The 53,925-nt window shown below is 67.4% G+C and overlaps 1 protein-coding gene across 1 annotated transcript; it reads right to left on the bottom strand.

Moving 5' to 3' along the window:
* Nucleotides 1–853: 853 nt before the first annotated feature.
* On the bottom strand, nucleotides 854–47,271 carry BAHCC1 (BAH domain and coiled-coil containing 1). The gene is made up of 27 exons (XM_047093924.1): nucleotides 47,085–47,271; nucleotides 39,333–39,512; nucleotides 29,164–29,286; nucleotides 24,309–26,072; nucleotides 23,888–23,996; nucleotides 23,361–23,566; nucleotides 23,021–23,179; nucleotides 22,587–22,774; nucleotides 22,121–22,457; nucleotides 20,213–21,040; nucleotides 11,267–11,466; nucleotides 10,998–11,134; nucleotides 10,538–10,666; nucleotides 8,411–8,528; nucleotides 7,637–7,928; nucleotides 6,757–6,939; nucleotides 6,363–6,664; nucleotides 6,009–6,116; nucleotides 5,740–5,917; nucleotides 5,560–5,674; nucleotides 5,359–5,434; nucleotides 5,117–5,225; nucleotides 4,759–4,878; nucleotides 4,490–4,666; nucleotides 3,153–4,360; nucleotides 1,887–2,123; nucleotides 854–1,339 (listed from the first exon to the last, which is right to left on the bottom strand). Exons 1-27 carry the CDS (start codon nucleotides 47,269–47,271, stop codon nucleotides 1,127–1,129), a joined length of 7,983 nt encoding a protein of 2,660 aa, XP_046949880.1. The 3' UTR covers nucleotides 854–1,126.
* Nucleotides 47,272–53,925: the final 6,654 nt, after the last annotated feature.

The following is a 53,925-nucleotide window of genomic DNA, read 5'->3' as shown; positions in this document are numbered from 1 at the left end:
CCGTCCAGCACTGGGTGGAGGGGTGAGCGCCCCGGAGGGGTGCTCCCTGCACTTGGCTAGGGTGTGGGCTCGGGCGGGCAGGAGGGACCCCTGCTCGCTCCGCACCCCAGGCACCAACTGGTCATGCTGTCTGCCTTCCCAGTGGCCACAGAGAAGGCCCAGAAACCTCCATGTAAGTTGGTGGGGGCCAATCCCGTCCCTGCTCTGAGTGGAGGCTAGGCAAATTGGCCATCAAAACGGAAATCAGAAAGAACTTGGAATATTCAGGAAATAAAATGAAAACATCACTTTTTCGTATTGATACTTAAAAATATTTGTTCATTTTTGTTTCGTCTTTAACAGACGTAAGATACATTTATGGCTGCTGTCACGATCCCGGGCTGGGGGACCCGCTGATCCTGATTTTTATCTCAGCTTCTGGAATCCCTTCTCTCCCCAGGGACCCTCACCATCGCCCTCCTCCCCTCCCCCGCCCCCTAATACGGTCTTCCTAGGAGGTGGATTAAAAGGAAATAAAGTCGAGTGTGACTTCCATCTCAGCCCCCGAGATGGGTGGTGTACCCGAGGGTCCCCCTCCTGTGGCCGCCCCCACCCTCAGCTGCCTCTGTCGCCACAGACGCCCCTGTCGGAACTCAGCCAGGCTGAGCAAAACAGTGCATTTTCAACGAAAACCCCCCAGAACAAAGCCTAGACACACACCCACACACACACGCACACGCACACACACACATGCACATACACCCTTGTCACGCGTGTGGGGAAAAAAATCCTTTTCCACTATTTTTTTCCATAAAACTTCCCGCAGAAATACAATATTTACATAGAGAAATAAATAGACAACACACCTGATTTCTGCTTTCCCTGGTGGGAGACAGTCGGAGGTACTAGGGAAAATATGGCTTGGATTCTAATCTCTCGGGAACGGCCGATGGGGATCCGGGGCGCCGGCTGGGCCGGCCCAGGCTGGACGACTCTCCGGACGGGACGGGCCGCACGCGGGAGCGCCCGCTCGCCAGGGACAGTGATGCGAAGCCGGCGCCCGCCGCGGGGTCGGGGGGTTGCATATTTGCTCCTGGCTGCGGCGTTGGGGGGGGGGGGCTCCCCGGCTCTGCCCACGCAGCCGGGCTCAACACAGGATGGGCGCCCCGTCGGCTGCCACCAGCCGGCCCGTGGTGGGGTCATAGGTGCCCGCCAGGTAGTAGAGGTCCCGCCGGTCCTGGTCCTGGCACTTCCGGCTCCGCGTCATTTGCTCGTACTGCTCCCGCCCCACGACCTGGCACTTGTGGGAGATGGTCTGCACGTCGTTCTCGTCCTCGTGGCAGGACTGGTACAGCGCGTTCTGGGGGGGGAGGGGGGGCGGGCAGGAGCGCTGGGACCGAGGCCTCGCGCCCCCAGGGGAGGGCTGCTCGGTCAGCCCGTGGACCGTGCCCACCGCCTGCAAACCTGGGGTCCTGCACACCGGAGGGCGGTGGGGGTGTGTTCCGCCTGGAAGTACGGGCCGTGGGGGGCTGCGTGCCCCCCACGGTGAGACTACCACCCCTTTCACAGGGAGCCACGGAGGCCAGGGAGGGACCCTGTGTCGTTTCCTGTGAGGCCCGGTGGTGGCCCTGGGCTGGGAGGCCCCGCGGTGTCGGGGACGGGGAGGGGGTGTTCACGAATGAGACTACTCCTCCCGTTTTGGCTGCCACCCTCCCCCCCCACAGGTCTCCATTCCCCCAGGCCCCCTGCATGCCCCCCACCTGTCCCGGGCCCCCTTCAGGCTGCCCTGTTGCCCAGTCCTCCCCAGCTCCCCACTTGCCCCAGGGCCCCCCACAGGCTCCCCACCTGCCCTGAGCTCTCCTGCCCCAGGGCCCTACAGGGCACCGCCCCCTCCCCCATTCTCTCACCTTCCCGTCACTCTGCCGCTTCCCCAGCTTCGTCTCCTCCGGGTGGTAGAACCACTTGACCTTCACCACCATGTTACTGCCCCAGGACTCCCACATGCTCTCAATGCGGCCGATGTAGGGCAGGTTGGGCCGCCCGGCCGACAGGAAGACGGCACAGTCCCCGATGCGCAGCGTCTCCTTGCCCCGGACGATGGCCTTGTAGAACAGCTTCCTGGCTTTCCCCTTCATGCCCCGCCTCTGCAGGGACACAACCAGAGGCCGAGGGCAATGAGGGGGCCCAGGCGGCAGCCAGGACAGAATGACGGGGACACGCACACAAGGGGAGGGAATACGCAGGAGGGACAGACGGCATGTCGTGTGTGCAAGCGTGTGTGCACGGGCACCCCAGGTCCACGCAGGGCACTGTGGCGGCTGGAGGAAGGCCAGCACAGCCAGAGGTCCGGGACGAGGTGGCCACACCCAGACCTACCCTGCCCACCGGTCAGGATGTCAAGATCCAAACTGACTATAAAGGAACAGTGGACCTGAGGCAGGGTGGGGTGGGGAGAGAGCACGAGGCGTCCAGCGCACACACGTTTGCAAGGACAAAACGCCCCGGACAACCGTATGTCCACACGTGGAGTGTCGGCAAAGAACAACGTTCGCGTCCATGCAACGAGGTGCTCGAGGTGCTCAACACGCGCAGAGCCGCCTGTGTTGTTTACGGACACGGAAAGACGCGCAACCAAGTGGACCTGCCGCTCGAGAAACAAAACACAGGCTGGGGCGCCTGGGGGGACTCAGTCGGCTGGGCGTCCGACTTCTGCTCAGGTCATGATCTCACGGTTCGTGGGTTCGAGCCCCACGTCAGGCTCGGTGCCGACAGCTCGGGGCCTGGAGCCTGCTTCTGATTCTGTGTCTCCCTCTCTCTAACCCTCTCCAGCTCACCCCTCTGTCTCTCTCTCTCAAAGATAAACATTAAAAACAACAATAACAAAAACAGGCTGTCTGCCCCAGTGCAAACATCCTCTACACGATCTTACAGGCAGAGACAAGGACTTGGAGGGGACATAGTGGCTGTGGTCATCTGCCTTGTCCCATCAGGTGGCAAGGTTTTCTCTTTCCTCGTTTTCCTTTGATTTTCTTTCTTTCTTTTTGTTTGGTCGACATTAAATAGGCCAACCCAAAGAAAGAAGCGAGAGAGGGAGCAGGCCGGCCTCCTGGGCACCAGGGGCTCCTCGCGGCCCTCCCCCTCCCCCTCCCCGGCTGGGAGACGGGCCCGCCTACCTGCGTGGGGTTCCCCGACCACTTCCAGAGCTGCCGGGCAGGCAGGAAGGCTGAGATCTTTGGCCGGTTTTCCACGGAGGGCAGCCGCTGCCTCCGGGAAAGCTCTTTGGCTTTGGAGAAGCTCAGGGCCTCCTTGCGCTTGAGCTTGGACTTGCCGCCGCCGGGGCCGGTGCCCGCGCCCCCGCCGGCCACCGCGGCCCTGGACAGGAAGCAGCGCTGCGCATGCGCGTGCGCGTGGGGCCCGCCCCCCTTGGAGCGCAAGGCCTCGGGCTGGGCCAGGAGGGCGGGCACCGGGTGGGTGAGGCAGGTCTGCAGGAGCAGCGCCGGGTCCTCGTCGTCCGAGCTGTAGGACGAGCCCTCGTCGTCCGAGGAGCAGAGGCTGGAGGTGGACAGGGAGCCCGAGGAGGAGGAGGTGGTGGAGCCTGAGGAGGAGGACGACACGGACAGGCGGGCGAGGAAGCGGGAGGGCACGCCGGGGGCCAGCCCGGGCCCGTCCTCCTCGTCGTCCGAGTAGGAGCTGTGACAGTCGCTGTCGCAGGGCAGCGGGAACTCGGCCTGGCCCGCGAACTTGCGCAGCGCCAGCCCCATGGGCAGCGGGTGCACGGGCGCCCGCCCCTTCCTGTCCTTGCCCACGAGGGCCGGGTGCGCGTAGCTGGGGCTGGGCAGGGGCCGCCCCAGCTTGGGCCCGAGGTCCTTGTCACCCATGAGCAGCGCCTTGCAGTTCTTGTTCTTGGGGGAGGTCACGCCCTCGTGGTCCAGCTTGACCAGGAACTCGCCGCCCGCCCGCCGCCGCGCGCCCTTCTCGGCCTCGGCCCGCTCGGCCTTCTTGGCCCGCAGCAGCTTGTGGGCGCCCCCGGGCAGGCCCGGCCCGGCCCCGCCGACGAAGGGCGCGTACGAGCTGGCCAGGCTGCTGAAGGAGTCGGCCCGGAAACCGTTGCCGAACACGGGCGCGGCCACGCTGTGCACGGGGAACAGCGCCTCCCGGGCCCGCAGCTTCTTCGCGCTGCCGTTGAGCTGGAAGAGATTCTGCAGCACGCCGGGCCCCTTGCCGCCCGCCGCGGCCGCCGCCGCCGCCTTCCGCTTTGTCTGCGCCACCGCCGACCAGCTCAGCAGCGGGCTGCCCCGGCGGCCCAGGAAGTGGTCCGAGGCCCCGGCGGCGGGGGCGGCGGGCGGGGGCTTGGCGCCTGAGGTCAGGAGCTCCGCTTTGCCTGGGGGGAGGCCGGGTAGAGTCAGGGGGCCCCCCGGCTCCACCCTGCCCCTACCCGGCCCCGTGCCTCCCGGTCCCCCACACCCGGAGGGGGACCCCACGCCAGGGTTCTGGGTGGTCCCACGCGTACCAGCTTTGTCTTTGCCGACGGATTTCTTCCCCGGGGGCTTGGAGGCTTCGGGGCCTTCGTGCGCCTCGGGAGACAGGCTGGGGGCGGGGGTCTCGCCGGGGGGAGGGGCCTCGAAGGAGGCCTTCTTGGTCCTCCGGCAGCTGCCGGACACCAGCAGGGCCGGCGAGGGCTCGGTGCCTGCGGAGCGGACGCGCGGCCTCAGCGCTGTGCCCCCAGACCCGGGCGCTGGCTCCGCAGGGAGGCCCCACCCCCGCGGCCCCGGCACTCACACTGGATTTTGAAGTCCGGAGGCAGCAGCCTGATGTTGGAGACGGCGATGTGGCCGGTGTCCCCGTCATCAAACTCCACGACCACGGAGTCCAGGTCCCCTTCCTCGTCACTGCAGGCACCTGGGGACGAGGGCCCCGTCACGGTCGACCTTGGCGCCGCCCCAGCAGCCAGGAAACAGACGGCCCCCCCCCACCCTCGCCGCCTCCCGCGGCCCGGCCTGAGCGGCCACAGCACCACCGTCCATCACCCCCGCCCGGGGCACTGCCCGCTCACCCACCTGCCCGCCCCCAGGGGCTCCACATCCCCTGCCTGGATGGGGGGCTGCTGGCGGCCTCGTGGGGAATTCGGGGGGCTTACCTCGGACCACGTTGCCTGGATACAGGCAACGCGACTTCTGGCTCCAGTAGGCACAGACCCTCGTGCCGGGTGGCAGGTAGCGGCTGGACTGTGGCCGGACATCCAGCACCTGGAGGACCGGTGGGGGGAGGGGGGGCGTGAGTGGGCGGGGGAGGGGCTGCGGGGAGGGGGGCCCAGGAGGGGCGGGTGCAGCCAGGCCCACCTCCCCGGGGCGGCGGGTCCAATGGGGGCCGTCCCCTCACCGCCTCCTGCAGCAGCTGCTCCAGCGAGTAGATCCTTTGCCTGTTGCCTCTCTCGCCCTCGATGACGATGCTGTAGCTGAGGGGCGGGGGGGGGGGGGGGGGGCGTGGAGCGTGAGAGGGGCCTGCCGGCCGCGTCGCCCACCCTGGCCCAGGCCCTCCGCCCGCCGCCCGCCGCCCTCCCTCCCCGCACCCGGGCCTCACATGTCCGGGGGCTGCAGGGTCCTGACGCTGCCCGCGTACAGCAGACTGTCCTCCTTGGGAATGAGCACGGGCAGCCCGTCCTGCAGATCCTCCTTGTGGATGGTGCACGAGCCAGCTGAGGGGACAGGCTGTCAGCGCCGGCCCCGCCCCCACCCCCGGGGCTGCCTCCCGGCCACTCACCCAGGGCGGCGCTCTGCTCCGCGCTCAGAGGACCGCTGGCCCCAGCCGGCTCTTCCTCCGCTTCGTCCTCCTCCTCTTCCTCCTCCTCCTCCTCTTCAAAGCTGCCGTTGTCGTCAAATGCAAAGTCGTCTTCCACAGCAAAGCTCTCCAGCAGCCGACTCACTGCCCGGCCCTTGCCCTGGGGGGCCAGAGGGGTCAACTCCCTCTGGAGGTGGGGGCGGGAGAGGTCTGCAACCCCGACTGGGCGCCCGGGGGGGTGGGGACGCTACCTGCTTGCCGACAGCCTTGCTTTTCACCTTGCCCACCTTCCTGCCCTTCCCCAGGATGGCCTTGGCGTTGCGTGGCGACAGGGCGATGGACAGGGCCCCGTTCTTCCGCTGTTCGGGGCGGGAGGGAAGGAACCGCGGTGAGGGGGGCCCCAGCCTCCCTGCTCACAGCCACCGCCGGGCGTGGTGCAGGCTGACCCGGAGTGTGAGTTCAGGGGTGCGGGGCAGGCTCACCCCCGGGCGGGCCACATGAGCGGGCAAGGGGGACAGGGTGGGAGCTCCTTCTGTATCTGACGCCCGCCCGCGGAGCCCAGGCCGGCCGGGGTGCCCCATAGCAGGGGTGCCCGCAGAGCCTACCCGCAGTCCCGGCTGGAGGACCGTGCTCTTGCGTGTGGCCCTCTTGAGGCGCTCGCTGGCCAGCTTGCTGCCCTCCTCACGGCAGGTGAAGGCGCGGGCGGGGCTGAAGAGGGTGTCCCTGCTGGGGGTGGTCCCCGGCTCCGCCCGCAGGCCACCTTTGGCCTTGCCCTTGGCTTTCTTTTTGCCTGGTGCGCCTGGGGGCCTGCGTCCTGGGGCCCGCTCCAGCTTGGTGCCCACCTTGGCCTTCACCGTGCGCCTCTTGACCTTGACCTCGCTCTCTGGGCTGGACAGGCGGCAGGCCCCTGTGCGGGGAGAGGGCGGCCGTCACAGGCGTCCCGGGTGCTGGGCCCCCAGCCGCCAGGCTGGCCCCAGCCCGCCCTGGCCTCCTCGTTACCTAGTAAGCCCTGCCTCTCCTTCTTCTTCTTGGCCTTCTGGTTGGCCTCCATCTTGACCACGGAAGAGGGTGAGGGCCCCAGCACGGCCACACTGGCCCCCCCGTGCAGCGCCAGCCCGGGCTCCTTGGGGGGTGCCTCTGTCCCCAAGAAATCTATGCCGTTCTCGCTGTCATAGCCGGCGCCTGGGGAAGGCAGAGCGTCCAGATGACTTGGTGTCACAGCCACGCCACTTTGGGGGCGGGGGATCTGTTCATCTGCGTGCACGTGGATGGGCTGGGGGGCGGGGTGGGGAGGGGCAGGCACCTAGGCTGGCCTCCTGGTGAGGGTGTGTGGACTAGCACGGGTTAGGGGAGGAGCCCCTCTCTGACCTTCCTTTCCCTGTCTCTATTTTCCTTTCTTACGCCCCGGGCAGTGGGGCGCCAGCCCGCGGGCCTGGGGATCCCCCTCCTCAGGGCAGCTCCGGCCCCTTACTGCCCTCCTGCTTCCTGCTTCCTCTCGCCCTCCCTTTGTTCTCAGGCGCGAGCTGGGTGCAGGCGGGGCGAGGCCTGGTGGGGAGGAAGCACCTAGTTCTCCAGGCTCCTGTCTCTGGACACGTGTGCCTGCTGGAGGCCAGATAACCCCTCCAGATCAGCCTGCAGGAAAGCCGCCTCCAGCCGGCAGAGGGGCTATTTTTAGCCCCCTTTCCGGGATGTATCCAGAGGCCTCTTTCTTAACCGTGGCTCTCGTGGCCCCACAGGGAGCCGCAGGGCAGGGTCTCCTTCCCCCGGCTGCCCCAGCGGGGAGGCTGTCCCCGGGTCCCCCACACTCCACAAGCCGCCACCTGGCTCTGATGGCCGTCTGGGCCCGGCGGTCCCGGCTGCGGCCCTCGGACCCACTCGCCTGCCTCGTGTGCCGGGGCCACCGCCGACTGGGCTGGGAACTTGGGCGTCTCCCTGCTGCCGCCACCGCCATCCGGCTGCGTGTGCCGGGCGGCCCCCGGCACCTTGGTGCTCTTGGCTCTGGACAGCTTCTTCCGGATGCGTCCCCCTGGGGCGGCCTCCTTCCGCCTGAAGGGGCTGAGGCCGGCAGGCAGCCCCTTGCTCTTCACTTTCGGCTTCAGCTGGGCCACCTTGTGGGCCATGGCAGACGCCAGCTCGCCCTGACCGCTGCTTCTCTTGCACCGGACCTTTTCCTGTGAACGGGAAGGCGGTGGCTGCGCTCAGCCCTGCGGCCTTCAGCCTGCCCTCTGCCAGCGCCGGCTCACAAGTGGCACTTCCTCGGCCCCCGTCCTCTGAAGGGGCCCAGGGGGCACGGGGCTCGGCCACTGGAGCCCAGCACCCCTATCCCCCGCTCCACGGCACCTCCCAGACCACCCACCCTACTTGAGCTTGGGGCACGGACGTCGAGGGCCCGGGTGTCTGTTCTGGGAGGGCCGGGCAAGGTGACAACATGCTCAGGTGGGGTGACAGCTGCCTCCAGGCCACCCACTGCACACGGGGTGCACCTGACATTGGGTTCACTGCTGAAGACTCCGTGACCTATAACACCGTGCACTTTTTCTTTCTGCTGGAGTGAGCATCGCCAGCACCAGTCACACCTGCAGGCCCAGGGCCGGCCTCTGCCGTGAGGCTCACCGAGCCCCAGAGCCCAGGGCGAGGCCGCTGCAGTGCTCACCGCAGAGGCCGGCTGCAGGCCCACGTAGACGCTGCTCTCCAGTCGGCTTTGCTTCCTCGCAGGCTCCTCGCCACCCCGCAGCTCAGCACACAGCAGGCTCAGGCTGGACCGCACCGCCCTGGGGGCATGGGGGCGCAGGTGGGCATGGGCCAGCTGCAGGCACGCCTCGGCACCCTGGCCCCGTCCTCGCTCTGCCCTTGCCCGAACGAGGCTGCGCTCCTGTGCCGGGCTCCTTGGAGCACGCGCCCTGCTGCCAGGCGGCCCGGAGGCCAAGCCAGTGCTGAGCCCCAGCCGCCTGCCTGCCGGCCGGTCCTCTCGCTGACCGGAGAGGGGCGGCCTAAAGCTCAGGGGCCAGGGCTCTGTGGCCAGCTGGACCACTGTGTGTCCCAGCTGTGGCCTCAGTCTTCACACCTGGGAAACAGGGACGGGAACTATTACGGCTCTCTGCAAGGGTGGGGGAGGTCGGTCCCGGTCCCGGGACTGGCCCTCGGTGAGTGCCAAGGCCAGCGGCCACCACGGTTTGGAACAAGGATGGTGTTAGAGAGGCTCCTGAGAATGGGGTCCCCTGCCTCCCTCTCCGCCACTGCCAGAAAGAGGTCGGGGCACAGTGGCCAGAGACACTCCTGTCCAGGGTCTGCCTCCCAGCCTCCTGGGACCCTGACTGCTGGGCTCAGACACCTGCTCTTAATCCCAGTTCTTGAGGGAGGGGAGCCTGAACCCCAGCACCCACATCCCGGGGGGGGGCCTGGGAGTCTACTGACACCAAGTCTCGGTTTCCCCATGTCCCACAGGTGTGGGGCTGGGCCTGTCACCTGCCCCCTCCCCCACTCACATGGTGTTAATGAAAATGAGTCACAGACAGAGCCTGAGAACCCTGGCTTTGTGGGGACAGACATCACCTTTCACCTTCCCGCCCAGAGAGGGGACCAGGCAGGAAGTCGGCTGTGCAGTGAGGCTGCCCCCACCCCCCACCCCCCCCAACCTTCCACTTCCTGCCTGGTCCCAGCTGTTGGCAACCACCGCAGGGCACGGCCCGCAGCGGGGGAGAGCCCGGGATTCAGGAGGGAGCCGGATCCTTGAGGAGGGAGGGCCCTGGACTGTGCGTCCTTCCTTGTCCTGAGGCTACTACCCTCCAGCCAGGGCTGGGCTTCGAGGGTCGGTGGAGGAAGTGTTGTAATGCCAAGTACCAGGCCGGGGTTTCCGGGGCCGGGGGCCTGAGGGCAGCTCGGGGCAGCCTTGCCAGAACTCCCTGACGCAGCCACTGGCTAGACTCCGGCCTCGGTGGGCCCTACCTTGGCCAGAGGCCCCGACAGCGCTGGCTGGTTCTCAAAGGGAGAGCCTGGGAGTCCCCTGGCTGGGGACACCTGGGCAGCGGGGGGAGGGGCAGCTCGGGGAGACGCCCCCCCCCCCAGCCATATGGCCTATCCCCGCCACCGCCCACAGGCGATGCGAACCCCCCTCCCTGTAACCTTCTCTGCATTTGCTAATGTTTTGTGACATAAAGCCCTGAGATTAATTTTTTGCCTCTGTCTTAATTGAAGGAACCATTTAGTGCCGATTTAACTATTATTACCAAATCATCAGGATTGATGCAGCGCGCACGCAGGCTCGCCAATCGCGTTTGGAGCAGCTCGTTGGATTTATGCAAATAGGTCTGCCGGGAGAGGCAATTTGTAGCCGGGAAGGACAATTATGCCCGGCCCGGGAGCGTGCCAACGAGTGCGCCGGGCGGGTAATGGATAATAACACTGCGCCGACAGCGTGCGCAGCACCGCAGCGTGACCAACGGCGTTACACGGTGCAGACAGAGAGGCTTTTCCGCAACGCCGCCTGGCACCCGAGGGGGCCGGGCGCGGGCAGGGTGATGCCACGGCCAGGTGTGTGGACCTGGTGTGGCCACGCGCCGGGCCCAGCGTGGGGCAGAGGGAAGGGGAGAGGTCTGCAGCGGGCTCTGTCCGTGGCTACAGCTCTGGGAGAGGGGAGCTGGGTCCTCACGGGAGCTTGAAGAGGGGGGAGGGCCAGCAGCGTGCGGACAGGGGCGTCGAGGGTACCCTGGGCCCACCCCAGCCCCGCCACACGCACCCCCAGCCCGGGGCACCCCACGGCGGCCCACGCACCGGGACTTACTTGACTTTCTTGCCGTCGCCCCTGGGGAGCTGGCCCCCAGGACGCAGGGCGGGCAGCAAGCTGGGGTACTTGCGCTTCCTCGGCCGGCCGGGCCCCCGCCTCGCGGGGCTGCGCGAGCTCTCCTCTCTCCTGCAGGCCACGGGGGTGGGGGGTGCTCAGAGGCTTGCACCCACCCTGGCCCCCCTGACAGGGGTTCAGCAGAGGGCACTGGCCTTGGAGGGCTGCAGGGGCAGGGCAGGCCCCCCCGACACTCGGGGAGCTGGGCCCTCACGTGGCCCAACGCGCCAGCCTTCCTCCCACGGCCTCCGGGGGCCATCCTGGACGCCAGCCTCCAGCCCAGCTCAGCCCGGGCGTGGCGTGCGTGGGGTGGCTCCCTGACCCCGAGGTGGTGGTCCCGGGCCTGCACAGCGGGGGGGGCCCCCCCACCCGGCCCCTGCCCGGCTGCCGCCCGGGGCCCTACTCGTGGTCGTGTCTGCGCTGGAGGCGAGCCAGCTCCCGCTGCTTCTCCTTGTAGCGCCGCTGCAGCTCTGCCAGCTGGACGCGCATCTCCACCTCCTGCGTGTCCAGCCGGTCGATGGCGGCCTTCAGGGGGCAGACCTGGTGGGCAGGGGCGCAGGGGCCTGTGAGCCCAGGCGACGCCCCACGGCGGGGGCGGCCGGCGGGGGTGCTCGGGGTGCCCCTTGGGTTGTAGCACCGGGGGCGACCGGGCCCCCCCTCCCCCCCACTCACAGGCTTGGTCTTGGGGGTCCAGGTGTCCTTCCGTTGCAGAATCTGCATGCGGGGGGTGAGTGTGGGAGCCCTGCAGGGGTCGGCGGCGGGGGGCTGGGCAGAGGAGGAGGGGCTGTCCAGGCTAGCGGCCTCCGCCAGGGACCAGGCTGAGGCCAGCGTGGCCAGGCGCTGCAGGTCGAATGCCAGCACGTCCTTTTCCTCTGCGGGGGACACGAGGGTCAGTGTGTGTGCGGCAGGCGGGCACGTACCGCCCCTCACAGGGTCTCTTGTCCGCCTGCATCTTGGTATGGCCCAGACCCTCCAGGCTGCCCGGCTCCCCCAGCCACGAGGACCAAGGACCAGGGTGAGGTGGTGGGAAACAGCGAGATGGGCACAGGGTCAGGCACCGAGCGCCCTGCCTCAGCTCCGGGGAGAGGACAAGTCCCCCCTGGCTACCGTGGGCCAGGCCAGTTGGGGAAGCGCCCAATCCATCCGATAGAGGCTTGTGGCTTATTCGGCCTCAACAGAAAGTGCCCGTGCGTTTCCTGCCCCTCCCAGATTCATGAAGAGTGGGGTGAGAGGAACGGCCCAGTGCAGGGTCCGAGCTGAGCCAGTGGAGGGCAGCGTCCATCCAGGGGTGAGGCCTGGAGCGGAGACTCGGGACGGGGCAGGGTGGCGGCGGAGGCGGGGAGTCGGGTCCCCGTGGGCAGGCTGTTCCCACGAGGAGCCACAGCCAGGGGGGGCCCTGCGGGGTCAGACGGCTGCTGGGGCTAAAGCCGTCCACGGCAGTTGTGCTTTTCAGGACCTACAGGACACACAGCTCCTCCGAGGTGGCCGGGGAGCCGCGATACCCCAGTGGCAATGAGCACATCTAACGCCCTGAGCGTGGCTTCTAATTCCACCTCCCAGGAAAGGAGCCTGGCTCCTGGGAGAAATGGCTGTTTCCAGGGGCAGGGGCGGTGTGTGGTGAGCCAGGAACACAGAAGGTGAGGGGGACACGGCGGCGGGCCCATGGGCCAGCTGCAGGGGCCGAATCTGACACAGCTCCAATCCTCCGGTTAAATAGTGAGAGTGCAGATTACAACCGACCGAAGAGAGTAAGAATCCGCGAGTCACAAACAGGTAAAATGCACGGAGAGAATGTGTGAAGAGACAGGGAGAACTGCTTCCAAGCACCTCCCTGCGAAATGCTCGTTAACCGCAAAGGGGGGACGCGGCCATCAGGGTGGGACAAGGCGGCGAGGCGGGTGCCAGGAGCGGAAACTTCTGGACGCCGGTTCTGAGCTGAGGCCACAGGAGGCTGTGTTGGGTGGCCCCGGAGCGGGAGGCTAAGGGGCTCTCTCCTCCTAGGGCGTGGGCTGCTCTTCCCTCTAGAAGCCAGGGCAGGGCTGTCCGGAAGCCCTACTTCAGCGACAAGTCCCACACGGTGTCCTATCTGTTGGGGTCACTGTGGTCACCAGGAAGCTCCTTTGCTCCCCTGCCCGGCCGGCCCGGCCCCGGTCCTCAGGCTGAGCCTGTTGAGCCGGTACAATCGCGTGGGTGAGCCTGGGGGGGGGGGGGGTAGGTGGGGGGGGGTTGGAGACGAGGCGGGGAGGGCTTTTCTTGGCTTCAAACAACACCCTGCAAAGCTCTGCAGCCCTGGGGGCTGTGGAGAGAGAGACAGCCCCACCCCATGCCCTGGGGTGTCTCTAACTCCTGTCCCTGGAAGGGCCTGGGGCCAGGCTACCCAGACAAGCCGCAGCTTTGCAGACCTGGATCTCAGGCTCACTCAGGAAAAAAGGGGCATCCACACTCGGGGACGGACAGGGCCTGGGCTCCCCAAACATCCAGGGTGGAAGGGAGGCTCAGGTGGCTCTCCAAGGGCGGGATGTTCTGGTGTCTCAGAGCTGGGCTCCTGGGTACAGACCTCCCATCCAAGACCAGGCAGACACAGGGTCTGACTCCCCGCCCTTCTCCCACCCCAGGGCTCAGTCTGGGGCTCAAGTCCCTGCATCTGGTGCGGAGGTCTGAGGGCCAGGCAGTGCCCCCACTGAGCCCCCCCCCCCCAACTTGAGCCCAGGTGGGGGCAGGCCAAGGGTCCTGCAGCTGAGGTCTTCTGGGTGGGGCTGAGGGGCTCTGAGCACCCAGGTCAGTGAGGTTGCCCATGAGCAAATGGCCCGGGGTTTGAACTCCTGCCCCACCACAACTCGGCTGCAAACCTGCCAACCTCCTCGAGGGTCCCTGCTTCCCAGGGGCCTTCCACCAAATCCCGTGCCCGGCCTGGAGGGGGTTCAGGGGGCCCCTTCTGGGGAGGAAGGGACAGGAGGCTCTGCTGTCCCTCGGGACCCCTGCTTCTGGAACGTACTTCTCCCGCTTTCTCCCTCTGTGAATCTTGCTGCTCGTCTGAGATCACAGCCAATCTCCTAATTCATTTCAGGCAAGGCGGTCATTGTGCTCGTAGGGAACAGCTCTGGGTCTGAGAGTGCACAGACTGGCCAGTTAACTGGGACAGAGGACAGGATGGGGCCTGGGTGCTCCAGGAGGGGAGGGTGGGGGCCTGGGGGTTCCAGGAGGGGAGGGTGGGGGCCTGGGTGCTCCAAGAGGGGAGGGTGGGGGCCTGGGGGTTCCAGGAGGGGAGGGTGAGGGCCTGAGTGCTCCAGGAGGGGAAGGTGGGGGTCTGGGGGTTCCAGGAGGGGAGGGTGGGGGCCTGAGTGCTCCAGGAGGGGAAGGTGGGGGTCTGGGGGTTCCAGGAGGGGAGGGTGGGGGCCTGGGTGCTCCAGGAGGGGAAGGTGCGGGTCTGGGGGTTCCAGGAGGGGAGGGTGGGGGCCTGGGTGCTCCAAGAGGGGAGGGTGGGGGCCTGGGGGTTCCAGGAGGGGAGGGTGGGGGCCTGAGTGCTCCAGGAGGGGAGGGTGGGGGCCTGGGTGCTCCAGGAGGGGAGGGTGGGGGCCTGGGTGCTCCAAGAGGGGAGGGTGGGGGCCTGGGGGTTCCAGGAGGGGAGGGTGAGGGCCTGGGTGCTCCAAGAGGGGAGGGTGGGGGCCTGGGGGTTCCAGGAGAGGAGGGTGGGGGCCTGGGTGCTCCAGGAGGGGAGGGTGGGGGCCTGGGGGTTCCAGGAGGGGAGGGTGAGGGCCTGGGTGCTCCAAGAGGGGAGGGTGGGGGCCTGGGGGTTCCAGGAGGGGAGGGTGGGGGCCTGGGTGCTCCAGGAGGGGAGGGTGGGGGCCTGGGTGCTCCAAGAGGGGAGGGTGGGGGCCTGGGGGTTCCAGGAGGGGAGGGTGGGGGTCTGGGTGCTCCAAGAGGGGAGGGTGGGGGCCTGGGGGTTCCAGGAGGGGAGGGTGGGGCCTGGGGGTTCCAGGAGGGGAGGGTGGGGGCCTGGGGGTTCCAGGAGGGGAGGGTGGGGGCCTGGGGGTTCCAGGAGGGGAGGGTGGGGGCCTGGGTGCTCCAAGAGGGGAGGGTGGGGGCCTGGGGGTTCCAGGAGGGGAGGGTGGGGGTCTGGGTGCTCCAAGAGGGGAGGGTGGGGGCCTGGGTGCTCCAAGAGGGGAGGGTGGGGGCCTGGGGGTTCCAGGAGGGGAGGGTGGGGGCCTGGGTGCTCCAAGAGGGGAGGGTGGGGGCCTGGGTGCTCCAGGAGGGGAAGGTGGGGGTCTGGGGGTTCCAGGAGGGGAGGGTGGGGGCCTGGGTGCTCCAAGAGGGGAGGGTGGGGGCCTGGGGGTTCCAGGAGGGGAGGGTGGGGGTCTGGGTGCTCCAAGAGGGGAGGGTGGGGGCCTGGGTGCTCCAAGAGGGGAGGGTGGGGGGCCTGGGGGTTCCAGGAGGGGAGGGTGAGGGCCTGGGTGCTCCAAGAGGGGAGGGTGGAGGTCTGGGGGTTCCAGGAGGGGAGGGTGAGGGCCTGGGTGCTCCAAGAGGGGAGGGTGGAGGTCTGGGGGTTCCAGGAGGGGAGAGTGGGGGCCTGGGTGCTCCAAGAGGGGAGGGTGGAGGTCTGGGGGTTCCAGGAGGGGAGAGTGGGGGCCTGGGTGCTCCAAGAGGGGAGGGTGGGGGCCTGGGTGCTCCAAGAGGGGAGGGTGGGGGCCTGGGGGTTCCAGGAAGAGAGGGTGGGGGCCTGAGTGCTCCAGGAGGGGAGGGTGGGGGCCTGGGGGTTCCAGGAAGAGAGGGTGGGGGCCTGAGTGCTCCAGGAGGGGAGGGTGGGGGCCTGGGTGCTCCAAGAGGGGAGGGTGGGGGCCTGGGGGTTCCAGGAGGGGAGGGTGGGGGCCTGGGTGCTCCAGGAGGGGAGGGTGGGGGCCTGGGTGCTCCAGGAGGGGAGGTGTGGGGGCCTGGGGGTTCCAGGAGGGGAGGGTGAGGGCCTGGGTGCTCCAAGAGGGGAGGGTGGGGGCCTGGGGGTTCCAGGAGGGGAGGGTGGGGGCCTGGGTGCTCCAGGAGGGGAGGGTGGGGGCCTGGGTGCTCCAAGAGGGGAGGGTGGGGGCCTAGGGGTTCCAGGAGGGGAGGGTGGGGGCCTGGGGGTTCCAGGAGGGGAGGGTGGGGGCCTGGGGGTTCCAGGAGGGGAGGGTGGGGGCCTGGGTGCTCCAGGAGGGGAGGGTGGGGGCCTGGGTGCTCCAAGAGGGGAGGGTGGGGGCCTGGGGGTTCCAGGAGGGGAGGGTGAGGGCCTGAGTGCTCCAGGAGGGGAAGGTGGGGGTCTGGGGGTTCCAGGAGGGGAGGGTGGGGGCCTGAGTGCTCCAGGAGGGGAAGGTGGGGGTCTGGGGGTTCCAGGAGGGGAGGGTGGGGGCCTGGGTGCTCCAGGAGGGGAAGGTGCGGGTCTGGGGGTTCCAGGAGGGGAGGGTGGGGGCCTGGGTGCTCCAAGAGGGGAGGGTGGGGGCCTGGGGGTTCCAGGAGGGGAGGGTGAGGGCCTGGGTGCTCCAAGAGGGGAGGGTGGGGGCCTGGGGGTTCCAGGAGGGGAGGGTGGGGGCCTGGGTGCTCCAGGAGGGGAGGGTGGGGGCCTGGGTGCTCCAAGAGGGGAGGGTGGGGGCCTGGGGGTTCCAGGAGGGGAGGGTGGGGGTCTGGGTGCTCCAAGAGGGGAGGGTGGGGGCCTGGGGGTTCCAGGAGGGGAGGGTGGGGCCTGGGGGTTCCAGGAGGGGAGGGTGGGGGCCTGGGGGTTCCAGGAGGGGAGGGTGGGGGCCTGGGGGTTCCAGGAGGGGAGGGTGGGGGCCTGGGTGCTCCAAGAGGGGAGGGTGGGGGCCTGGGGGTTCCAGGAGGGGAGGGTGGGGGTCTGGGTGCTCCAAGAGGGGAGGGTGGGGGCCTGGGTGCTCCAAGAGGGGAGGGTGGGGGCCTGGGGGTTCCAGGAGGGGAGGGTGGGGGCCTGGGTGCTCCAAGAGGGGAGGGTGGGGGCCTGGGTGCTCCAGGAGGGGAAGGTGGGGGTCTGGGGGTTCCAGGAGGGGAGGGTGGGGGCCTGGGTGCTCCAAGAGGGGAGGGTGGGGGCCTGGGGGTTCCAGGAGGGGAGGGTGGGGGTCTGGGTGCTCCAAGAGGGGAGGGTGGGGGCCTGGGTGCTCCAAGAGGGGAGGGTGGGGGCCTGGGGGTTCCAGGAGGGGAGGGTGAGGGCCTGGGTGCTCCAAGAGGGGATGGTGGAGGTCTGGGGGTTCCAGGAGGGGAGGGTGAGGGCCTGGGTGCTCCAAGAGGGGAGGGTGGAGGTCTGGGGGTTCCAGGAGGGGAGAGTGGGGGCCTGGGTGCTCCAAGAGGGGAGGGTGGAGGTCTGGGGGTTCCAGGAGGGGGAGAGTGGGGGCCTGGGTGCTCCAAGAGGGGAGGGTGGGGGCCTGGGTGCTCCAAGAGGGGAGGGTGGGGGCCTGGGGGTTCCAGGAAGAGAGGGTGGGGCCTGAGTGCTCCAGGAGGGGAGGGTGGGGGCCTGGGGGTTCCAGGAAGAGAGGGTGGGGGCCTGAGTGCTCCAGGAGGGGAGGGTGGGGGCCTGGGTGCTCCAAGAGGGGAGGGTGGGGGCCTGGGGGTTCCAGGAGGGGAGGGTGGGGGCCTGGGTGCTCCAGGAGGGGAGGGTGGGGGCCTGGGTGCTCCAGGAGGGGAGGGTGGGGGCCTGGGGGTTCCAGGAGGGGAGGGTGAGGGCCTGGGTGCTCCAAGAGGGGAGGGTGGGGGCCTGGGGGTTCCAGGAGGGGAGGGTGGGGGCCTGGGTGCTCCAGGAGGGGAGGGTGGGGGCCTGGGTGCTCCAAGAGGGGAGGGTGGGGGCCTAGGGGTTCCAGGAGGGGAGGGTGGGGGCCTGGGTGCTCCAAGAGGGGAGGGTGGGGGCCTGGGGGTTCCAGTAGGGGAGGGTGGGGGCCTGGGTGCTCCAGGAGGGGAGGGTGGGGGCCTGGGTGCTCCAAGAGGGGAGGGTGGGGGCCTGGGGGTTCCAGGAGCGGAGGGTGGGGGCCTGGGTGCTCCAAGAGGGGAGGGTGGGGGCCTGGGTGTTCCAGGAGGGGAGGGTGGGGGTCTGGGTGCTCCAAGAGGGGAGGGTGGGGGCCTGGGTGCTCCAAGAGGGGAGGGTGGGGGCCTGGGGGTTCCAGGAGGGGAGGGTGAGGGCCTGGGTGCTCCAAGAGGGGAGGGTGGGGGCCTGGGTGCTCCAGGAGGGGAGGGTGGGGGCCTGGGTGCTCCAAGAGGGGAGGGTGGGGGCCCTGGGGGTTCCAGGAGGGGAGGGTGGGGGGCCTGGGGGTTCCAGGAGGGGAAGGTGGGGGCCTGGGGGTTCCAGGAGGGGAAGGTGGGGGCCTGGGGGTTCCAGGAGGGGAGGGTGGGGGCCTGGGTGCTCCAAGAGGGGAGGGTGGGGGCCTGGGGGTTCCAGGAGGGGAGGGTGGGGGCCTGGGGGTTCCAGGAGGGGAGGGTGGGGGCCTGGGTGCTCCAGGAGGGGAAGGTGGGGGCCTGGGGGGTTCCAGGAGGGGAAGGTGGGGGCCTGGGGGTTCCAGGAGGGGAGGGTGGGGGCCTGGGGGTTCCAGGAGGGGAGGGTGGGGGCCTGGGTGCTCCAGGAGGGGAAGGTGGGGGCCTGGGGGTTCCAGGAGGGGAGGGTGGAGGTCTGGGTGCTCCAAGAGGGGAGGGTGGGGGCCTGGGGGCTCCAGGAGGGGAAGGTGGGGGTCTGGGAGCTCCAGGAGGGGAGGGTGGGGGCCTGGGTGCTCCAAGAGGGGAGGGTGGAGGTCTGGGGGTTCCAGGAGGGGAGAGTGGGGGCCTGGGTGCTCCAAGAGGGGAGGGTGGGGGCCTGGGGGTTCCAGGAGGAGAGGGTGGGGGCCTGGGTGCTCCAAGAGGGGAGGGTGGGGGCCTGGGGGTTCCAGGAGGGGAGGGTGGGGGCCTGAGTGCTCCAGGAGGGGAAGGTGGGGGTCTGGGGGTTCCAGGAGGGGAGGGTGGGGGCCTGGGTGCTCCAAGAGGGGAGGGTGGGGGCCTGGGGGTTCCAGGAAGAGAGGGTGGGGGCCTGAGTGCTCCAGGAGGGGAGGGTGGGGGCCTGAGTGCTCCAGGAGGGGAGGGTGGGGGCCTGGGGGTTCCAGGAGGGGAGGGTGGGGGCCTGAGTGCTCCAGGAGGGGAGGGTGGGGGTCTGGGGGTTCCAGGAGGGGAGAGTGGGGGCCTGGGTGCTCCAGGAGGGGAGGGTGGGGGTCTGGGGGTTCCAGGAGGGGAGGGTGGGGGCCTGAGTGCTCCAGGAGGGGAGGGTGGGGGCCTGGGTGCTCCAAGAGGGGAGGGTGGGGGCCTGGGGGTTCCAGGAGAGGAGGGTGAGGGCCTGGGGTTCCAGGAGGGGCGGGTGGAGGTCTGGGGGTTCCAGGAGGGGAGAGTGGGGGCCTGGGTGCTCCAAGAGGCGAGGGTGGGGGCCTGGGGTTCCAGGAGAGAGGGTGAGGGCCTGGGGTTCCAGGAGGGGCGGGTGGAGTGGCGACCTGGCCACGCATCTTCCTCGGTCCACACACCCCAGCGACTGAGGCGCCTGGCCTGGGCTGCAGTTGCAACGCCCACAGGGGACTCACGTGGTCTCCACGTGAGCGTTCTTTCAATGAATGGGCCGCGGTCCAGCAGGCATTCACATGCACAGACTGGGTGGCCACACACACTGGGCCCGGCATCCGCTCGGCACTTTCGTGCCAGCCACGCTCACGTGGTGGGTCTGGGCAGCCCGGGCCCGGCCCGGGGCTCCCCCCCTCACCCTACAGCCCGGAGCCCTAACTTAGGCCCTCCTGGGGTCCAGCTGGGAGTCCACGGTGGGTGCTCCCCAGCAAACTGCCCTCGGCACAGCGGTGGGCCCGTCTAGGTGGGCAGGAGGAGTGACACAGAGGCCTCTGGGGAAATTAACTTTACGAGAACATTTGCTTTATCTCCAAAGAGCACAAAAGGCGCCTGTGGCTGGCAGCAGAGCGCTTTATGCGTCAGGAAAACAAGTGGGCAAGCTGAGAGAACTCTGTTGGGCTCTGTCTATAAATATCGGCGCGCACGATGCCTGGCTGGGGGTGCTCCCGCGCGAGGGTTTCCTCAGGGGGCCCCTCTGGGGCGACTGCCCCGGCCGGCCTGTGTGGGGTCCCCATGGGCTCCAGTCCCCGTGGGCTCACCATGGGGTGGCACCAGGCCCTGTGCCCGCACCCTGGGGCCCCTCTGGGGCCGGGAGCCCAGAAGCATCTCAACCTGCATTCAGCCCCGGGACAGGAAGGACCGGCACCCCGGCCCTGGTGATATTGCGGGGGACACGTGATCAGTCTTGGACCACTTCCCCTGGGCCTGGGAGGCAACAGCCGGTGCGTCCTAAGCGGAGACCTGGCAGGCCTCGGGCCAGGAGCCACACAGGCTTTCCTCTGCCTTCCCGGAGGCAAGGCCCCAGTTCAGCCACCTCATCCCCCGAGGGTCTTGGCTTCCTCGTAATGTGACCGGGGGACAGCGTATGGGGACGACTGTAAGGCCCCCATGGGGCGCTGTGGACACTGCAACATACACGGGGCATGCTGACCCAGACTCTGTCCTTCTGAAACCACGGTCAGCGTGCAGTCCTGCCTGGCCCCGAGGGTCCAGCTTCCAGAGCATTCGCAGGGTGGTGCTTACCTCGCAAGGTGGGCTCCCTCCTTTGCTGCTGGATCTCCAGGTCGGCCAGCTCGCTGAGCAGGGCAATTCCATGAATCCCTGAGCTACAGGGCGAGGGGGCTGTGCGTGGGGGCCCAGGGGCAGCGGCAAGCTGTGGGTCCGGCGGGCTGACACCTGGCAGGTCCCCCAGGTCGATGGTGGCGGCCACCAGGGCGTCCAGGCCCGGGAGTGCCCTGGGCAGGTGGCTGTTCTTGGAAGCTGGCCCCCGGCCCTCCTCCTCCTGCAGCTCGACCTCCTGATACTCAGCCCCCTCTTCCGGCTTTGCTTCCCTGGGGGCCTGCCAATTGCCCGGCCCGGCCTCACTGAGGGCACCTGGACTCTTCGGCTGCTGCGGGGCCGGGGCGCTGGCCCCCGACGAAGGCCCTGGCCCCACCTCCGTGCCTCTCTCCACCGCGGCCCCCTCCTCTGCAGCCCCTCCCTGAGTAGAATGAGCCTGGCCGATGGCCTCGGGGCCCCCTCCCTCGAGGAGGGCCCCACATCGCAGTTCTCGAAGCCCCTCCAGTGGGCTGAGGTCTGCCGCCTTCCCCAAGGGTCCCCGCTCGGCAGGGTGGGGGGTGGCGGCAAGGTCCTGGGTGGCCTCCCTGGCCCCCAAGGGCAACCCCGGCTCCTGTGGGCTCTGGGGGCTTCGGGGGGGCAGCTCCCCGGGTAGTAACGTCCTCGCTGGCTCAGGCTGGACCCTGGGAGCTGCAGTTTGCATAGTTTTGGGGTCCGAGAGGTCAGGAGAGTGCACGCTGGGGGACAGGGAGAAGCCCGAGCTGGCCACAGGGCACGTGTATCCGGGAGGCAGGTCTGTGAAAGAGGGAGTGTTGTCAGGAGAGGGCAGCTGGGGGCACGGGTGGCCCTGTGCCAAGAGGGTGGCCTCAAATCCCCGACTGCCACCTGGGAGGGAGGGTCTCCAGCCTGCCCTCTGCCTTCGAAACAGGTGAGCTGAGGACAGGGAACACGTTACACTGAGGGAGCACCTGAGGGCAGGAGAGGAGGTCCCTGGAGCCAGCGCCCCCAGCCCAGCCCAGGACGCTCTCCCTGGCCAGACGGCTGTGACCACGTCAGCTCCTGCCGTGGCCCCAGGGGTCCACAGGGGTGTGCAGGGGCCCTCTGGGGCACGGCGTGCTGTGGCTAACCAGAAGGGGGGTGGTTTAAAACAAGATACTTGGACCAGGCTTTCTCAGAACCAGAACGAGCCGGCAGCCTGTCGGAGGCATGCCCCATTAACTGCATTAAAAAAAAAAAAAAAAAAAAAAAAAACCTAAGAGGAAAAAAGCTAGCAACACTCCCCACCCCAAAACCCAAACCCCCAAAAAACAAAAACACAACTTCTGTTGGCTCAGTCTCCCTATTGTGGGACGGGGGCGGGTTTTATGTTCGCCACACGGGTTTGCCGCGTCAACGTGGGGCCTCGTTCCGGGACAGCGAGAGCCAAGGGGCGCGGCGGGCGGGCGGTGGGCGGCAGGGGCCCAGACGGCTCCAGGAGGAGCTCCCTCGCCCCGCTTCGCCGAGACCCGGAGCCAGGGACGGGAGCCGGTCCCGCGGCTGTGCCCAGGTCCTGCCACCGGCCCCAGCAGGCCAGGCACTTCACTGTCCGTAGCCCCCGCTGCCGGTCAGCTGAGCCCAGCCCTCATCCCGCCCCCGTCTGCCAGGAACTGGGGAGGAGGAGGTGGTGGGGTCCCTCAGTGCTCGCCGCATGGGTCATCCAGGATTGTGGACGGGGAAGGACAAGGAACAGCAAGCACCCTGGGCCCTTCCTGGAAGGCCTTTGCAGGTGCCAAACCAGGCAGCCCCCTCAGTTCAGCTCTGCCCGCCCGGAAGTGGAGAAAAGCCTCCGAGTGGAAGGGGGCGGGCCAGGGTCAGCCCAGCGCCGCCCACTCTCACCTGGTTCCAACGCGCTCAGGTCGGCTCCGGACCGCCGGCCCTCCCCACTCTTGTCCTCGGAGCTGGGCAGCTTGGAGCCGGGCCCGGGGCTGCCCGAGGGGCGGACGGATAAAGTGCACGAGGCTCCGGGACGCGGTGGCGGTGGCGGTGTGGGGCAGCTGGCAGGGGGCTTCGGGGCAGGCGAGTGGCAGCAAGGGGACAGCTTGGCAGGGCCTATGGTGGCAGGTGAGGGGGTGCCCTTGGCTGTGGGGGTTAAGGCAACTGGCTTGTGGGCGGGCCTCAGGGTCTTCTCCTGGGTGGGCTCTTCCTGCTCCAGGTGGTGGTCCTCGGGCTTCCGCTGTTGGGGGGGAGGGAGAGGCTCAGCCGGCTCGACCCCCTGCTCAGGGCGTTGGGGGGTGGGGAGGCCCGGAGCAGAGAGGGAGGAAGGAGCCCCGGGTCCCCGCTGGGTGTGGCCTGGGGCAGGTACCTGGACGGGCGCAGCCCTCTGCTGCTGCTGCTGCTGCTGCTGCTGCTGCTGCAGGGCATAGAGCTCTTGCTGGCGCAGGAGCTGGGACCGCGAGTACACGGGGAGCTGGCCGGGGTGCTGCACGTGGGAGGCGGGGCCCCGGCCCCCATACATGGGGGGCCACAGTGAGGCCTGGTCCATGACGTCAGCTGCGGGCAGGGCCAGAGGAACCATCAGACAGACGGGCCAGGACGGGGCCCTGCGCCCCGTGGCCCCAGCCCCCTGAGCCGGCCCCTTCCCCGCCCCTCACTTACCTCGCGCCTGCTTCCTGGGCCTGGGCCACGGGCGGGCGGCCCCACCTCACTGTCCCCACGGCCGTGTGGGCTGCTCCCTTCTCCAGACCCACTGCCCACACCCCCCTCCCCATACAAACAGCCGGCCCGGGAGGCTCTTACCAAGCGCGTGGGGGGCTGTGTGGGGCGTGGGCTCCGAGGGCAGAATGACGAGCTGTGCAGGGCTGTCCTGGGAGAGGGGGAAGACGGAGGGTATGGAGCCGGGCACAGAGGCGGCGAAGCCGGGGGGCAAGTTCTGGTGCAGGGCGGGGTGCCCGAGGCCTGGGGAGACAAGGCCCGGTCACCAGGGCGCGTGCAGCACCGGGTCCTGACGCTCTCGGGCCTCCCACACCAGGCTGAGGACCGTCCAGCCCGGTCAGGACGCATGCCCCGCCCCAGGCATCCTGGCTGTCCCTCCCACCCCCCCACCCCCCCCCCCGCCACCTGCCCTGGGAGCACTGACCGTAGGAATGCCCCCCCATCCACAAAGAGGGGCTGCGGGTGCGGGGCAGCCACGGGGGGTGGGCGGGGTGGGGGTGGGGGGCTGGGTCCCCGCCCAGCTGGCTGTTCTGCAGCGAGGAGCCGCTGGCGATCATGAGATGAGGGGCCAGGTCTCCGGGGCAGCCGCCGGGCGGGTGGATCCGGGAGAACTCCAGGCGGTCCTTGTCCCTGTGCATCACCGAGGGTGGAGGGGGCTCAGCCCAACCGCCTGGCCACCTACCCACCTCCTCCACCCCATCCTGTGGACATCAACCTTGGAGGAGGGAGTGAGGCTCAGAAGGTCCCAGGTACACCACAGGATAGGGCGGGCCTCAGTATTGGGGGCCTCCTTCCCCACAGGGGCCCCGACAGCAGAGGGAAAAGTTCGCAGAGCTCCCCTCGACACGGGCAGAAACCCCAGCAAACCCGGGGTGGGGGTAGGCAGACCCGCCCGAATCAGGCCACAAAGCCTGACCCCCGCCCCCGCGGCAGCTGAAGCCCTGTTCTCACTGAAGCAGGAGCTCCCGGCCGGCGAGCCCCAGGCGGTCCTCGGACAGGCGTGCCCTTTCTTCCTCAGCCTCCAGGTCCAGCACGTGGGTGGAGCGGGGCCCAGCTCCTGCTGCGGACATGGCAGAAGGGACAGGGGCTCGGGCGGCCGGAGAGCCAGAGGCTAAAGCAAGCAGGGCAAGGGGGTGACAAACCGAGGGAGGGTCTCCCGCCCCATGGGCCTCGGGGGTTCTGCCGAAGGCAGGTGTGGGGAGTGGCGGCTTCGAGGGATGGGGGCGGGCCGGTCAGCCCAGCGAGGGACGGGACCGAAGACGTGGGGCGGGGACGGCGGGTGAGTCCAGGGCCCGCCCTCTGTGAGCTCCGGATGGGCAGAGGAGAGCAGGCCGGCCACACTCCCCGTCTCCCTCCCTGCGCAGGGGCCTACCTTTGAATGCAGGGGCTGCCCGGCCCTGCCGCCCGGTGTTGGTGCCGTAGGCCGTCTCGGGCCGGCTCACCGTGTCCTTCTGCCGGGACAAGGCCACCGCGATGCCCACGGGAGGCTGCCTCACTTCCGCGTCACCGTGTGGGGTGTCGTGTTCCCGGCTTCGGGCACAGTCGGGCCTCTCTGCCTCGCCCGGGGCCTGGGCTGGGCCTTTGGAGGCGGGGAACTTCACATCCTGCTGGGCACAGCTGGCCTTGAGGCCACCCAGGCCCACGAAGGGTGCCTTCTGGCCGACGACCAGCGCTTGGTTGCTGTATTTGAGCAGGTTCTTCATGGCCGAGACCTCATCGGGTGGGGCGGGCAGATCCTGGGGCAGGAGTGCGGCCTGCTGCAGGCTGCCGCTAAAGGGGTCCAGGTAGGTGCCAGCCTTATGCTCCTCGCTGATGGCCATGGCAGTGCCCTGGCCCGACTGGATGCTCCATGGGGGCAGGTGGGGCCCACCATAGCCCAGAGACGCCAGTTCCAGGGACGCGCGCTTGGCTTCGGCCCCACTGCCCCCTGGCTCCACCTCGGGGGTCACCAAGTGCTGCTGATGCCGGACCCGGGCCACCTTCTGGGCCCCAGGGGGACCGGAGGGGGCCTCCTTGCTGGCGGTCTTATCTAAAGTGCAGCAGGCCTGGGCGACCTTCCCACCCAGCGGGTCCTGGTGACTCGGCCGGGCACAGTCCTGTGAGCGGGCAGGCAGCTCGAAGTAGCCACTTTTGTCCAGACCACCTTTGGGGAGCCCGGAGAAGGGGGTCTCGGGGCCTGTGCTGTTGAGATACTCCAGGCCCTTTAGCCGGGGGTTGAGAGCCGCCTCGAAGCCCCCAGGCCGCCGCTCGGCCTTGCCCTCGGCCTTCAGGTGAGTGTAGGAGACCCCATAGGGCACAGCGTGTTCAGGGGCCAAGGCCCCCTCGAGGTGCCGGTCTTTGCCGTCACCTGCCACCGCACAGGCCTCGGCTGCCTGAAAGGGGCGGCTCTTGTCGGCCAGGTGTCCCACGGAAGGCACGAAGGTGGGCCCGCTGGCCTTCAGGTCTCGGGGGACTTTGTCCTGCAGCGGGCAGAGCCCGTCCGGGCCCGCGTGCAGCTGCAAGCAGGGGAAGGAGCCGGTGGCCGTGCTGAGGGGCGGGGGCGGCCCGGCGGGCAGGCCAGACGGCACCGCGTAGGACGCGGCCTGGCACCGCGTCTGCCGCCTCTCCAGGCCCTCGCTGAAGGCCGGCCCGGGCTCTGCGGGGCCCGCCGCCTCCTTGGTGCAGCGTCCGGAGGCCGCGACGCCCACGCCGGGCCTCACCAGCATGCCCCCCGCGCAGCTGGCCAGCGAGGCCTTGCCCGTCTCGCCGTTGAGCACCTTGGTGTTGAGGAGGCAGGAGGCGAGGTGCTTGGGGCGGCCCTCGCAGGCGCCCCGGGGCGCCCCGCCGCCGTCCTTGCAGTGGCCGTCTGCCGGCATGGGCAGCACGAGCTTGTGCCGCTCCTTGCCGCCGTCCTCCTCCCCCGCTGCCGGCCTCTCCTTGCCCTCCGCAGCCTTGCCGGCCTTCTCTCTGCCCAGCTCTCTGCCCATGAGGAAGCGGTCGAACTCCTTGGCACCCTTCTGCAGGGGGCCAGCCTCGCCTCGGTCGCGGCTACAGGAGCTGATGGGGTGGCCGGGGGCGGCTCGGGCCACGCCGGGGAAGTTGTGGTTGGCAGGCAGGAGGGTGGGCTGGGGGGGCAGGTTGCGCAGGTAGAAGTTATCTGCGTGCCGAGAGAACCGCGCGGTCACCGGAGGGCTGGGGGACTTCCCCAAGACACAGGCTCCAGGAGCCTGTCCACCGCCTGCTGGCAGTTACCTTCTGAGAAGGTTTCAAGTTGTAAAAGAGACCTCACGTCGGGTCCACCCCTTTAACCGTGTTTAAGTGCGCCGTCGGCTGGCACTGCGAACCTTCACGGTGCCGTGCAGTCGCCACCACCGTCCGTCTCCAGAACTTTATCGTCGTTCTGTCCCCGGGTAAACACTAACTCCCTCTCCCTAGGAAGGTTCTGACTCGCGTTCGGCCCCCCGGGAGGTGGGAGCTGCAAATGGCCCGGGGCCCCTGCCCTGCCCGGCGCCCACAGGCCCAGCGCCCACAGGGATTAGAGCCGGGAGGGGTACGGGGCCACAGGCATCTCCCCCGCCCCAGGCAACGCCAGGGCCTCGCAATCGGCCATCAGAACCTTAAAAGCAGGGGAGGTCGCTGACTCATGGTTCGGGGCTGTCTAAGTGGCCGGTGGCACACAGCATGTGGCGTGATGTGGTCACCACACCGCTGGCTGTGCCCGGACACCCGGCCACTGCAAGCGGGACCGTGCACTGTGGACTGCGAAGTGCCCGTCTCTGACTAGGCCCCTGTAAGGGCTAAGACCCAGGAGAAAGTGAGGCCAAGTCTGAGGATGGGCTGGGGGCGGAGGACCCCGCTCGCCTACCTCCTGAACGCCCTGGCAGGCCCCCAGCTCCTCTCTGCATGTTAACTGTGGGCACCTCAGGCCGGGGGATCTGGGGATGCTTTGAAGGGAGAAGAGGAAGTGAGCGCAGCTGGCAGCCCCCACAGCTCTGGGCCCATGGAGGCTGGCGGTGGGTGGTGGGCAGTAGGGGGCAGTGTACCCCCAGCTCCCTGGGCCAGCCCTTCCAGCCTGGGGCCACGCTCTCTATGTGGGTCCCAGGCTGGCCCTGGGGTCGCCCGCTCCTCCCAAAGCTGGGCTCCTGTCTCTGTGGACCTGGGGTACCCCGAGGGGGCAGACAAGGGGGAACAAAGAAACATTTGGAACTTGTAAAACTGTCCTCATGCACATAAGTTCCTTGTCAATTTCCTGCTAATTAAAACTGGCAGGGAGGGGGGCAGGGGGCGGGGCGCTGGGGAAGAGTAGTCTGGGTGAAACCTAATTAGCTTGATTTCCGAAACCAAAACATCTTGGGTGGGGCTCCACCACAGCACTGAAAGCCGAGAGGCCACGAGCGCCCCATTACTGCAAGGGCAGTTCTGGGCTCGGGGTCACTGGGTCAGGCTGTCGCCCCTGACAAATGCTGTCAAAACGGCTGCACGCGTGGGAGTTTGGGGGACCCCGCCTGGGGCCGGTGGGGGCTGTCCTCTGGCTGGGTAGCAGAGCACCTGGCCCCACATGCGGGAAACCTGGTTTCCGGGGAGCATCCCTCACCTACCCATCTCCTGGGGCAGGGGGTGGCGGGCTTTCCTGGCCCTGGCACAGGCCGACCCTTGTCCGAATCAATCCCAGCCAGCCCATCCTCGGCTGGGTCAAGGCCAAAGCTTTCCGGCCCTCAGCTGCCCCGCCCGGCCCAAAGGCACAAGACACAGCAATGTCCGGGAGTGGGAAGCTTGTTGGGAGAAAGGACTGGGGCAGGGCTAAGAGGACATGAGCACTGGCCATAGGCTCCACCCCAAAACTGCCTCACTGGGGGTCACCTTGCTGGGGGCCTCCCTTCCTTCCCTGAGGCCCCCTTCAGCACACTCTGATTGAACTGCTAGGTCCTGAAGCCCAGCCCGGTGTCCCGTCCATCAGCCAGACCCTGCTGGGTGCTTTGTGGTCCCCTCCTCTGCCTCCACTGAGGGCCCCAGGCTTGGGGCTCCTTGGGATCCCCGGAGCTGTGTGTGTCCTCACCCAGCTTGGCCCCTCTCCCTGGGCTGGCTCAACCTGTCCCCCACCATGTGTGTCCAGCCACCTCCTGGATACCCCTGGGAAAGTGCCTCTGTGTGGAAGACGAACTCACCCCTCCCCTCTGAACTGCTCCCCCACAGGTGCACCCCTCCCACAGCCTGGCCATGAATGGGGGTCATCTAGGACCTCTTGACCTGCATGTCCCCTCCACATCCCCAGTGGGACCCCCATGACCCAATTCAAGTCCATATCACTTGTCATCTGAAACATGGTAAGGAACCCAACAGCCTCCCTGCCCATCTACTGGCACGACCCCAGAGAAACCTTCCTAAAATGCAAATGAGATGTGATCCCATCCAGGAAAAATCTAGGAGACAGGGCACTGAGGGCCCCAGCCACTCCCCCGGTGGCCACATCTCCTGTGGGCTCCCTGATGGGATCCATGACCTTGAGGTTGGGCTTTTGCATGAGAGTGCGTGTGCACGCCCGAGAGGGCACGCATGCACGTACACACGTGTGCACGTACACCCTCCCCACAGTCCCGTCAGCCCTGCCTTCTCATCAGCAAAGCCCTGACCTCGGTGTCCCCTCTCCAGAGACACCTCCTGGGGGCCCCCTCCTGCTGATGGAATGAGAGCCCTTCCTCTGCCTGCTGGGGCACACTGATGCCCCAACACAGCCTGCAGCCTCTGTCTGACCTGAGGCCCTGGTGTGCAGCTTGGGTGAGGCAGGAAGTGCAGGCTTCTGGGGGCTTCCTCCCCCCCACCCCCGCCCGATGGCATCCTCCCCCCCTGAGCTGCCCAGGGCGGTGGGGATCGGGAAATCGTGTGTGCAGGTCAAGGCTAGGTGCCGAGGGGCTAGGCACCACCCCTTAGGGGCTTCGGTCGTTTGGGAATCTTCCACCGGAGCCGGAGACGTCCAGACAGCATGGCTGTGTCTTCAGGGTGTGCACCTAACCCCAGCACATGACCTGCCTCTTGGCCATGGTCCTGAGACTTTAAATCCTCCGGGAGCCTGAGAAGCAGGCTCCCTGTCCTCGGTCCCTACCCCGCCGTGGCCTGAGACCCGGAGAGGAGGGTCTGCCCAGGCTGGCCGTCTTCACCTGGTACCCCAGAAGCCCCCAGCCCCGCCTGGCCCCGCCCTCCCGGATGCCCTGCGCCCCAGACCCCCAGCGAGGCCCCAAGCCAGCACTTGCCTTTTTGGGTTCCATAGAAACGATGTTGCCCATAGAGAACATTGCTGTTTCCATGGTGATCCAAGTGGCTCATGGGTAGGAAGGTGGATGCCAGACTCCCCGAAAATCTGGGGTACCCTGGAGCTGGAGGAGCAAGGACACTGGCTGCAGAGGCACCCCCGAGGCCCCGGCCCGCATGCGCCCTGACCCCAGGGAGGGGAGAAGCGGTGGGCGGCCCAGGAGCGGCGCCCCGCAGAGCCTGGTATACAGCCCGCCGGTGGGAAATCAACCCATCAATACATCATATTAACTCTGACTCGACTAACACCATCCCTCTGGTGCGGCACAAATTGAATTGCTGATGGGCTGGGAGAGAGGAAGATGGGAGAGGGCGCCTGCGGTCCCTCCCCCAGTAGCACACGGCGGGAGCTCTGAGGCAGGGCAACAAAAGCTCCTCTCGGAGAGGCATCTCGGGAGGACGGGGCCGCAGCGGACACACATGCTGGACGGAGGCCCTTGCTGCACAGGCCGAACTGCCAGCCAGGACAGCCAGGGCCAGGTGCCACCTCGGCCCACGCCGTCCAACGGGCACCTAAGTGCTAGGGCAGCCTACACCCTGGGGCTGGCGCCGTCGGGGGGCGCCGACTCGCATTTTGCGGGGGCTGCCAGCATGGCGGGTTCTCCAGCGGCCCGGCCTCCACTCTGAGATCTACACAGGGAGCTGGCCCCCAGCCCTGACACCCCTCCTGGGGTCTGAGTCATGCCAGGCAGGCCCTTCTCCGTCCCTCTGGGGCCTAAACCGTCCTTGGGGCCTGGCCCTACCCAGCACAGGAACGCCAGCCATACCCTGGAGCTGGCCCCACCTGTTGGCCTTGGACCTTGGGGGCTCCTGCCACCTGGGATGCACACCCTGTCCCCAGAAGGGACGAGGACAGACAGGCATAAGCACAGCCTGGGGGAGCTGTGTCTGCTGGATGTCCAGGGCCACCAGCCACCCTGACTGGGGCTCCTCACCGCTGGTCCTTCCCCCTCGTGGCCCAGCAGGGAGGGGCGGGGGTGGGGGCCCACAGCTGGGGCAGGCAGGAGACAGTCTCACTCTAAGACTCCTGCTTGGAGGTGACGCTCTGAACGTGCTCTGTAGGAGTTTCTCTCACCCCATGGTTGTCCCAGGAGTAATCAGCTCCCAGGAGCGCCTTCCCACCCTTCAAGGTGGCCTTGGCTGTGAGGAGGGAACAGCCATCCAGGGTCTTCCCCGGGGAGCAGCGGCCACAGGGACAAGGAGGAGCTCGAGTGGGGCCCTGCGGACAGCAGTCCTGGGCGGGGAGGGCAGGCTGGCCCCCCAGGCTGGTGTGTGAGGCCTGTCGCCCTTGATAAAAGGGAGCCGTGAGCCCCATGCCTGGGGAACGGGCACCAGCACCCCTCCTAGTGTCACAGTGGAGTCCGGATGAAGAGTCCCGGGGCAGAGAGCCCCATTTCATCCTGCCCGTTAACTGCTTCCCTGAGTCCATTTACGACAGAAGCCCTCTGCTGTTCGAGTGGAACGTTCTTTGTAACAGCTGGTGGCTGAGCACCCCACGGAGTATCTTCTGGGAAACACCTTTCCAGAAGGGGCGGTGCCAGAACCACGGGACAGGCCTCCAGTCCCCCACGTCCTCAGAGGGCCTGGGGCATTACTCCCGGCCTGAGGCGGGTCTGCCTGGATACAGAGGCCACAGAGGCCGCAGAGGCGGAGGGTGGAGTGTGGAGGCCGGCGTGGGGGCTCTATCTCAGTGCCGGGGGGCGGCGGTGGAGGCAGCGGGGGTCAGCCCTGGAGCCCACCGCGAGCACCAGGGGCCCGGGAGCCCCCTGGCGGGCCTGAGGCTGGGGGCAGGGCGGGGGGTGCGCTGTGCCACCGGGGGTCAGGCTGCGTAGCTCAGCTCAGAGGTAAGAATGCAGCCGCAGGGGCGGAGCTTGGAATGGAAAGTGGTCGGCACCAAATGGGGGCCGTCTGGGATCCCCCAGCCCGAATGGGGTGGCCTGCACCCTGATCCCAGCGGGCTCGGTCCCTCAGACCCAGATGATGCAGTTTGGTTCGGAGGTGGAGCTGTGGAACCCGGTCCCCAAGGGACGTTCCCGGCAGCCCCATCTGGAGGCCGGAGAAGTCCCTGGATGGCTCTCTGCTTAGGGCTCACGTCCCCAGGCACATGTGAGGGCTCGGGAAAGGTGCCAGCCACCGCCCCGGCCTGTCCCCTCCTAGCCCCCTCCTGCCTGGCCAACTGGCCTAGTTTGTGTGGGGAGACGCATCTGGAACAGCTGTTCCCTAGATTAAACTCAGCTCCTGGGAGACTTGACAAAAGCTGAGAGCCGGACGGGCCGGGAGCAGCCGGGGGCGGCGGGCGGGGGGCCGGGGCCTGTGTGTGCCGCGCGGGCGGGGGCCAGGGTGGTAAGCCACCGCAGCTGTCCCCTTTTAATTGGCCGCTGTTAAATGTTTTACGGGGCCTCGTTTTGGTAAACAGAAGTCTGTAAATTCCTCCTTCCCAGAACCCGTTTCCCGGGCGTGGACACCCCCGCCTCCCCGTGACCCCTCGGGAGGTCTAGGCCTGCCGCCCACCCGTGGCGTCCGCTGGCTGAGCGGGGAGCCCCTCCCTGCGGCGCCCTGGGTCGGAGGGGGGGTGTTCGGTGTTAGGGTGCCTGTCCGAGCCCCTCTCCTTTTGAGCGGAGCTGGTGGCAGTCCAGGCCAGGGAGCAGGGGACTCCCTCCCACCTCCAGCTGCCTGAGGCCCTGCCCTCGGGGATCCCACAGGGAGATTCGAGCTGTGGGGAGGAAGTTGGGGGAGAAGGAAAAAGCAGCAGAAGGGGCATGGGTGGGGGGACTAGACGGGGACGTGGAGGGGGCCTCCCAGCCAAGCATAGAAAGGTCCCTTTCTTTTCGCCGAGATCATCCTCTCCGAACTGAAGAAAATAAAGCCGATTTTACAAACCACAGCAGCTGTCATGAGAAGGCATGAGGCAGGGCCGCTGTGGGTCCTTGACGGGGCCACGGCAGAGGGCGGGGGCTGTGGTTCTCAGGACGGCTCGGGGTGCAGGGAGAGGGGCAGGGGCTGGATGCCCAGGAGCCCACATTCCTGCAGGGAATATGGTGGTCCAGGACCCCGTTCCAGACCCTCGTAATCCTTGAGGTGGGAGCTAATTGACAGGTGGCAAATCTGTTAAGCAACGGCCCACGGTGGGGAGCCGGGCCCCAGGTCTGTCCCTGGCCTCCCACTGCCTTCCAGGCCCTGGAGGCTCTTGAGGCTCTTGATGGAGCTCTGGGGAGGGGTCCCGGGCCTCAGTGGATGTCTCACCGATGACACCGTCCACCCTGCCCGCTGCTGTGAGTTGCCAGGACACTCAACCCCACGACATAAGTGAAAATGGGGGACCCTAGAGGGTCAAGGCCATCACCCGATGGGTGTGATGAAATGGGCATCCTGCCCGCTGGGGACTGCTCTTGGGTCTCTCGGGAGGCTGGAGGGCAGGCATGCTCCTGGCCAGGTCTGGGGCGGGGGGGGCCGCGGCGTGTGGCCAGCCAACCAGAGGACCAGGGCTCTCTGGCGGGGAGGCCAGGGAGCCCCAGCCCAGGCCCACAGAGCTCCACACAGAGGCAGCACGCTCAGCAGACTCTGGGAGGCTCCAACCACCTTCACCCCGCCAACGTCCTGCCCGGCTCTCAGGACAAGATCCTTCGACAACAGACGCCCATGTGCCCCGGGCCACTGTTGTCTCCCTGGAGGGTGACTCCCTCCCCTATCCTGAGGCTCCAATCGCTGGAAAGTTCTCACCGGCCATCGAGCCTCAGGTTGTAGCTGCCAGCTGATCCCAGCATCAGCTCCCAAGGGCAGCTCCCCACAACACGACCACTAGGCCCAACTGGCCACCCGGGGCGGGCTCCCAGCAGCTCAACTGCCCATCTGACCAATCAGAGCCCATCTCCTCTGGGTCAGGCCCTCTCTGGGGATCGGCAGGGGTAAGTTCCCCCAGATGGAGCCCAGCAGCCACCCCCCCTTCCAGCCCCGAAGGATCCCACACTTACTTCACCCACGATGACCTCCACAGAGACACCCAGGGACACGGCTGGGCAAATGGCCCCTGCTCCTGGGGCCCTGACGCACTGCTATCATTTAGGATTCTGCCACAGGTACCAGGCTAGGGGTCATGGCCCAATGCCCGACACTGACTGGACGCCGGCTCCCTCCCACGAGACGCCCCTTTCACTCAGGACGTCAGCGGGTTTCCATTGTGGCGTCAAGTCTACCAGATGATCGGGACAGGCCAGAAGTGGGTTAAGAAGGATTCTGAGGCGGCTCGAGTGTGGCGATCGGCTAATCACGTCTGCCCGGGGAGGAGCGCTAACCTTGCCCCAGCCCCTCCCCTGGTCCTCCCTGCTTCTGTCCACAGGCCCCCTCACGCCTGGTGGCCAGACCCCTGGGTGTCCCCCTGGACTTTGGGACGACCTGCGTGAGACCTCTTCTCTGGGAGGGGGCGGGCTTTGGAAGCTCGGCCCTCGGGGAGTGCCCCGGCCTCAGCCTTCCGCAGCTGGGCGGCCAAGCGCAGGCTCGTGTGGATTCCTCTTCCATCCCACCTGTCGAGTTTCCAGTTCAGGCGCTCCCCGCATACTCACTGCCCCCCGCAGCCCAAGGCGCAGGGCCTGGCGGCCTCGGTCTCTTCCCAGGCTCGGAGGAGCACTAGGTGTTGGGGGAAGGGGCCAGGCTCCTGCAGGCGTCTCTGGAGCACAGGCAGCGGGCAGCCTGCCCAGGATCCGGGCGGCCTGTGGACAGTCCCGGGCTCCTGACACGTGCTCCCAGGGAGGAGGGAGGCTCAGGCAGCACAGCTTAGGGAAGAGCCCTCGGAAGGAGGGGAGGCCTGGGAGGGCTGGGGCCCCAGATCGCTGCAGGCCTCCAGCCGGGAAAGACAACAGCCCCTCAGAGCTAGGAGCTGGGGGCGGAGACCGGCGTCACCCCCAAAACCTTCGCTGACATCCCACCATGCAACTGGCTGCCCGGGAAATGCAGGGGGGCTGCCGCCTGCCCTGCCCAGACCTCTTGGCCCAGGCTCTGCACCCTGCCCTCCGGAGGGCTCCAAGCCCCCTGGGTGGGGCGTCCCGGCCACACTCAGGTCATTGCACCTGGGGGATCCTGGCTGCTCGGACCCGTACAGTCATGCTGCAAACAGGCCACGTGCCCAGGCAGCGACAAGGGGCCTCCCCCTCGCCCAGCCAGTGCTGCCCCCACACACGCTCCCACTGCAAACGGCGGCCCCCGGCCCAGCAGCGGACGGCTGCCGCGGGGAACAGGCCAGACGGAGCGGTCGGTGGCAAATGCTTCGTACTTGCTGGCTTTGACTGTGTCACGCTGGGTCTGAAGGGTGAGGGCGGTTTGCAGATGGGGAAACTGAGGCTCAGAGGTGCGCTGGCTCTCCCAGCCTCTCGGGCGCTGTGGACTTAAGGCTGATACAGCTCTCGAGCAGTGACGATGACCCTTACGAGGGGCAGGGGCCTTGGGCTTGGTCCAGCGCGCTGCTGCCCCGCCCGCGGCTGCCTGGGCAGGGGCCCACGAGGCAGGCGCCCCCGGCCGGAGTCCCAGAGCAGCCTCTACGCCAAGAGCCTGGCTGACCAGCAGGCGCTGGAAACGGGGAACATCTACTCCCAACACAAGGAAGGCAGAGGGAGACAGGCCTCAGAGGGCAGCCAAGAGAAAGAGAGGGCCAGACGGCCCCCGGTCAGACTCTTTGGATTCAAAACCCACCACACAGCTTCCCGAGCCTGTTTCCTCCCCTATCAAATGGGTGAACAACCGCCCCCCATATCGCGGGGTTGCTCGTTGAAGTTAACGAGGCAGGTACCATCCCTGGGCCGGCAGCAGGACAAAGCAGCATTTTCCTGAGCACCACAGGCGTGCTACCTGGCCCGACCTAGAGCTAGGGATTGGCCCTGGCATCCCTACCTCAGGGCCACCTGTGGTAGAACCAAGCCAGGGCTAGGCAGGCTGGCCCAGTACAGCGAGCCCGCCGGGGACTAGCCTCACAGGGATCAGGAGGGACCCGTGCCCTCAGCAACCAGTTGCTATGTAAAGAGCCACATGAAGGAAACGGTGGTGAGCTGGGGCCACGGAGGAGACCTGCCAGGGCATGAGGGCGTGGGGAGGGGTGAGAGAAGGCCGGCCACAAAAGCCCCATGAAGGCTCTGGAGGGGTCAGAGGTCCACAAGAGACGGACCTCCCTCTGGCCGGATATGGCCTATCCGGCGGGGCAGCCCTGATTTCTGTGTTGGGATCTGGGGAGTTCGGGCCCCTCCCCACACTCTGTCCTCAGATCTCAGAGCAGCCGGCCGCCCCCACTTGCCTCCTCCTTCCGTCCAGCATGGGCAGGACTCAGGGAGGCAGCCTCGGGGCCACCGTACCCAGCCCAGGACGGGGTGTGCTAGGAGGGCGACCATCGGTGGTTCTGTGGGGGCAGAATCGGAGGCAATTTTAGCCATTGAGGAAACTGAGGCCAGGAGAGGAAGAAGGAGCCGACGGGGCCTGGGGGAAGGGGCTGGGGTCCAGGGCAGAGACCTACATCAGACAGCCCCTCTAGACGGCTCTGGGAAATGAAGCTTCCGCAGCCAGGACGGCCTCTGAGGTCACACGGAGGTGGTGGATGCCAGGTGACACCTGTGTCCCTCACACAGACATGACCCCAGGCTCCTGCTCCCTCCCAGAAGTCCCCATGAGGTCTCAGAGGGGACAGAGGGGGCAGAGGGGAGGCCGGGGGCCGGGAGCAGTGGGGAACATCCAACCACACTTTGGTGTGGTCCCCAGCGCTCCTGGAGGCCGGCCCAGCCCTGGATGGAGAAGTAGGGCCTCGGATAAAGAGGCCAGCGGGGCCCACAGCCGGCGATGGCACGCGTCCCGCTGCCACCCAAGGCTCCCCTCCAGGTGGCACAAGAGACCACAAGTAGCGGGGCTGTGGTGCACAGCAGCCAGGGGGCCCCACCCCTCCCCAGCGGAGCCCCCAGGAACAGAATCTCCTTTCACCGGCCCTGTGGGTGGTCCCAGCCAGGCAGCTGGGGGCGGGGTGGGGACAGGGGGGGCCGGACTCCATGACAATGGGACCAGCTGTGCTGTGCCCCCGCCCCTGCCCCAACCCCCCCAGGGCAGGCGGGCTGGACACTAGCTCACCCCTGCCCCGGGGCCAGCTCCGACGCCCACTCCCACCCTAAGCCCCGGTGGGGAATGTCCAGTCTCTGGCAGGACCCCTCACTTGGGCGAGCCTGGAGCGGGGAGCGGGAGGCCTGGGGGCTGGGCAGACAGGCTCTGCCTCCGGCCAGATGTTCCGGGGCGGCTCCTCCAGCTCCAGGGTGCCTCCCCTGCACCCCAGCTGCTCGGCCAGGGAAGCGGAAGCCCGGGCCCCTGTCCTGGCGGCTGCCCCCCCAGACGGCAAGCTAGGTCCACCGGTGGGGGGGTGGGGAGTCCTGCCTGGAGTTGGGGGGGGGCACCTGGGCCCATCTCCCCTGACCCGGCCCCCACTTACTGCCGGGGCCTGGCCTGGCTGCCCTCCTTAAGATAGAGCCATTTCAGAGGCCCCGCCCCGGCCACCCCAGGTAAGGGAGGGGGTGGGGAGCAGGTTCTGCTGGGCACCTGCCGCCCTGTGGTGGGAGGAAGCAGGACGCGGGGGAGACCAGACCTCTGAGCGGCCCGCCCAGGCAGCCCACCATGCCTGCCGGCCCCCACGCTCCGGCCGTGTCGCGTGCCCCCCGCCCGCCTCACCCCCCTTCTCTCCGAACACACACGGCAGAGAAACAGGCCCCTGCACGCGGGGAGCCAGCTGGCACCCAGTCAAACTAGCAGCCAGGCACGCTGCCAGGGCAGGCAGCCAGCAAACGCTGCCACTCGCTCCGGCCCCGCCCGCCCGCCCGCCTGCCGGCCTTTACGCTCCAAGCTCACAGCGAGGCAGCCGGCACCACGTGGCCTGTCGGGGAGCGAGGCTACAGCAGGCAGACAGGCGGAGGGCGGAGGGCAGGGAACCCCCGCAGGAAGGAGATCCCGAGGCGGGGCGGCTTCACGGAGGGCAGAGAGAAGGAGGTGGCGAGGGGGTAAACTGAGGCACGGGCCTGGAAGGTGTATGTGGTTGCACGGTCGCCGGGACGTATAGATCCCGGCTACCGCCAGGTGGGACCTGGCAGGTCGGGGGTGCCCTCCCCCTCAGGGCTCCTGCCTCTCCCGAGGCTCCTCTTCGGCCTCGGGTGGGCCCTGCTCCCTGCAAGCCCTGTGCTCAGGGGGGCTGGGGGGGGGGCTAAGAGCCACACCCTGTCTCCCTTTGTCTTTGGCCACCTGCGCTTGTCCACTAAGCCCATCGGCCCGGCAGGCACGCCCTCCCCCACTAGGCTGTGGGCATGTCCAGCCTGAGGAGGTCCAGGTGGATGGACAGACGACTTGGAATCCTGGGGCAATCCAGGGCTGGTCTGAGCGGGAGCAACGGACCCTCTTCCTGCTCAGGCTGCCCCTGCCTCAAAGAAGGTTCTACGGGATGCAGGACAGGGTGGAGGCAGGCAGGAGGCCCGCACGGGCCCCCCCACCCGGCCAGCGGACTCCCCTGGGGCTGCAGCTAAGAGCGGTGGGGAGCCCCGAAGGCCAAAAGCCACGCCACCAATGTAGCCGTTGGCTCAGGGGAAGCGAGTGGCGGGAGGCCGTTGAGGACGCCGTCTGCAGGCTGCCTCCCACCCCGCCCTCCCCGCAGCACCCAGAGGGGCAGGACAGGGACACCTTCTCCCTGGGCCCCAGGGCAGGTGGCACTGCCCACAAACCGCCCTCCGTGCTGCTGAGGTCCCCAAGGGCGGGCCGGAGGGGAAACTAAGTCAGCCAGCCCGGGTGTGCCCATGCACCTGTGGCGGGGCCAGGGTGGGGCCGTGGCCGTTCCTCCGTTACTTCGTTATTTTGAGGTGGTCCCACGTGGCTGCTGCAGCCCCCCACCCCTCCCTCCTACAGACATCCTTCCCAGATGCTCCTGCCAGGGCTGGGAGTTTGCCTGGCGGACAGAGAGGCGGAAGAGCTGCAGGGGCGGGGAGGGGGAGAGGCACTGAGCGCGCGGGGCCACCCACCGCTGCCAGGGAAGCCTCGCCCCAGCGCCCAGCCCCGCCCGCACCAGCGGGTCCCCCCTGGGGAGGCTACTAAGAGTGCGGGGGTGGGAAGCGGGCAGCAGGGGGGTGAGTCTGGGCCGGGGACCCTGCCCCGTCCACCCGGCCTCCCTCCAGCGGGAAGGAGACCTCTTGCTGCTTATCGCCTGCCCAACATGTGCACCCTGCGCAGCGCTTAAAGCCTAGATTATTTTAACAACTGTCCCTCACTTGTCACCTGTCCTGTTTGGAAAACAGCCCCTTTCTTGTTGCACAAAGAGGTTTCTCTGGCTCTCCAGCAGCGCCGGGCGCTAATCTCCCTGCCTGGAACACGGACGGCGGGCGCGGCGTGTGGGTCCGCGCTCTGCAAACGCAACGCTTGCCGCTCAGCAGTCACTGAGTTACGGCGGCGCCGGTGCCAGGAGCGGAGAGCCCTCTGTGCCCGCTGCCAACTGCAATTACCTCTCCGCGTGCCAGCCACCGCCGCCGGGCTTAACCCTTCCCGGGCCGCACGGATACCAGCAGCCACGGGCCCGGGCTGCCGCACACGTCCCAGCACGAGGGGCTGAACAGACAGCAGGCGGTTGGGAAACCGGAGGGGAGCCCCAGAGTCCCCGAGGGGCCCCCGGGGTTGTCCTGCCGGGCGGCCGCAAGGCCTGCGTGCACAGGGCCGCATTCCGAGGGGAGGCCAGGGGCCCGGGAGGGGCTCTGCTCCGGGCGAGGCCCCCGAGGTGGCTGCAGGAGCATGTTGACAGCTCTCTCCCCCCCCCCCCCACACCTCCCTCCCAGCTGGCACATCTGGAGCCCATACCGCTCTGAGTCTGGGGAGGTGGGCGCAGCCCCAGGCAGAGGGTGCAGCCCGGCCCCGGCCTGCCCAGCTGTGTTCCACATTTCCTCGGCTCCCCCAGAGCCCTCTCGGCCCCACCTCCTTCTCCACCCGTCCCCCCCCCCGCCCATCTGCGGTGCACATCTGGCCAGGACCACTGCCTGGTGGGGCCCGCCCCCCGTTTCCAACCAATTACCACCTCCCCTGTGCGTGGGGGCTTCCTCTCCTGGCCCCCGGCCCCTGGCCCCGGACTCACCTTCATGGGAGTGAGAGAACCAGATCTGGGAGGTGGCGGGGTGGGGGCCGCGGTAGGCCTGCTCCGAGGGGGCGGGGGTGGGGCCGCTGGGGTGCGCGGGGGCCGCCGAGCCCAGGCTGCTGGTGAGGAAGCTGCCCATGAACGAGGGCGCCGGAGAATTCCCCATCAGGCGGCTGCTGGCTGTGGACACAGGGGGCAAGGGTGAGTCTGGACCAGGCCAGCCCGCCAAGGAGCCCGTCTCCAGGGGTGACTCTCGAGCCCCAAACCCCCGGGGCTTCTGTCTTCAGAAGCAGGAGAAACGGCCCACTCGGGCTCCCGACAGACACGCTCGGGGTCCCGTGCCCTCCTGCCACTGTTGGCACTTTTGCGACCAGCACCGCCCCCCGCCCCCACCCTGATCAATGGGATGCCGAGTGCCGTGCCCGCGGGCAGCAGGCGGCTGGCTCTGCGGTGGGCCTTCTCCTCAGAGGCCGAGCCCCTGACTCTCCCAGGCCACGGTGGCGGGCAGCTCCCGGGCCCCGCAGCCACCAGCGCACCTGCCAGAGCGCTCTACCCACACCTCCCAGAAAGGCCCAGCATCAGCAGGGGCCCTGCTCCAGCCTCGCGGGCCCCGCAGCCTCTGCCCGCCTTCTGGGCAGCACTGGGGGGACCGGCCCCTCCCCACAGTGGGGTCCTCAACCTTCTCCCCAGGTCCAACCGACGGACTCATCAGCCCCACCCCGGTGAGAGGGACAGAAGCGGAGGCAGAGGCAGAGACAAGGATGAAGCCAGACCTGCTTTTTGTCAGCCCCCCGGGGCTCTCAGGGTCACACCCCGGCCAGCCTGGCAGGCGGACACACATAGTCATCTGTCCCCCAGGACACCCCGCGCTGGCGCGGACAGCCGGCTCTCCGTGCCCACCTGCACCCCCGCCACTGTGTCCCCTCTCCCTGCCCAAATCCAGTGGCCAAGGCCAGGCTGAGCGCGCCTCCCTGGATTTCCATGGCGACGGCAGCTTGCGCAGGAAGGACGCAGGCGGACACAGACCGCTCTCTGAGGAGCAGCCCCTGGGGGTGGTGGGGGGTTAGGACAGCCCTGCTTGGCCCCCGCCCCGCCATCTCGTCCCCCCTGTTCACAGGCAGTGAGCCTGGCTTGGGACCAGCCCAGGGACGGGGAGCAGCGGCCTGGGCGCTCAGCACCCCATCAGGCTGGGTGTAGGGAGGGGCCTGGTGGGGTTCGCGGGAGTTCTCAGGGGGTCCCCGGAGGCTGCAGGCCCTGCCCTAGGTGAGTCAGGGCAGCTGTTTCCCTGCCCGGGAGGCAGGGGGATTTTGTGAATTTGTGATTCCTCATCCAGCCCGGTTTTGGCTCTGGGAGCTTCCCAGACACCGGGTGACTCAGCAGAGAGGAGGCAAGGCCCAGAGCAGGGGAGAGGGAGGGGCTGCCCTGGTGGGGACCCTGGCAGCTTCCCTCCCCTCCAGCGTGTGAACGGGACAGACGGAGGAGTGGGGCCTCTCCTGGGCGCCGGCCACAGAGGCAGGTGTGTGAGTGCGGCCAGGGGCTGGAGCACACGCCGACCTCTGTGGTGGGTGTCAGGATGCAGGGAGACCCTGGGAAGACCCAGGGGCAGGGGACGAAGGTGCCCGGGGGCCAGGGACTTCCCGGACCGCAGGGCTGGGACTGCCATGGGCCGCGGCCAGACCACAGGCGTCCAGCCAGGGGAGGGGACTCTGGGCTGGGAAGGGAAGTGTTGGCCTCCGGGGGCCGCGGGTGGAGGGGCAGGAGTGGGAGGGCGGCCCCTGCTGGGCCCCAGGGACCTGGGGGGGGGCCATGCCTGGAGGATGAGCAGGCCTTTTCCTGCCTCGCCCAGGCCAGCCCCGAGTCTCCCAGGCCTCCCCACCCCCGCACCCTCCCAGGAAGGTCCCTCCCACCCTGCTCCTCCCGGGACACTGGGAAGCAGCCCAGTCCAAAAGCCGGGTCTGGATAATGAATTTCTCCAGGAGCTCAGCCTGAGAAGCCCACACCTTGAGCTCTCCCACACCGCGGGGGCGAAGCGGCGGGCCAGGCTCCAGGCCGGGCAGGAAATGCAGCTCAGGGTCCCACGGGGCCCCCTGGCCCTGGGGTCCAGGGAAGCCGAAGCTTCCAGGTGGGTCCCGTGCAGGGTCTCCCGGGCCTGAGGCTCTGGCCTCAGAGGTCTGGCCTCTGCAGACCAACCCCCTCCCCCCCCGCCACATCCCCAAGGGTCAGCCACCTGGGGCCACAGCGGGTGGGGAGCAGGGCCTGAGGCCCAATACTGGACCTCTAGGCTAAAATCTGGGTTGGGGGGTCCCAGGACCTCATGCCCTCCTCTGGACACTGATCCTGGCCTTGGGTGGGGACACTCACGGGTGCTTTGTTCTGACCCTATCCCAGAAGGGGGTCCCACCGCACGGGGGCCTAGGAGGGTGGCACCTCAGCTCAGCCAGCCCCTGGTCTTAGCTCTGCAGAGCAGGGGACATACCGGAGACAGGCTACACTTCCCGCCTCGGCCAGAGACCCCAAGCCTGGGGCCCACCTCGCCCCACACCGCCCGTCTCCTGACGCAGGGGACCTTCTTGGGGGCCCTCAGAGAGCTGGCTTCTCTGCGTCTAGGGAGGGGACCCCTGCCCCACAGTGTGGGGAACGTAGTGGAAATGCTGAAACACTGTTCCAGCCCAGCCCCCCTCCCCGGCCCGTGGCGGGGCTGCCCCTGCCCACCCTGCTAACTGAGGGGCTGCCCCGCTGGCCTGGTGGCTGACTCAGACATCCACCTGGGGAACCTTCTCCATTCTTTTCCTTTCAGCTGGAAAACAGAAGGGGCTTGTCATGCAAACAGGATGACACAGGGAAGGAAGCAGAGGGCGCTGGAGACCCCATCGCCCCCACACCACAAGTGCTCTCGGGCCCAACAGCGTCACAGAGGCATTGGCCGGCCCCGGCTGCACACACGGACACCCCGTGCCCTGAGCCGCTGTGGGAGACTCCTGCGGGGACCCAGGTGGCCTCTCCCTCCTACAACCCCGGTCTGTGGCGCCGGGTCCCGCCAGGGGCTCCCATTCCCGCCCCCCGCAGGCCAGTCCCCCCTGCCTGGGCCCTGTGCGGCGGGCTCCACTGTCCTCGCTCTGAACGGCTCGGTCTCTTCCCCACCGTCCTGGCCTAGAGGCGTGGACGCAGCCGAAGGTGCCGCAGGCCTTGCCAGGTGGGCTGCGGGGCCGGGTGGCGGGGAGAGGGCTGATGGCCCCTGGAACCTCCCCCCACCCCCAGCCGGCTCGCATCGTCACCTCCACCTCCAAGGAGTCTGCGGCTGGCAGCGTGCCTGGCCAGCAGGGGCCTGGGGCAGACCTGGCTACCAGCTCCCTAGCCCCTCCCGCCAACCAGTAGCCAGCCCCAGACAGAGCGTGAGCAGAGGCGGCCTGGGCCAGGGCCAGGGCCGGAGCCGCGAGGCCAAGTCTGGCCGGGAACTGGGCTGAAGGCTTCTTTCCTCTTGGCAAGGTCCTTGCCCACGGAGCGCTGCGGTCACCAGCCTGGGAAGGGACGGTGGGAGCCTGAGCAGTAGGGAAGGCCAGAGGGGTTCCTGGTTTGGACGCCCCCGCCCCGGCTGGGAGCTCCAGTCCTCCAGTCCTGGAGCCACTCACACTACCCCTCTCAGACCAGGGGCTCTACAAACCTCGCACTAATTGCTTTCATGCAGTCCCAGACGACGGGCCACCACGGGGCTGACCAAGGAACGGGGCATCGTTAGTCTGGACCCCGGGGTCCCCAGTGCCTCAGCTGAGGTCTGAATGAGGCCTATCCATTCTGAGGCTGCCCTGTCCAGTAGGAGCGGTCATGGTGGCCACTGCCCTGAGATTCTGTCAGCTCCCGTCACAGATACGTCCCACGTTCACGATAACCTCGGGGAAGGGGCCCGAAGCTGTGTGACGTTTCAGCAGGGCCAGAGGCGAGCCGCCGTGTACTGAGCGTCATGCGTGGCCCGCTGTGCCGCCAGCCCAGGCCAGACACGGGGCTCTAGCCCCGGCTGTAGCACCGCCTTCGCTCTGCCTAGTGCCCCACGGAGGCCTGGCCTGGGCGCCCGGCTGGCTGAGAAAACCGCTCCGGAAGCCAGCATGCCCGGGAGGCCTGGTTGACACCCTCTGGCGGCCTAGGTCCTTGGGCACGGCCCCGACCCCGACCCCGACCCCGGAGCCCCATCTGACCGTACACCCCGAGGCCCAGACGACCCGGCCCCCCGCAGCTGCCCCAGCTGGAATGCCCCGGACACCCCAGGAACCTCCAGCGACCACTGAGTCCGGCCTTGGCCCGCTGGAGAGGGGGTACCACGTGGCCGGGCAACACTGGAGAACGGGGTCTTCCTCCATCAATCTGTTTGCCAGGCCCACCTGCCATGGCCAAGGTGCTGAGGACGCCCCTGCCCCAGAGCACAGGTGTTGCCCGGGGGAGAGCCTACGGTCTAGGGGCCACCGAGACCCCTGCGGGCCTGACTGGCAGCAACACGGGTGGCCCTGTGCCGTGCACCCCAAGTCTGAGGTGCCAGGTGTCCACCGTGCCCTCCCCCCCGCCCGCATCTCCCCACCAGGCTGTCCTGTGGTGGGGGTTCCTGAGAAGCCTGTCTCCTCACCGTGACCCCAGGCTGAGGGCAGAGGGAGCGGGAGTCGGGGAAAGACAGGCGGACAGAAGGGCCTCCGAGAGCTGGGCAGAACGGGCACTTATTGTCTGACGTGAGCCACGGGGACGGCATCCTCCCTCTCTGGAAACCGTGACACGGGCTGTGAAGGAAAGGCCTCACCGAGATGGCTGCCGGCCGCCTCCGAGAAGCAAGCCCTTCCCGGGCCCTCAGAGCTCCTGAGGCTCCCGAAGCCCAGCTGACTGGCTACTGGCGGGGCTTCCCCAGCTCCCGCCCTCCTGCTCATACCTGCTCAGGCTCCCCACTTCCCTCAGGCCTTGCAGGGCCCACCTGGGCGCGCGGGGGGCACCCGGGGTCTCCCCCAGGACACCAGAGGCTGCTGAGACACTGGAGGGACAGGCAGTCCGCCTGGGGGGCCAGAGTGCCCCTCCTGTGCTGAGCCAGGCCTAGAGGGAGCTGTCAGAGAAGAGGAGGCAGGAGGTCCGCCCCAGGGACCTGGCCACACCCCTCCCGTTCCAGGACAGGGGACAAGGAAGGAGAGTGTCCATCGGCGTTCAGCCCTGGTCCTGCATGGACTAAGATGGAAAGGCTGGGAAGCAAGCGGGGGGAGATCCGCCCAAGAACGGTCCCGGCCCGGCTGGAACCCACCGCTGGCCCGGGCACACGCGTGCGCGTGCACAGAGGCAGCACAGTGACCGTGTGTGGGCGCTCACGGGGCGTGTCCGGGCGCACACTCGTGGCCACGGCTGTACACGCTGGCCACGGGCGTGCACACAGGACACAGATGTGCACGCGTGTCTGAGGCACGGCCCCGAACACGCACGAGGTGGCTGACCCGATTCTTGCGAGAGGGGGGCCTCAAAGACCCGCTTCCCAGGGTCCGACCCCCACCAGACTGGTCCCCTTACTGGCCCGGAAAAGACCCCCGACCTTTGACTCCGTGTGCCCCCGGGGTGACGTGGGAGGGGCCGCAGGCCGCCGGGCCCTGCCCACCTCCTCCCCCGCCCTGGGCAGTGGGAGCACATTCCGGCTCACCTGTGCTGGAAGGGGACCCTCGCCTGTCGTCTGCACCAAACTAGAGACCCCCGAGCCCGAGCCCCTGCTGCACGGGAGAAGGCCCCTCCCCAGGCCGGCCGCTCAGCCCCCAGCCACCCGGACCTGACAGTGGCTCCAGGAGTCGTGTGGATTCTGGGGGACAGCTGGCAGGCCACAGGCAGCCCACCCCCCTCTGCGGTGGAGAAGCAGCTTAGACTGGCACGAAGTCCCCTCTGATCTGTGACACCCCCCCCCACCCCCGCAGGGCAGGCTATCCAGGACCCACGCATCGTCCAGATCTGGGGCGGTCCCCTCCGGCCACAAGCTGGCCGCCCCCAGATGTTGGCCTGTCCGGCCCATTCCCTCACTCCGTCCCACCAGACACCGGGTCTGCCCTGCTGCTACCACGGCCCCTAGGAGTCCCTGAGGGCTCCTCCCAAGGATCCCGGCTGCCGTCCACGACTCCGAGACGCTGGCCGGACGAGAGGAACCTGAGACGGGCACAGGGAGGGAGGAGGGACGGGCGGAGGAGGCAGGACTGTGAAGCCGTGGGTGAACCTCCTGGCCGGCCCAGCCCTAGGATGTGGAGGCAGCCCAGAAACATGCGTGTGTCACATGGGAAGCCCCTCTCCGCTGGCCCAGGAGAACCTTCCAGAAGCCCCGGTTGGCCCAAAGGCAGCAGTTCTCAGGCCATAATAGGAAAATTCTGTGGTTGCTGAGCCACCCAGCCGACAAACGTGGAAGCAAGATGACAGGGGAGGCCCAACCACCAACAGCCCAGAACTAATAAAAGAAAAGGAAAATCGGATATAAGTCTGGTTCTTATTAAAAGGGTAAATTTAGCCCTTTGGCTGGGCAGAAGGGGCCGCCCTCGGACTCGGGGCTGAGAGTGACTCAGAGGGCCCCTCGGCCGGGGGGTCTGGGCAGCAGCGGCTGAGGGCCGCCCCCTCGCTTCTCTTCACACGGCCTTCCTTCCCTGCACACTCTCCCCGGTGGGGCAGCCAGCACGTCCCCCCCCCAGGACACTCCGGAGGGCAGGCAAGTGGGCTGGGGGGGGGGGCGTGGAGAGGGCCGAGCAGGTCTGCTCTCGGGGTTTGGTCTGATCTGGTCCTGCCGGCACGGGATGGAGACCGCGATGGGCGGGTCCCGATGGGACCACGTTCGTGGGAAGGCTCCATGCCTGGGGGCGGTGAGTCTGCACTGCCAGCCAAGAGGACCAGACACCGGGTCCTGTGTGGCCTGGCAGTGGACTGGGGCCCAGAGACTGTGATCTTCCTCCTGCCGCCCCAGCCTCGCGAAGGCAACACCACTGGCTGCGTTGGGCAGAGGCCCCGAGGCCAGCACAGCCGGAGAAATTGAGGGGTGGGGGGCAGGTGCTGGCTGGAGGCCACCTGGGGTCAGGTTCACCCCAGGTGCATCCCCCATCCTGTGGATCCCTCTCTCCCTCTTTCCCTCCATCCATCCTGCCCTCCATTTACCCATCCATCTATCCACTTCTCCACCTGTTTATCCCTCCTACCGCCCCCAGATCAAGGTGCACGACTTGTCCCTCTCCTGCCACCCCTCACCCCCACCCAGAGGCCACCCCTGTTGCATGCCCACCTGGGTGCTGGCCCCGGAGCAGAAGGCATGTGCGCCGCAGCTGTCGGGGGCACAGGCTCCCCACGCCATCACCCTAGCCTGCTGGCCACAGAGGTGGTTCTCTCGGCACTCAGAGCCGAGTTAAAGCATCACCGAGCCTGGGTTCATAAGCCCCTCTGCTGCCCCAAGTAAGTGCAGGGCTCTTGCCCTGCCCGGAGCCTGGCAGCTTCAGGATGGGGCCCTTGGGGACGCCACACCTCCCCGGTGTGAGGAACATCCTAGATGACACCCCACATCCAGCCCAGGTCCAGACACAAGGCCTGGAAGCTGGGCTGGCTTGGGTGGGCGTGGAGGGGTCTGGAGACGCCTCCCAGAGACACCTAGTGAGGCTACAGGCTGACCGGGCACCTGGCGCCCACAGCCAAGCGGGAGAGGCACTAGCGTGCGTCAGCGAGCTCCAGCAGAGTTGTGGCCGTGGGGCAGCGGGCAGGGACGGCCGTGAGCACTGGGGTCACTACCTCCGGCCATGGGGTCGGCTACCACGTTGGGCTGGGAGAGCTCTGCCCGGCCATTGCAAGGACCCAGGTCAGCTTCTGCTCCCTCGTGCTTGAGAAGGACCGGGACCGAGGGCCTGACTCCCAGAACGGGGCTGGCTCGGGCTGCGAGGTCCTGGAGTGGGGCCAGAAGGGGCACCGAGATCTCCATGGGTCACTGCATGGACCAGCCTGTCAAGAGTCAGCGCTTAACCAACTGAGCCACCGAGATGCCCCTTTCCTTTTTTTTTTTTTTTTTTTTTTTTTTGCCAGTACTGACTTTCTGTCCTCATTTCCCAGCCACCTCCTTTAGGTCTGGTTCGATCCAGCCACGTGGGGACTCACGCTCTAGGGCTGCCCCTTCTAGAATACATCCCTTCCCGCCTCTTTCTCAAGGCTCAGCGTGCACTCGGCCTCTTCCGTGAAACCCAGCCCGACCCAGCCCTCCACTCGGCACCCGGCAGCGCGTCCAGGCACTAAACACCCATCGGGGCCCCGAGGGAGAGGCCCGCTGCCAGGCACGGGCCCCTGGTGAGTCCAGGGTCCCAGCAGCTCAACCCTACGGAGAACAGAGACCAGAAAGCAGCAGGGATGGGCTGAGGAACAGCAGGGTGAGGCCACCTGACCCCAACGCCCCTCAGAAGCTGGTCCTGCCTCAGGCCCAGTCAGCGCAAGGCTGCCCTCAGGGCCAGAAGGGTCTCTTGGCCCACAGCGCTTTGCTCACGGCAGGGGGCTCCTGAAGGAGGGGACACGGGACCTGGCAGGAAGGGCACAGTGCCAGAGAGAAACCCGGGGCAAATGTCCACAGAAGAGCCTGGGGACGCAGAAAGGAACAGAAGTCCTGAGAGCAGTGCCCGCAAATGCTTTGCAGGGTGTGGGATGCGAGGGCCGCGGGAGGGAGGTGGAGAAGAGGCAGGGGTCTAATGAACCAGAGATGCCGTTCCTCTCTCAGACTGCACCACCGTGCAGGGGTGGGGGGGTGGGGGTCAGAGCAGGGGCTCCCGCCAAGCCGATGCCCTTGGCCGCGTGGAGGCCCGGCAGTATCCTGCCAAGAGAGCCAATGTGACTCGTCCAAGAGACGCCTGCGTGAGACCAAATCCCCAAGGGGACCCTGGGGGGAGCCTGGATCTGGGCCTGCCCGGCACCCGTGTCCAACGTTCCCAACAGACGGGGTCCCGAGTGACCCAGGCCCCGGGCCTCTCCTGGCCGAGACCTCTGGGCAGCCCGACCTTTTGAGGGGCCGTCCCTCCGCACCCCTTCCCTGCTGGCTCCTGGTTGGGGGTGTAGACCCCTCCTGGCCCACAGGGCTCGCAGGGCAGCCCGGGGAGGGGACGGGTGTGCACCGGGGGCTCTCCGCACCCTCGCCGTGCCTTCCTGCAGCCAGGCCACTTTGACGAAGCACCCCATTCCCTCACATGTGTCAAGATGAGATATTCTAGTCTCTAAGAACAGTCAGAATATGGGGCGCCCGGGTGGCTCAGTCGGTTGGGCGTCCGACTTCGGCTCAGGTCATGATGTCACGGTTCATGGGTTCGAGCCCCGCGTCGGGCTCTGTGCTGACAGCTCGGAGCCTGGAGCCTGCCTCGGATTCTGTGTCTCCCGCTCTCTCTGCCCCTCCCCTGTTCACGCTTTGTATCTCTATCAAAAATAAATAAATGTTTAAAAAAAAAAAAAAAAAAGAACAGCATAAGTAGAAGGAAAACTCACTCCTCAGAGGTAAAACGATGGTGCTTCTGGGGACTCTTGGGGTGCAGGGCAAGGTGGGGGTGGGGAAATTGCACCCCACTGATCCAGAGGCCCCCAGGACAGAGCAGTAGCCCTGAGATGGGAGGGGAGGCCTCTGGAATGGGGCCAGATTGAAGGCCAGCCCAGGGGAGGCCGTGGGGGACCAGGCCAGGGCCAGCCCAGCAGGGGCTTCCAAATGACAGAAAACCCAGCAGCCAACCCCCCATCCCAGCTCACCTGCCACCTGGCACCCTGCCCAACGCTCCCTGGCTGCCCATCCGCTAGGGGCCGGGGCGGGGGTGGGGGGCGGCGGGCTGCACGGGTCCAAGGAGGAGGCACGTGGGCAGAGAACCAGCCCGGGGCTTCCGGCCCGGAGGCCTGTGCTCCCGCATTGCTCCCGATGTGACCAAGGGCAAACCAGTGGTGTCACTGAGCCTCTGTCACCTGGACCCCATCTGCCCCAGGAGACTCGTCCCCGAGCCTGAGGGCGGTCCCCCTCGCCCAATTCACACCCCGGGCTCCCAGCAAGTGTCCTGTGCAAAGGAGGGGAGGGGGCTTTGCGCTGGGCTGCCCAGACAGGCAAGGTCCCCCAGAGGACACCTCACACACAGCCTCCGAGGGTCAGAGGCCACAAATGTGCCATGACCCCTGGCTGCCTGTGCAGTGGCCAGCCCGGGGCCAGCTCCCCTCCCCTCAGGGGGACCCAGGGCCTGCACTGGCTCCAGGTGGTCCGGGGGCGGCCCAGGTAAGCCCAGGGCACCTGCACCTGCACAGAGCAGGCGGCTGGTTCCAGAACAGCAGCAGAAAGTGCTGCCCAGGCCTGACGGTGCGACACCCCCGTCACCCAAGCCACAGCCTGAACCCCGGGCTCCGTCCGGAGAGTGAAACCCTAACCAGGCTCATTCATTAGACAAACAATTCCTGAGTGCCCGCAAAGTGCGGCGTCGCCCGCCCTCACCCAGGCCCCGCCTGGGATCCGAGGAAGCCGCAGGCCAGGCACCCTGGCCTCCAACGGTGGCCCTTGGATCTCTCGGTGACCCGCACCGTCCTCGAGGCTATTTTGGGGCCAGCCTGCTGGCCTGCCGGTGGCATCCCTGGGAGCAGACATCTCACAGGTGGGAAGATGATGCTGTGCTTCTGTGGACAACACGCCCGGCCAGCGGGGTAAGCAGGCCCACGCTTGTCTGAGGGCCCTCTGCCGAGCAGGGATGGGGCTTTTGAAGGGGACGGGCCAGAGCGGGGTCCCCGTGACCAAGTGACGGCAGGGTTGTGGAGCAAGGAGGGGGCAGGGGCCGAGAGGGAGGGAGTTCTCCAGCGGCTGGGCCGGGTCACACGCAGGGAGCCCGGGAACGTGGGGGCCTCGGCTGGCCAGCAGTTGGAGGAGGAGGGCCCGGGCCGCAGAGGGGACCTGGGAGTAGTTGGCAGACTGGGGCAGTTATGGCCTCAGGAGGGGTCCAGATCCTGCGGGGCCCCCCACGAGCCCTGACCCCTGTATGGAACCCCCTCCCCTTGAGCGTGGGCAGGATTAGATTCACTTCTACGAACAGAAAACGCCCTTTGGAGATCAGGTCATAAAAAGACCGTGGCTGCCGCCTTGCTCACCACCCTTGGAACCGTTGTCACCAGCCAGCAGTCGACAAGGAACTGGGGCCTGTGACAGCCACGTGGGGGGGGAGGGGGAGCTTGGAAGCGGGTCCCCCACAGCCAAACCTTGAGATGCCCGAAGCCCGGGCGAACACCTTCACTTAGAATCCTGAGCCACAGAAACAGAGAGACAATAAACGTTTGCCGTTGTGAGCTGCCAAGTTTGGGACGATCCGTTACACGGCGGGAGCTAACTAAGACACAGAGAAGCCCTGGAACCCAAGCGCAGAGGGTTTTTGTAGCATTTCCAGTGGAGCCCGGAGCAGAGAAGGAACCTTCAGCAAGGGGAAGGGAGGATCAGGAAGGGAGTCGGCAACTCAGGGAACAGAGATCCGGGTTTATGTGGGAAGTGCCCCAGCCCCGCCCTGGCCAGCTGGCAGCCTCCCAGCCCGGCCACACAGTGGTGCCCCCCACCTCCCTTCTAGCAGAGCCGGAGCACCGTAGGCGCAAGCGGCCGCGAGGCCCCTGTGAGGTGTCTCGTCCTGTCCCTCCTCGCGCTCGGCACCGCAAGGACCGCTGGCCCAACTCCCACTCAAGCGAGGGCCCTCTGGACTTCATCGTTTTGGGTTTCCGCTACTTGTCATCAAATCTGCAACAGGTTACGAAGGACGAGGCAGCCGCATGTGCACCTTTCCAACTTTTCTCGGTCTTATCTGTATTCACACACGTTTAGGGCTTCTCAAGTATTACAACTTAATTTAGATTTAATTCTAATGTTAATTTAAAATAAATTAAAACCTTATTTTTAGGAGACCCAAAGGGATGCAAAAAGTCTCAAAAAGGGGACCAGCTTCAGGCAAACTGCCCACAGGCGACCTGCTGGCCGGGGTGGCTGGGGCACGTGGTGGGCTGCCTGGATGGGGACACAGGACACGTCCTGCAGGCTCCGGAGTCCAGCCCCTCCCCCTCCCCAACCTGTGCAGGGTGAGGAGGGCCGGGCACACAGGCCGGGGACAAAGGGATCTGCTGTCACCTTCCTACAAGAAGCCGCTGAGGCCAGAAGGCAGCTGGGGGCTGGGGCGCCTGGGTGGCTTAGTCGGTTGAGCGTCCGACTTCAGCTCAGGTCATGATCTCACGGTTTGTGAGTTCGAGCCCCGCATCAGGCTCTGTGCTGACAGCTCGGAGCCTGGAGCCTGCTTCGGATTCTGCTTCTCCTTCTCCCTCTGCCTATCCCCCGCTTGTGTTCTGTCTCTGTCTCTCAAAAATAAATGAATGAATGAATGAGTGAGTGAATGAATGAATGAATGAAAAAGAAAAAAAGAAGGCAGCTGGGGGCCCCAGTTCTGCCCTCACCGTGTTCTCATCCATGTCTGGGTCCTGAACCCACCAACTGCTGGCCGCCAGGGCCCTGGGGAGTGCAGGGGAGGAGGCACCCGGGCTAGTGCCACAGGGGAGTGCAAGGTGCCTTCCTGAGCACACGCACAGGGACAGGACAGGGACAGGAGCGAGGGGCTGGGAGGGAAGACTGAGTAGGGCCTGCAGGGGCAGTGCAGGGGGGCTTGTGGGGAAGGACCTCAGTGAGCCGCAGGCTGGGGTGGCCTGCAGTCCAGCTGGTGTGCTGGGTCAGGTCGGCACACAGGCTCGGCTCGAGAGAGACGAGGGCAGCCCCCGGGGGCAGCCCCCGGCTGGAGAGCCAGAGGAGGAAGGGAGGACGGGGAGAAAGGAGGGAGGGAGGCGCTAACCTGAGAGTTTCCGGGCCTCTCGTGCTCAGTCAGGACCTGAGTGGCAGAGGACAGAGCCAGCCAGCTGCGGCTGGGTGACCCTCCCCGTCTGGCAGTCAGTGGCCGCCACCCAACCTGCCCCCCTGGCAAGTGTCCCCAGCCCCGGGGTCTTGCTGAGTCTTGCTCTCATTGGCCCAAACTGACTACAAGTCTGGGCCCAGGTGCCTGTCTGGGGCCAGGGTTTGGGGGTGCAGAAAAGGGGGAGCAGAGAGGAGGCTGGCTGTGGAGTCCTGCTCAGGCCCTGCCAGGTACACACGTGCTCGGGGAGGCCGGGGACACACACAGGCCAGGAGAGGAGAGACGCAGGTCCACTCACAGCCCCAGGCCGGAGTCGTGGGCCGCGACCACCCGCATCTCTGCACACTCACGAGGGAAGAGGTGCCCACAGATGCATCTCTCCCTGCTGACCCGCCTGGGGGGGGTTCAGGGTCAGTTCACAGGCACGGCCCCTCCAGGATGCAGTGGCACCTAGGCTGAGCAGCCCAAGGGTGACCCCAAGAACCTCCCTTGCCCCAGGCAGAGAACAGCCCTGCACCTCCGGGCCCCGGGGCCTGCCCTGGGTCATCTGCCCAGCCTCCCGGGGCCATCCTGCCTCTGACCTTGGACAGTTCCCTGTGGGCTCCAGAGAGAGATCCCCAGTGTCCCCTCCATCTACCGACCCAGGGCCACCCACACCACGCTGCGGGGCTCTAGGACCTGCAGGCCGCTCGGCCCAGACCTGGGTCTCTACCTCCCCAGTGCCGGGGATGGTGGCAGGACCCCAGTGCTGGGGTGCAAGAGCCAGAATGCATTTTTTAAAAGTTTTTTTTAAAGTTCAGTTATTTGTTTTGAGAGAGAGAGAGAGAGAGAGAGGGAGAGAGAGAGGGAGCGGGAGCAGGGGAGAGAGAGAATTCCAAGTAGGGTCCACACTATCAGCACAGAGCCTGACACGGGGCTTGAACCCACCAACCGTGAGGTCATGACCTGAGACAAAAACCAAGAGTCAGACGCTTAACCGACTGAGCCCCTCGGGCGCCCCCAGAACCCCTTGTCTAACTCTGTGGTCAGACTAAGGCCCCGAGACCACAGGACCTCAAGACAGACACCACGGAGAAGGGCCGGGGGGGACTATGAGCCGTGAAGGTCTGCCTGACTGTCCCCAGGGAAGCAACCCTTCCTGCAAGACCCAGGGCCCTGTCACTTTGTCCCCAGGCCTCCGGGCACATCCTGGGGCAGGACTGTGTACAAGCGTGTGTCCAGCCAGCTCTAACGGGCTCCTAAGGGACACAGCCGGGGCTGCCGGTTGTCAGAAAGCCTGGGCACGGCCGGCCAGTCCCGCCACGCACACCTCCCAGGGCTCGAGCGCCAGAAAGCAAAGCGGCACAGCGTGAAAGGCTGGCCTGCCCGGGACGGAGACACCACGGTGGCAGGGGGTGAGACCCACGACCCCTGCCTTCTCCCTGCCCCCTTTTCCCTCCACAGCTCTCATCTTCCTTTGGTTGGTTGCCCCCCCCCACCCCCACCCGTGACCCCACTGCCGGGCGCAGCCACCCACACGGCCACCAGGGATGGGAGGGGCATGTCCTCCCCTCCCACAGCGCCCTGTGACCCAGGTGAAGCCTCTGGCTTCTGCCCCCAACCCCTGCCGCCAGGTGTGATACTAACACAGGGGAGAGCTCACTGTGCCAACCTGCTCAGCTCCGACACCTTTTAGAATGTGGCACAGCTTGGGAGCCTCTGCAATGACACAAGATGCT

The sequence above is a fragment of the Lynx rufus genome, unplaced genomic scaffold (assembly GCF_022079265.1).
Source record: "Lynx rufus isolate CCGP_SWC_20201006 ecotype Redwood Valley unplaced genomic scaffold, mLynRuf1.p SCAF_37, whole genome shotgun sequence".
NCBI lineage: Eukaryota > Metazoa > Chordata > Mammalia > Carnivora > Felidae > Lynx > Lynx rufus.
This window is presented reverse-complemented; position numbering and strand designations above follow the sequence as displayed.

Excerpts from the sequence above, each read along its gene's own strand:
- BAHCC1 (XM_047093924.1), bottom strand. The coding sequence starts at position 47,271 with ATGGAGATCTCGGTGCCCCTTCTGGCCCCACTCCAGGACCTCGCAGCC. Across the intron at positions 23,997-24,308 it reads GGCAGCCCCTGCATTCAAAG|CAGGAGCTGGGCCCCGCTCC; the intron begins GTAGGCCCCTGC and ends CCATGTCCGCAG. Across the intron at positions 4,879-5,116 it reads TCCAGGCAACGTGGTCCGAG|GTGCCTGCAGTGACGAGGAA; the intron begins GTAAGCCCCCCG and ends CCTCGTCCCCAG.